The 66,579-nt window shown below is 48.4% G+C and overlaps 4 protein-coding genes across 7 annotated transcripts; 3 read left to right on the top strand and 1 right to left on the bottom strand.

Moving 5' to 3' along the window:
- The first annotated feature begins 2,472 nt into the window (after positions 1–2,472).
- ARHGEF2 (Rho/Rac guanine nucleotide exchange factor 2) lies at positions 2,473–28,332 on the top strand. Of its 3 annotated transcripts, none has more exons than XM_081112217.1 (22): positions 2,473–2,640; positions 10,068–10,212; positions 12,370–12,437; positions 12,748–12,811; positions 13,382–13,511; positions 13,728–13,837; positions 13,976–14,122; positions 14,837–15,087; positions 15,505–15,630; positions 15,944–16,061; positions 16,254–16,502; positions 19,036–19,112; positions 19,684–19,853; positions 21,657–21,724; positions 23,515–23,715; positions 24,068–24,184; positions 24,304–24,371; positions 24,514–24,549; positions 24,759–24,809; positions 25,242–25,685; positions 25,974–26,157; positions 26,985–28,332. In XM_081112217.1, exons 1-22 carry the CDS (start codon positions 2,578–2,580, stop codon positions 27,056–27,058), a joined length of 2,961 nt encoding a protein of 986 aa, XP_080968343.1. In that variant the 5' UTR covers positions 2,473–2,577; the 3' UTR covers positions 27,059–28,332. The 3 variants fall into 3 exon arrangements, with proteins under 3 accessions (XP_080968343.1, XP_080968344.1, XP_080968345.1); XM_081112218.1 differs by having other exon boundaries at positions 2,479–2,640; positions 13,982–14,122; XM_081112219.1 differs by lacking the exon at positions 2,473–2,640 and adding an exon at positions 9,759–9,878.
- Positions 28,333–31,758: 3,426 nt separating this feature from the next.
- On the bottom strand, positions 31,759–32,859 carry RXFP4 (relaxin family peptide/INSL5 receptor 4; the record flags this gene model as incomplete). Its single annotated transcript, XM_081112269.1, is given in 5 exon segments — positions 31,759–31,832; positions 31,835–32,149; positions 32,152–32,663; positions 32,665–32,817; positions 32,819–32,859. Coding segments are annotated over 5 exon segments (1,095 nt in total).
- A 4,914-nt stretch (positions 32,860–37,773) lies between these two features.
- KHDC4 (KH domain containing 4, pre-mRNA splicing factor) lies at positions 37,774–56,008 on the top strand. Of its 2 annotated transcripts, none has more exons than XM_081112240.1 (14): positions 37,774–37,874; positions 38,382–38,598; positions 42,566–42,694; positions 43,080–43,159; positions 44,719–44,771; positions 45,021–45,184; positions 45,929–46,140; positions 47,350–47,410; positions 48,046–48,103; positions 48,342–48,595; positions 51,424–51,615; positions 52,512–52,624; positions 53,690–53,781; positions 54,668–56,008. In XM_081112240.1, the coding sequence occupies exons 1-14, from the start codon at positions 37,837–37,839 to the stop codon at positions 54,865–54,867; spliced, it is 1,863 nt and encodes a 620-aa protein (XP_080968366.1). In that variant the 5' UTR covers positions 37,774–37,836; the 3' UTR covers positions 54,868–56,008. The 2 variants fall into 2 exon arrangements, 1 of the variants encoding a protein (XP_080968366.1); XR_013997135.1 differs by having other exon boundaries at positions 37,786–37,874; positions 52,540–52,624; positions 54,668–55,950.
- Positions 56,009–57,300: 1,292 nt separating this feature from the next.
- Positions 57,301–62,481, top strand: RIT1 (Ras like without CAAX 1). The gene is made up of 6 exons (XM_081112281.1): positions 57,301–57,422; positions 57,988–58,126; positions 58,295–58,351; positions 60,542–60,615; positions 60,840–61,031; positions 61,802–62,481. The coding sequence occupies exons 2-6, from the start codon at positions 58,024–58,026 to the stop codon at positions 62,030–62,032; spliced, it is 657 nt and encodes a 218-aa protein (XP_080968407.1). The 5' UTR covers positions 57,301–57,422; positions 57,988–58,023; the 3' UTR covers positions 62,033–62,481.
- Positions 62,482–66,579: the final 4,098 nt, after the last annotated feature.

The raw sequence follows: 66,579 nt of genomic DNA, 5'->3' as shown, positions 1-66,579 counted from the left end.
GGGCAGAGACTCTGGAGTCCAGACAGGCAGGAGGAAAGCGCCAAAGCCAAGACACTGTCCCATGTGGCCTTTCCTCACGCGGCCTCTGGTCCTGTGGTCCTGTTTCCTGCTCTGTCATCTGGGCCATCTTCCTTCCACCCTCATGAATGTGTGTGTCTTTCACCGAATCTCTTCTCCCCCTTCCTCCCAGCTCAGGATAAGGGGCTGTGAGGAGGTAAACACCAGGGGTGGGGCTGGAGAGCCGCTCAATCAAGCAGTGAGAGAAGGAAGTGGCTTATTCCTTCCTATTTGACTAGCATTGTAGGGCTGACAAAACGCTTTTCCAGAGGTCATCTTACTTAATTCTTATAACATCCTGGGAAAGATAAATATTTTAATCTCCATTTCTCAGGCAAGATAATTTAGAGCCTAAATTGCCTCTGCTTGTCAGTAAAGCTAACATAACAGTTTATCCCCTTTCTTCCCTTCTTCTTCCATCTTCTGATGGATGACCACTGGAGTTAATTATATCTTAATCATCCTTCCCAGAATGCACAAGGTCCAGAGTAATAATAAGAAAAGCAAGCTTCCTCCTGGGCACTGGAGTGCTTGGGCCCAGGGATCCCTGAGGCTCCATCTGCTCACTTACTGGCCATGACTCGGACTCTAACAACCAGGTTCTTCTCTAGATGGTCTCCCTACCCATGAAATGTGGAGGACACACCTGTTAAGTTAAATGAGCTAAAGAAGGTAGTGGCCACTTTTATTTATTTAGTTGTAAAATATTTTTTATTGGTTTCAGAGATGGAGGGAGAGGAGGAGGAGAGAGATGAGGAGGATGAGAGAAAAGCATTGATCGGCTGCCTCCCGCACCCCACACTGAGGATCAAGCCTGCAGCCCGGGCACGTGCCCTGACCGGGAATGGAACGTGACCTCCTGGTTCATAGGCTGATGCTCAACCACTGAGCCATGCCGACTGGGCTAAATTTAGTACATTCTTCAGCCTTGGCTGCCCACTGGGGTGGGGGTAAGTAAATCCGGGGTTCTGAGCCTGGGAGCCTCTGGACTACTGGTTTGGGGGAGTTCCTAGGGCCTTTCAGGAGGTGCTTCTCTCCTGGCCCTGGAGAAGTCCTTTCTGCTTTCTCTTCAGTCTAGAACAGGCATGGTTCCTTCTTCTCCTTTTTTCTGGTCTTTGCTATATAAGGATCCTAACAGGGGAATGGGTGAAGAAGGAGGTGAAGGAGTTGCTAGGCAGGAGGGGAAGCCAGAGGAGCACTGTGGGGGTGGTGCTGTGGGTGAGGAGCCCAACCAGCTCAGCCAGTGGTGAGGCAGTGGAGCCCGAAATAGTGGCAGAAGCTAAAATTGGCACCTACAAGAGTGCTGAGTTGGACTTGAGACCTGCAGCCTGCCCTCCTGCCCAGCGAGCAGGTCCTGGGAGCCGCTCAGTCTGAGCTGGCTCAGTCTGCCACTATTTCGGGCTTCCTCCCTCCTTCCCCGACACCTTTTGGGACTAGAACTGGTCAGGCCCCTGCTGCTCTGTCTCAGGGCATCCCATGCTTCTGGTTTCTCCAGAGGTGGGAGACCCTGGGAGGCAGAAATGAGCTGCACCGTGAGTGGGTGTAGCTAGCGAGTGGAGGAGGAACTTTCCCAGTAGCGGGAAGCTCACCAAAGGTGGAGGGTGCCTCCAGGGCTGGCGCCCCATCCCCCTTCTCATGGAGACACGGGCCTTACCCCAGCTGCCCCTGACTGGCACAGGCTGGTTTCTGGTCTCTTGGGTCTGGCCTCACTTGCAACAGTGAGAACTAGACACCAGAAAGGACTTCCTTAGCTTCTTAGCGTTCAGGTAGTGAATTCCTCTCCACCCTCAAGTATTTGGCAGGGGCGGCGGCGGGAGGGGAGGTGAAGGGACAGAGTGCGGTCAGGAAGGCCGCAGAGGGGTGGAGCTTGCAGAAGAATTCTCCCCGCTCCCTCTGTCCTCCGGAGGTGAAGCGTCTCCTTCCCGCCTTCCAAACACCCAGCCTCCAGCTCCCCTTCGACTTCCCCGCCCTCTCTCCACCCCGACCCCCAGTTGTCAGGGGAGCCTGTCGTCTCCGGCCTGTTTGCTTTGAAGGGCCGAGGGCCGGGAAGGAGCTGGTGGCCGGTTCCCTGGGGAGCTGGGGGCGCTGGAACCCTCGGCCTGCGGGTCCCTGAGTCCTGCAGCGGGAGGATGGAGGGCGGAGGATCTGGGCTGGGACTGGGCTGCGGGGCTGGGCAGGGCTGGGCAGGGCTGGCGCTCCCTGGGGCTCGAGGCCGCTCCAGGCGCTGGAGGGGACCCTCCACTTGTCGGTGGAAACGCGCTCACGGCTCTGCGCTGCCCCGGCCCAGACCCAGCAGTTGGTGCCGGGGGCACCCGCCCTGCTCTGCCCCGCCTCCCCCTTCCTGCGCCTGGGCGGGGGGTGGAGACTCCGGTTTGAGGAACTGGCGCCGGTGCTGCGAGGGGAGTCCGGCTTCCTGTCCCCTGAGCGGCGCGTGCGGGGCAGCCCGTCCCCCGCCACCCCCACAATAGCTGGACGCCGGGACCCCAGAGTGTCCCCCTGGCCCCCCCTCATCGGGGGATTATGTCTCGGATCGAATCCCTCACTCGGGCGCGGATCGACCGGAGCAAAGAGCTGGCGAGCAAGGTGGGCTTGGCGACCCCTCCCCTCCACCCCGTCCCCAGGGCACCCTTCAGCCCCCGCCCACAGGCGCACCCCCTCCCCCGGTCGCCCCACACCGAAATCGGGGAGCATCCACCCGGCAGGAGGCGGGCTGGGTGGGTGGGGACTGGGTAGCTGGGGTCATTGGGGAGGGGGTGGGGGCCGGGGACAGACCTTGCTCCACCTCCCCGCCCGGGTCCGGGGAGAGCGCGGGCCAGGTGTCGGTGGCCTCGGATCCGGCGGACCGGGTGCTCGGGGCCTCACGAAAGAAAGTTACTCGGGTAAGGGACAGAGCGGGAGGAGGGGTGCATGGGGGGGGTGGCGAGAGCTCGGCGGCACCCCCTCCGCCTGCTCCCGCTGCCGTGCTCTTGGCGTCCCCACAGCCCGCAGTCGCCGGCTCGGCTGTGCCCCCTTTGTCCCGCCATCGGCGGGCCGAGGGGGCGGGAAGGGGTGAGAGGGGGGTGGTTTCCCGGCTTCCTCCCGCCGGCACCTCTAACGCCACCCTCCCAGACAAAAGTCAGCTCCTCCTCGCAAATGGACTTTCCAGCTGTGATTCAGTTCTCTCCGGGGGGAGGGGGGCCGGGGTCGGGGCGGTGGATTTCCCCGCTAGCGGTCTCGCTCAGGTAAAGGGAGCAGAGGTCTTTGTGTAGCTGGGATCCTTGCCTCCCTCCTTAGGGGCCCTGAGCACCCCTGTTCCCGCAGGGCCCCCTGTCCCTGTCTGCCCCACCAGCTTCCAAACTCCTCGTTCTCGCGACCTGAAACCCTTCCACTGACCCACTGGGCACGGTGCCCCCTTTGTCCCTCGCCCCCCTCTCCCAGCGCCCTTATTTCTTCGTCTGGGGATGTTTACCAACCATTTAACGAGTCTGGGTGTATAATTATCCTCTCCCCCACCTCCATCATGAGGTCTTGGCCACTCCTTTCCAAGTATCCTTTATCCCTGTCTTTGTACCCAGGCCCACTCCCAAAGGCCAGGACCTCTGCACAGCCAGACCCCAGGAAGGGATGAAGCTGATTTGCAGATGGATAAGGGGGAGCTAGGAGGAAGGGGGTGCATGCAGACAGCACCTCCCAGCCGCGCAGGGTACCCACACCGGAGACCTTCTCAGAAAGGCCAGGCTGCAACCCCAAACTGGTTTAATCTTTGGCTTCTCTCCCACCCCAGGACCCCAGTGCCCTGCCCCAGGCTCCCACCCTCTGCTGATCACTGCCCCGCTCTTCAGGCAAGGACGGTGGAAACCCACCCACTCCTGGCTCCTCGCCCCCCCCCCCCCCACACCTGTCTTGAGGCTAAGTTGGGAAAGATTCCATCCTGGAACTTCTCCTTAGCGGGCTGGGATAAGAGTCTGCTAACAGGAAAACCACTTGGGAGTTGAGTAGGGCCTAAGACAAACTGAGGGCTGGGAGAGGTGGCTGACTGCGGCGAACGGTGGGGTGGCCTGTGCCAGGCCAGGCCCCTGCTCTGAAAGTCTGTTTATTTTTCAACCGTTTGAGCTGAGACCCTGGAGGAGAGCCAAGGGGGGTGGAGAGCTTTTTGAAACCACGGAAATTTGGTTCCGCCCAAAAAAGGAAAGCCATGGGGGAGAGGGGGCACAGAGAGGACTTCTGGGAGGATTGATACTGGAGGTCCTCTTTCCATTATTGGGAGGAGCTGGGGGGCAGATACCTGGGTCCTCATGCGGGCTGTTGGTTGGTGGGGAGGGGGACCTGGGAGTCTGGAAGCTTGGCTCTTTCTGTCCTGGGGTGGCCATGGGGGAGGGGGTGTTGGGAATCTGGCTGGAGGGTGGGGTGTGGGGGGCTGAGTGGGTGGATTTTTGAGGGCAAAGAGGCCACTGGAACTTGTCAGTTTGGGCTGGTCGGAAGAGGAGGGCCACCTCCGGAAAGCTGTGGTTACAGAAGGGGGGAGTTGGTTCTTAGCCAACAAACCCTGGATCCCCTCTCCCCCCTCCCCCAAGCACGCCAGCTGTCTCTTTTCTTTTTATACAGTGGTGGGAAGTAGAGAGGGGCCTGTGGAAATGAAATTATTTGAGGAAGATGGTCTCTCCTGCTACCCATTGGGGGAATAGCTCAAAGCTAAGCCCTGACCCTCACCCCGCCCCCCACCCCGTCCCCATTCCTTTCCTTGCTCCCTAGGACCTCGTGGTTGTAGGAGAAATTTCAGTCAAACCTGCCCTTTTTGCTTCTCACTTTCGCAGTCTTTCTGTGTGGCTTCCCCTCCCCATGCTTCTTTTTTCCTCTCCAGTCCATTTTTATTCTTTCAGGCTGTCTTCAGCCCTCCACCCCCTCAATTCTCTCTGCTCTATTTCCTACCTCCACAGGCCCCAAACCCAGAGGTCTCCTTTCTCACTTTAGCGCCCCCCCCCCCTTCCTTTTCTCCTCCCCCAAACCCTAACCTTTCTACCTGCATGCCTCTCACAGAACAAAGGGTCTTTTCCTGCTTAGGATCAAGCAGGGGGTCCAGGGACCCAGGGGTGGCTGTGGAGCCTGGAGGGGGTCTCCTTGGAATCTCTAGGACCCCAGCATTGGAGTGTGGTGGGCAGGTGGAGTGGGGAGAAAGGAGAAAGGCTGTTTCTTTGTCCTGAATAATGGAGAGGTGGCTGGCTTTGTGTGCAGGAGTGGAGCCGCAGAGGAAGGCTGGGTGAGCCCAGGAGGGGGCTGAGAGGGGTGGCAGTTTGGGGGAATGTTGAAGAGTTGGGGATCCCCAGGAGGCGGAAGCTTTTGGGGGCGTAGGAAAAGATTCTAGGTTAGGGAAAGAGCTGAGGGGGAGGGGAGGTGCGAGGATGGGGGAAGGGAGCCGAAAGCTTAGGGAAGTCACAGGACAGCAGGGGAGTTGGATGAGCCTAGAGAACCTGCTGGGCTGACCAAGGGGTTTAAAGAGGGCTCTGCTCTCTGTCCCTCTGGCTTTCCTGGATCCCTGACCTTGGAATCAGGGAAGGGCCAGATCAGAATGTCTGAGTCCCATGCATGTACATGGCCTGTGTTGGGGTCTATGTGTGCATCTGTCTGTCTGTCTGTGCCCAGATGCTCTGGTTTACAGCTTTGAATGGTGGTCACCAAAGTAGGAGGCTTGTACTTTGGACTTGAGGAAGCTTTTCCGTCCTTCGCTTCAGTCTGTTTTGAAGTATTGTCCAGGAGCTTGTGTGAGCAGATTGGTTAGGGCTCCTGGGGCTGATAAGAGAAATGACTGGGAGGAGCTGGCTGGACCTTTCTGGGTTTGTTTATATCTCCTTGGGGGAGGGGGCCTGCAGGCAGCAGCTGCCCCCTCCCAGCTCCACCAGCCTGCCCTGTGCCAGGAGGGCAGGGAGTCCTGGCACAGCTATTGTTCGCTTCACAAATGCCCGTCTGTCTGCATCACTCCCCCTCCCTCTGCTGGTTTCTCTCTCTGACCCGACAGGTGTGGCCGGGTGGGGGGCAGGCTGGGGTCCAGGATGTCTGGGTCTCAGGGTCTCTAGCTCGATTTTATTCCCGATGACCCTTAGCCCCCCTCTTTGGCTTCACCAATGTGCCCACCCCCATTGTCCAGTGTTTCATCCTCATTCATCAAGCAAGCATTTATTAAGTGCCTTTGTGTACTCAGTGGTATCTTTTTGTGTTATGTGTCTGGCTTTGGCGTTAGTATTTCAGTTAGCTGCCTTCTCCTTGGCCTCCTTTATCTTATCCCTGGAAAGTCACAAAGGGACAGAGCCTGGCTGAGACCATCCCAAGCTCTCTTCTCAGTCCCATGGCCAGGAACCCTCTGTCTCCTTTCCCAACCCTATAGCGCATTCCCATGACTCACTGCCCTTCACGGCCCATGACTCTGCACCCTTGCTGGCTAGGGACTGAGCCACAGATGACTCCAGTCCCAGTGGAATCCGCCAGCGGGTCTGGACAGAGGCCTCACCATCTTGGGGAAGGGGCTGCTGCCAGTTGCAGCTGGAGCAGAGGCGATTCTGAGTACCACGTGACTCCCCCAGAGCCCTTGGTTTGGATACACCCGACGGAGGAGCAAGGACAGCTGAGAGCTTAGGCTTTGCCTTGGAGAGGCTCCAGCCAGCCCCTGCTGCCTGCTGGGAGCACAGGAAGCCAAGGTCCAGGCTTTGGCATTGCCTTGTCCTTCATGGACGTTACTGTTTTCCTCGTCTCTCAGCCTGGGAGACAGAGAAGTTGGGAGACAGCTGCTGCCTATGAGTTTTTGGGCAACCAGCCACAATACCCTCTGCTATTCACCTAGTCTTTTCTCTCCCACAAAGTGACTGAGATCTGGATGACAATGAAGGAAGGGTTGGGTTGGCCTTCTGGCCTCTAGGTCTAAGCTCAAAGGAAATAAGAGGAGAGAAGAGCTGGGAACCCTCCAGGAAGAGAGAAGAGGAGGAATAAGGAGAGGAGACTGAAGGCTTTGAACCTCTGACAAGGAATGAGGGAACCTAGAGCAGGGGTGAGGGTGCTGCTGGGACCCTTCGTCTTGGTGTCCATCTATCCGTCCGTCCGTCTGTCCACCTATCCTTCCTTTCTTCCCTTCTTTCCCAACATGTATTGAGTGCCTGTTGTATACCAGCCATTGTGCCGGGTGCTTTGTTCACTTTAGCCTTGATGTAGCAGTAGATGAAGGCTGTGTAGCAAGAAAGACTTCCCAGGTGGGTTTATGAGAAAGAATGACTCTAGATAGGGGGCCGCAGAGCATTGGATCAAGCAGGAACGGTCTCTGAGTGTCGGTGGTGGGTGTTGTAGATTATGGAGGAGTGGGCCCTTTTCTTGGTGGACAGAATGGGGGTGGAGGTGAAGGGCTGTCCTGCTGGGAGGTGGTTAAATGGGAGACCAATGTGATAAGAATACCTGGAAAAGAGTAGGACAAAGAACCAAACCCACCATTCACTCCTCTCTGGAGCAGGCACCCTGGTGAGCAGGCCCTGTGTCCTCCTATCCTCACCAGCCTAAGCCCAGGGGTGGGCAGAGTCTGCCTCCAGGACAATAGCGCTAGGCAGTGCCAGGGCGGCTTGCTGCTGGGCAGTGCCCATGTTGGGATGTGCTGTTGCTCTGGCTGCTGCCCGCTGCTGGCCCACCTAGAGAGGGGGTCACTCTTAGAGAGGGTGAGTATTGGGAGCTCAAGAAGGAAGCCTGGGCAAGGAGTACCTGGGTTGTCTATGGGGCATTGATGCCAGAGAGGGTGGGCCAGTAGAGACCCCATGCTCTGGCAGCCCCAGACCTCTCCCTCTTCCTTCCACCTCCTTCCCAGGTGACTGCTCCTGGAGGCATAAGAGTGGAGGGCACTCTGGTGAGGGGAGGGAGAGTGGTAGCATCATTAGGGCCGATCTGTACCATTGTCTGTTCTGGAATCGACCTTGATTTAGACATGTTGCTCTTTTTAATATGATTATTACATTAATATTTATTTTTTTGCTTGCTTTTATGAAAAATATTTCAATTATAATTGGCATTCAATATTGTTTGCTTGCTTTTAAGTCAAACATAGTAAGTGCTCAGACTTCTTATTTGTGTCATAGAGAAGCCTGGGGGGGCAGGAAAGGAGGAGAGGACGGAGTGTGTGACAGCAAGAAAGATATTTGGACTTGGTCTTTGAGGTCCTATAAGGTGGTTATTCAGAGCAGGGTTTATCTTCCATAGAGCAGGCAGATGGAGGTTAGACCGAAGGGAGAATTTCCTAGTGGTCCAGGTAGGTGGTACCAGAATAAAGCAAGGGAGGCCTGGAACATTGGAGGCTCGAGTTAGAGGCTGGCCAGCCTCCGTAACCAGGCCTAGTTGGAAGAGGAGAGGAGGCGGGCCATGGGATGGAAAGGAGACCAGGCGACAGGAAGAGAAAAAAGAGGAGGAGGAGAGGAGAGGAGCAAAGGAAAATGGAAGACCTGGGTAGGAAGTGACCTTAGGACCTCTGGTCTCTGCCCATCTGACAAACCTGGAGTTCTGAAGGGGGGCAGGAGAGAGAAGGATCCGGGCCACCAGGAAGTCTGGAGACATGCTAGGGCATTGTGGCCCCGTGCCCTCTGGCCCCTGTGGTGTTGACTCAGCCTGGCCACACTTCCCTTTTCTACCCTAAGCCCCAGATCAGGGTGTCTCTGCCCCTCCCCCACCTCTTCGCTGCTAGTGTGGCAGGAGCTGGGAGTGACTGGACTCAGGCTTGGGCCTGAGGTCCAGCCTGAGGGCTCTCCCCTGAGCTCTAATTCTCTGTCCCAGGGCCCCCACCACTGTCCCCCACCTCGGGGCTCAGACCCTTGGCTTCAGCAAATGATCCACTGGGTTCTGAGGGGCTGGGAAGCAGGGGGTGGTCCTAGCTGCTGTTCCTGTTCTCCTTCCTCTGACAGAGGCTGCTGCCGGAGGCCCTGGAGCAGGCGGGAAGGATGGTATCCCATCTCCTCCCCTCCTCAGGCTTTCAGGAAGCTCAGTGGCTTGAGGGGGTCAGAAAAGGGGTCCAGAGGTCAGAGGGGAGTGGGAGGAGAGAGCAGAGATGGGAACAGCCAGCCTCTGAGGTTTTGAGGGAGGGCTCACAGTGTGCCCCATCTCAGGGGAGCCCAGAGCCGGAAGAACTGATGTGACAGCTGGGGGATGGAGGGTAGATGTCAGGAGGAACTTCCTCGGATAGGAGAGACTATCTGGGTGAGGAGGAGGAGAGGGAGCCATCCTAGGTTTTGGAGGGTTTTTGAGAAGGATAAAAGTTACACCGCGGGAGAGACTTCCTGCCAAGAATGACACCTAGCCAGACACCTAGCCAGACACCTAGCCAGCCGAGTTTCCTCCCTCCCTTAGAGCGAGAGGAGGAGTGACCCAAGGCCAAAACCAGGCTCCTCCTACCCCAGGGTTAGCGGAGGAGAACACGCTGCCTCCTGCCTCCGGGCCGTGTACTTGGCTGAGTGTGTGTGGAAGAGTCAGAGGTTTGGGGCCCTGACTCTGGGTTGGGGGTAGCAGTGGAGGCATTCTGCCCCCTTCAGCCAATCTAATAAGGGGACCTCCCCCCTCCCCCCCACTGTGACTGCCACAGAGACAGTGACTCCAACACCGGTTGTCATGGTTATAAGAGGAGCGAACTCCCATAGATCTGAAAGCGCTGTGAGCTGGCATCCTCTGCTTCGCCTGCTCTCGCCTCCTCTCTGCGCATATTCCTCTGGCACAGAGAAGAGCTCAGCAGCTCGGGGGCGAGCGGAGCTAGGGCTGGAAGGTGGAGTGAGGACGCCGAGGGCTAGACCAGGGAGATGAGTGGCAACCGGAGGCAGCCGAGCCGCAGGGGCCAGGTTGGTCAGGGCCAGCCGGTCCCCGGTCCCCGGGGCTGGCCCGAGAGCTGCCGCAGGCTCCGCTGTAGGCGGTGGTGTGGTCTTTCCGGCATCCCTCGGCAGGATTCCTCCCCGGCCTGTCTCTCTGGACTCTTCCGGCACTCTGGCGTTTTCCAGCCTCACTGAGTGTTTCTCTCACCCCTTCCGCAGGCCCGGGAAAAGGAGAAGATGAAGGAAGCCAAGGATGCCCGCTATACCAACGGGCACCTCTTCACCACCATCTCCGTTTCGGGCATGACCATGTGTTATGCCTGTAACAAGAGCATCACAGCCAAGGAGGCCCTCATCTGCCCAAGTAAGTTGGACCCTGAATGTCACTCTGACTCTCATCTTCCCATCTGTCCTTTCTGCTCTGGATCCATAGGGGTCACCCTCCACTCCGAGCCCCAGCTGGGTCCCAATGCCAGGGCCAGATGCTTGCTCCCTTGCTCCCTTGCTCCCTTGCTCCCTTGCTCCCTTTCCTCCCACCGAGGGGTGGTGGCAGTCGGACTATGGCACAAGCAGGACTATCTGGGAGGGTGGGGGAGGGGAGGGGAGGATGGCTCCCAGTGCAGCTGTCATCCTCTGGGTGTCCCCAGCTCCCTGAACAGCTGGGGAGCTGATTGGAGCAGGAGCAGGAATGCATGTGAGGGCAGGTGGGGGCAGGCGAGGGCAGCTTGGTGGCAAGCTACTGAACTTGCAGCTGGCTCTGCCTATCTTCTGGGCAGAACTGGACGCTCAGGACTCCGGGGGCCCCTGGCCACTCCCTTTCTATCGACTGTGGGTGGGGCCTGAAATGTCTGCAGCTTGAAGAAGAAGACGGGCTTAGGACCCTCTGTCGCACATTCTGGTCTGACTGACTACACGGTGGAGAGAGGGCACCCAGCAAGGATGTGTGTGTTTTGGGGGGTGAGGGTTGGACGTCCTGACCTTCACCTACATCTGAAGGCAGCCTGTATTTAGGAATTATAATTCTTCCTTCTCCAAAATGCCTATGCAGAGGGCTCCTGCCTTGTTCCACCCCCACCCCCAATTTATGGCAAAGAGCTGCTTGTGATCAGAGCAGGCCTCAGGTATTGGGACCTGCTGCTGGGGAGTGGGACAACGGCTGTAGCCCTCAATCCCTCAGGAACTGGGGAAGGAACCCCAGAAAGGACCACTGTTTCCTCAATGCTCTACTTGGAGTGATGAGGATGAGGAGGGAACCCCAACCTAAATCCCTCTAGAGACCTGACAAAATTCCCAATCCCGAGCTTGTTGCCAGGGGAACTGGTGAGGCGGGCAGCCTGCAAGTGCTATTTTGAGAGCAGGTGGAAAGCGGAGGTTCGCTCCAGAGACACTGGGTGCGAGGGATATAGGAGAAGGGAGCTCCTGGGGGGTGGGGGCAGCCCCTGCCCCCACTTCTGTCTGCCCCCCTGCCCCACCCTGCTTGCCTTGTATTTGTGGAAGTGAGCGTGGTGCTGGGTATTGTCTGAAGGAGTTAGCAGAATTTCCGGTGTTGTTGGATGGAGGAGGGGAAGCTGGAGAGGAACAAGGGCTGAGGGCATGTCAGGGGAAAGGGACAGCCCGTGGTTCCAGTGCTGGGCTTGGCTGTTCTCCCTCTCCTCACCTCTTCTACCCCACGGCCAGGTGTGTGGGGTGGGTGATGGGGAGAAGCCGATGGAGTGTGAGTGCTGTAGGTTCGCCTCAGTTAGAGAACAGGATCCTGGGCCTGGAAGAAGGCAGATTGACTGGAGGCAGAGCATGCAGAGCTGAGCAGTGCAGAGGCAAGCAGTGGAGGGAAGGGCAGGGCTGGGCCCAGCCCCACTCTACCACTGGGTCCATCGGCCCTCACCCTGTGTAGGCCTGGGCAGAGTTCATGGGCAGGTGTGTGGTTCAGTGTAAGGCTCAGGCACACCGGAGTTGAAATCCCGGCTCTACCTCTAGCCATATGACCTCTGGCAGGTGATCTAGCCTCGTTAGGCCAGGTTCCTCATCTGGAAAACAAGGAGAGCTGAGTCTACCGCAAAGGGTTGTTAGGACCACGTAAATCTGGGACACTGACTAGATGCTCAGGGAATGTTCATTTCTCCCCTCGGCCCCTAGTCCCCTTCCCAGATGCTCCTGTGCCATCTTCGCTTCCGTGGGCGTCTTCTCTTCCATCTGTCGTTCTCAACCACCTTTGTGCTTCTTGAACTCATCTGGCTGCCAGTAACCCCTTCTTCCCTCTAGTCCACCCCTCAGGCCACCTTTGAGCCTGCTGCTGCCCTGATTACTTAGTTGTGGTCAACACCTGTACTCCTAAATTAATTTCCTGCTTGAAGGAAGGAGGAGGCGGGAGGAGAGGGGCTGGGGCGTGGCGATGGTTGTGAAGCCTGGGAAGGGAGGACAGTCTCTGAGACTGTGGCCAAGGGGAGATGGGCGTCGGCATATGGGTGTGCCCCCTCCTGTACCACCCAGCCCTCCCTTCACCCTCTTTACCCCACCCTCCCAGCCTGCAATGTGACTATCCACAACCGCTGTAAAGACACCCTCGCCAACTGTACCAAGGTCAAGCAGAAGGTGAGATGGCAGGGAGGGCAGAGGGCTGGGGGAGAGGGTAGCGAGTGTGCGGTGCCCTCATGCCCTTTCATTCATCCCCTGCCCTGTGTTCCTCAACCCCTCTCCTCACCGTGGGGCAGCCCAGACCCTCCACCCCAGACCTCAGGCCTGAGCGGGCCAGCTTATTGCTATAGACATATCTCCCCGGCACTGGGCTCAGCCACCCTGAGGATGGTAGCCGTCCTGCCAGCTTTCTCCTGCCCTGGGCTGTGGGGGTGACGCTTGGGTGACAGCTGTCCTTGGTGCCTCTCTCTCGCCCTCTGTCCCGCAGCAGCAGAAGGCGGCCCTGCTGAAGAACAACACTGCCCTGCAGTCTGTGTCACTGCGCAGTAAGAGTGAGTAGTGAGGGGGTGCAGGAGCCCCCCTCGAATGTGTTCCCTGGCGCAGCACCTTTCTCCCCTTAATTGGAAGCAGATGGTGGGATGGGCACTCTCGGGCTTAGGGACAGGACAGAAGACCCCCAGGGGCGTGAGGATGTGGGATGGCTGGCGTCTGCACCTGCTCACACCTGCACTGTTATGGTTATTACTTACGCTGCCCTTGGGTGTTGGCGGCAGCGGCCAAGTGTCCATTCAGACCGCGCTGGTGGAACAGGAAGAGCGCGGTGCTTAGTCAGGTGTGAGTCCCTGCTCATCCACTGGCTGAGTCACCCCGGACGAGACTGAGTCCCTTTCTGAGCTCCAGCTTGCTCATAGGCATGTTGAGGGGAAGGGCTGAGACAAGAAAAGCTCTGTGTGTGTGAAAAGTATTGCACAAATGTAAGGCAGCATTGCTGTTAGCATCTTCCTTCGATTAGAGCGGGTGGGAGAGGAGGCCGGCCTTTCCGTGGAGGAGCCTGGGAGGCCTGGTTCCTGGGCAGGCACCACGTGCGTTTGACGTTTGCCTGCTCGGTGTCCCCTCCGCAGCCACCACGCGGGAGCGGCCGAGCTCCGCCATCTACCCCTCCGACAGCTTCCGGCAGTCCCTGCTGGGCTCCCGCCGAGGCCGCTCCTCCTTGTCCTTAGCCAAGAGTGTTTCCACAACCAACATCGCTGGGTGAGCCTCTGCTGGGGGCAGGGGAGCCGGGTAGGCAGAGAAGGTGGCAGTGGGGACCAGCGGGCGAGAGGTCCTTGCCACGCCTGGGTTCAGAATTAGTCAGACAGGTAAGGAGCCCTGGGGGTGACTGCCTCGCGGGCCCGGCTTCGGTTCCGCGCCTGGGAAGGGCTCTCTGGCCGGCGATGGAGTGATGCAGCCGACCCGCACTTGCCTCAGACACTTCAACGATGAGTCTCCACTGGGCCTGCGCCGGATCCTCTCCCAGTCCACAGACTCCCTCAACATGCGGAACCGAACCCTGTCGGTGGAGTCCCTCATCGACGAAGGTGACCATGCGGGGCCTGGGGACACCCGGAGAGGAGGGGCTGGTGGGCAGGCCCAGAATGGCAGAGCCGGGGGGGGGTCTAGAGAAGGCCCAGGACCTCGGGGATTGGCTCTGAGTTGCTGCCCCCACTGATGTCCAGGTGCAGAGGTCATCTACAATGAGCTGATGAGTGACTTTGAGATGGACGAGAAGGACTTTGCAGCCGATTCCTGGAGCCTCGCTGTGGATAGCAGCTTCCTGCAGCAGCATAAAAAGGAGGTGATGAAACAACAGGATGTCATCTATGGTGAGCCAGACCACCCTGAGACTCCTCCGCCTTCGCTAGGTCCTGTCCGTTGTGTCCTTCTGCCAGTCCCCACCTCTCAAGTTCCCTCCCTCTGACCCCATTGGTCTCCAAGACCCTGCCTGGCATCCCACAGATTGTCACGAGAGACTGTTGGTCTCCAAGGCTCTGTCTTTATCCCTTCATTCTAGTCAATTCTTCGTCTGTACCCTGGGCCTGTTTCATGCCCGTTACCATGCTAGGGACTGTGGGAAACCTAGACATGTAGACAAATACATGGTCCTTGCCCTAAAGCAGCTTACGACTTCAGATGACAATCATAAACACAAAAAAACGGCCGAAACCGGTTTGGCTCAGTGGATAGAGCGTCGGCCTGCGGACTGAAAGGTCCCAGGTTCAATTCCGGTCAAGGGCATGTACCTGGGTTGCGGGCATATCCCCAGTAGGAGATGTGCAGGAGGCAGCTGATCGATGTTTCTCTCTCATCGATGTTTCTAACTCTCTATCTCTCTCCCTTCCTCTCTGTAAAAAATCAATAAAATATATTTAAAAAAAAAACAACGATTAGAAAATGACCTACGATCGATCATACTAATGCAGAATGTAGACCTGGAAGGGGCCTTGCAAACCTCACGTCGTGCTCTGAGGTTCCCAGCCTAGGCCCCACCAATTGTGGCCACGCCAAGGTAGAGGCCATATGTCCTGTTGTCCACACAGAGCTGATCCAGACGGAGCTGCACCATGTGCGGACGTTGAAGATCATGACCCGCCTCTTTCGCACGGGGATGCTGGAAGAGCTACAGCTGGAGCCGGGAGTGGTCCAGGGCCTGTTCCCCTGTGTGGACGAGCTCAGTGATATCCACACACGCTTCCTCAGCCAGTTGTTAGAACGCCGACGGCAGGCCCTGTGCCCTGGCAGCACCCGCAACTTCATCATCCCTCGCTTGGGCGACCTGCTCATTAGCCAGGTGAGAAAAGGTGGTGTGACTGGAGTGCGCCTTTCTTTTTTCTTCTTTTTTTAATGTTTTTGTTGATTTTAGAGAGAGAGAAAGGGAGGAGAGAACATCTATGTGAGAGAGAAACATGGATTGGTTTCCTCCTATACTCACCCCAATCGGGGATTCAACCCACAACCTGGGCATGTGCCCTGACCTGACCGGGAATCGAACCGGTGACCTCTTGGTACACAGGATGATGTTCAACCAACTGAGCCATACTGGCCAGGGCTAGGGAGGGAATTTCTTGCCCCCAACTATAGGGGGTAGAGCCAGGGAGAATTGGAGAGGCAGGAAGACGCCTGTTTGGCTGGAGGCCAGAGAGTACCCAGGGGATAAGGTGTGGCTTTGGGGGAGATGCTGATCTGGCCTTGCTCCCCCAACTTCTAGTTCTCGGGTCCCAGCGCGGAGCAGATGCGGAAGACCTACTCGGAGTTCTGTAGCCGCCACACCAAGGCCTTGAAGCTCTACAAGGAGCTGTATGCTCGAGACAAACGCTTCCAGCAGTTCATCCGGGTGAGCAAACCTCTCCGGGACCCAAACCCAGCCTCCCCCACTCCCGGGTGCAGGTGGGCTGCACCTGTGTGGAGATCAGGTGGTCACCAGCCCTGTGGGCCGGCCTCCGGTGGCAGCACGGCAGGAGCTTTCCACTGCTTGGTCTGATGGTCCTCACAGTAGATCTCATTTTCCAGACGCACTCACCCAAGCCAGCATGAGGTCAATGGCCGAGCTCGTGCCAGCACCGGAGCGCAGGCTCCCAGTCCAGCCTTCCCCGTGTTGCCCTCCCCCCGCCCCGCTCTCGCCCTGAGTCCTGCCTCTGTCCTTGTAGAAAGTGACCCGCCTGGCTGTGCTGAAGCGGCATGGGGTACAGGAGTGCATCCTGCTGGTGACGCAGCGCATCACCAAGTACCCGGTGCTCATTAACCGGATCCTGCAGCATTCCCACGGTGAGAGGCGGGCTGCAGGGAGGGGAGGAGGGGCGGGCTATTTGGGGTAACGAAACGGCTTGGGAGGACCAAGGGAAGGGAGAGCGTCAGAGGCGGAACCTAGGCAGCCTCTGAAGGTGGGGTCACGACTCGGAGGGAACTGAGGCTGGGGTGAAGCTCGCTGAGCCACCCCTCATGCTGACCTGGTGCCAGGGATGGAGGAGGAGCGCAAGGACCTGACAGCGGCTCTGGGGCTGGTGAAGGAGTTGCTGTGCCATGTGGACCAGGATGTGCACGAGCTGGAGAAGGGGGCCCGCCTGCAGGAGATCTACAACCGCATGGACCCTCGGGCCCAGACACCGGTGCCCGGCAAGGGCCCCTTCGGCCGGGAGGAGCTTCTGCGGCGCAAGCTGATCCACGACGGTTGCCTGCTCTGGAAGACTGCGACCGGCCGCTTCAAAGGTCAGTGGTCACCTCGCAGGCCAGGCAGGCGTGGCAGTCAGAGATGGAGAGAGAGAAGCATTCGGCCCTTACATCTCTCTCTGCAGCTTTACGCCCAGGGGAGGCCTGGTGGGAGGAATAAGCATGGTCTCTGTTGCAGCGAAAGTCTGCACTCTGGGTTTAACTTTACGGACCAATCCGGGACTTTATCAGTATTTATTCGTTTCTTTTCTTTTTTAAAATTTATTTATTCATTTTTAATATATTTTTATTGATTTCAGAGAGGAAGGGAGTGGGAGAGAGAGATAGAAACATCAATGATGAGAGAGAATCATTGACCGGCTGCCTCCTGCACGCCCCCTACTGGGGATCGAGCCCACAACTCGGGCATGTGCCCTTGGCCAGAATCAAACCTGGGACCCCTTAGTCTGCAGGCCAACGCTCTATCCACAGAGCCAAACCGGCCAGGGCAGTATTTATTCGTTTCTTTGGTCCTTGCGAGCACGTGCCGGAGAGCTATCAGTTTTGATGAGGAAGACAGAGGAACCCCAGGACCATAGGATAAGCTTGGGGCAGTTGGCTCTATCCACTGGATTCCCAGCTACCGGGGCTGGGAATGGGCAGGAGCTTTGGGAACACAGCTGGGGACTGAGCCCAGCAAAGGGTGGGCAGACTGGAGAAGGCAGAAAAGAGCTGAGGGGGTGTGTTGAGGGTGGGGCACGCTTTCCCAGGCTCTCTTCCCAGGCGGTACTGACCAAGTCTTTCCTACCTAAATCAGAAAAAGAGAGTAATAGGCCTTGGTTTGTGCTGCCTGAGGCCAAGCCTGGCTGTACCTCTGTCCTACGGCAGAACCCCCATGTGCTTGGGGATTGCAGACTTCACCAGCCACTTTCCTTCACCCCTTTCTCTCCTTCCCATTCCTCCCATGCAGCAGCTAAGAATAGGTCTAGGCCAGTGATGGCGAACCTATGACACGCGTGTCAGAGGTGACACAAGAATTCATTTTTTTGGTTGATTTTTCTTTGTTAGATGGCATTTAAATATATAAAATAAATAACAAAAATATAAGTCTTTGTTTTACTATGGTTGCAAATATCAAAAAATTTCTATATGCGACACGGCACCAGAGTTAAGTTAGGGTTTTTCAAAATGCTGACACGCCGAGCTCAAAAGGTTCGCCATCACTGGTATAGGCTATGCTGGGGCGAGGGGGTTAGAACTAGAAAGACTGGAGATCTTTATTTGTGAAGCATTTAGCAAATGCCTGCCCCTTCAATAAGATCTCCAAGGGAAAAGAGTGAGTGTGTGCTATATTTTAAAAATATTTTCTATTGATTTTAGAGAGAGGAAGGGTGAAGGAGAGAGAGATGGAAATATCCATGATGAGAGAGAATCACTGATTGGCTTCCTCCTGCCCGCCCCCTTCTGGGGATTGAGCCTGAAACCCAGGCCTGTGCCCTGACCAGGAATCGAACCGTGACCTCCTGATTCATAGGTCGATGCTCAACCACTGAGCCATGCTGGCTGGGCAAGTGTGTGCTTTCGTGACATCTGAGTTTTATGGACTTGACCTTTGTTCCCTCCGCTGTCTTAAAGTGCAGGACTTCACAGGCTCTGAGGGCCTAGAAGGTGGGGCCGAGGAGGGGCGTGAAGTGGGGCCTGCTGGAGTGGACGCAGATGGCATTGCTCAGCTGAGAGAGATGGATAAGGAGCCCAACGTTCCCCCCGCCGGCCCAGCACAAAACGAGAAGTGGGACTATGCGGGGCACGGGGAATTTAGTTCCAACTTCCCAAAAGGTCATATGTTATTAGGTGTGAGACATAGAGCTGAAAGGTTGAAAAAGGGTGGGCCCCTCCTGCTCTGGGAATCCGTTTTATTCCCTGGACCCTTTCACCCAGAAAAACACACGTTATATTAATATGCAAAGTTGCTTATGCAACTTCAGATGGTTGGCAGAGCCTCTGGAGCCCAGCAGTGGACATTGTAGGGGTCTGTGGACTCCAGGTTAAGAAACCTGCATAGCCTGGCCAGCGTGGCTCCGTGGTTGAGGGCCAACCTATGAACCAGGAGGTCACGGTTCGATTGCTGGTCAGGGCACATGCCTGGGTTGGGTTGGGGGCTCGATCCCCAGTGTGAGTTGTGCAGGAGGCAGCCGATCAATGATTCTCATCATTGATGTTTCTATCTCTCCCTTTCCACTCTGAAATCAATAAAAAAAAAATATTTTAAAAACAAAACCAAACCTGTATCACTTGGGTACAGAGGTTTTTCTTTAAAGTCGTTGGGTAAACCCTGATGGTCTCTTCTAGCCTAAGAAGCTGTTTTGCCCGATAGCACATACATTTTCCCCCTCTCGCAGTCTGAGCTGTAAGAATGGGGAGGCGCGAGGGCTGCACGGGTGGAGGGAGCAACCAGAGGGAAGAGAAAGAGAGGCCAGGAAGAGGGGGATCAGGAGTTGTAACCCGATGGGGCCAGCCTGATCCTTGGGGAAGAGGAAACCGCTGCTGAGACCCTCTCATGCTGACTGCGCCCCCGCCTTGGCCCCCCTGCCAGATGTGCTGATGCTGCTGATGACAGACGTGCTAGTGTTTCTCCAAGAGAAGGACCAGAAGTACATCTTTCCTACCCTGGTGAGACCTTCCACCTCCTTTTTCAACCAGCACAGACGAGTGTTTCGGGCCCTTTTTGCTTTCCTCCCTGAGTCCGAAAGAACCCTGAGATAGCCATGGTTGTAACCATTACTATAATAAAATAAGAAGGAATAACTAACACGTGTTGTTAATGCGTGCAGGCACTTTTACACTTGTGAGGAAGGCCAATTAATACCCCCCCTTTTTTAATATAAATCTTTATGGTTGGAGATATTACATATTCCCTTTTTCCCTCATTGACCTCCTCCAGCCCGCCCCTACTCCCTGCCCCAGGCCTTCACCAACCTATTGTCTGTGTCCATGTATTTGCATATATGCATATAAGGTCTTTGGTTTATTAATACTCCCTTTTTGTAGGTGAGGAAAGTCAAGCTTAAAGTTAATTAAATTGTCCAGGGTTACATGTGCTTCTAGGTCCTCTCTGGCTGGCACCAAAGCCAGGGCTCTTAACTTGGACTGTAGGTGGACTCTTCCACCCTTTGTGTATTCCGGAAGAGCTGAAGAGCATCCAGATACCCAAGGCTTACTCCTTCCTTTCCCTGACTGACAGGACAAGCCCTCGGTGATATCACTGCAGAATCTCATCGTCCGGGACATTGCCAACCAGGAGAAAGGGATGTTTCTGATCAGCGCGGCCCCCCCTGAGATGTATGAGGTCCACACGGCATCCCGGGATGATCGGAGCACCTGGATCCGAGTCATTCAGCAGAGTGTGCGCATGTGAGTGTGTGTGTGTGTGTGTGTGTGTGTGTGTGTGTGTGTGTGGCCTCAGGGCACCTGCAGCGTCGGCTCCAGGCCACAGCGCTCCCTGGGACCAGAACCCAGGGTTCAGAGGTGGAGGCAGAGGCTGGGGGCAGACAAGAGGGCCCAAGGCAGGGGAGGTCATCTTATGTTCTCATATGTGATGACAACCCCAATCACCTGTCAAATGCAACATGAGCTGACGAGCAAAGGAATGTTTTGAGCTGTAATATGGTGGAATACCTGCCAGGCCGACAGTCCAATTGCAGCTGCTTTACCATTTGGTCTGTAGGCAGTGGGCTGCTATTTGGCTTGGATTGGATTTTACCTCTGTTGTCTAAAAAGGAATGAAAAAGAAGATAATAAAAGCATTGATACTGGAGATAAGAGGAGCAAGTCTCATAAACAAACCCCATAAAAGAGAGACAAGAAGGAAATTGTTCAGTGTGCTACAGCAGCAAATCTTTTTTTAAAAATAATATAGGTTTTTGTGTTTTTAGAGAGAGAGAGAGAGGAAGGGAGAGGGAGATAGACACATTGATGAGAGAGAAATATTGATCGGCCGCTTCCTGCACACCCCACACTGGGGATCAAGCCGGCAACCCGGGCATGTGCTCTGACCAAGTATCAAACCATGACCTCCTGGTTCATAGGTCGAAGCTCAGCCACAGAGCCACGCCCACTAGGCTAAAGCAGCAAATCTTTAGCTTCTGATGGACACACGTTAGATTTGAGGCAGTCAGTCAAGTAAAGTGCATGTAAAATGTTGAGAATTGATTCTTGAAGATTACACTCAATTAGGATATTTATAATTTTTTTCAGCTTTCAGAGAATGGATTCTTCTCCACTTTATAATATATGAACCTATTTTTTTCATTATTAACACTATTATAGATATCCCCCATTCCCTCCTCTTGTTCCCCCTCCAGCCAGCTCCTGTCCTCCTATAAACCTATTATATTAACTTCTGCAATCTAGACTTTTGAACTAATTTTTCAGAAATGCATACAACACTATGAAATTGCCTATTTTAGCAAAACAGTGCAAAATATCTGTTCTATTGACAGTAGATCTTCAGTGGCCTCTTTATTAATAGTATTAATAGTTGTAATTGTGAAAATTATATATTATTCATTATAGTTCATTGAGCCTCTGCTATTATTAAAACACTCTTTTTTTAAAAAAATATATTTTATTGATTTTTTACAGAGAGGAAGGGAGAGAGATAGAGAGTTAGAAACATCGATGAGAGAGAAACATTGATCAGCTGCCTCCTGCACATCTCCTACTGGGGATACGCCCGCAACCCAGGTACATGCCCCTGACCGGAATCGAACCTGGGACCTTTCAGTCTGCAGGCCGACGCTCTATCCACTGAGCCAAACCAGTTTCGGCAAACACTCTTATATTATTGCATTTAATACTAACAAAAACCCATAAGGAAGATAGTATTCCCATTTTTCCAAAAGAGGAAATAGAAAGTTGATCACCTGGCAATAGTGGAGCCAGGATTTGAGCCCCATTTGCTTGAGGTCACAGCCTGTAGTTGTCCCCCTGCACTATGCCGCCTCTCCAGGTGATCTCAGGGGAGGGATATGCATCCCACTAAATGCAGAGGATCGGTGCTAAGAAAGGGGGCGGGTCAGGAGTGAAGGGAGCCAGGGCATGCGGCCGATGGGTCATACCAGGGAAGCATGAACACGTTTGCGAAGGAGGGAGAGTGACGCCTGGTCTGTAGCCTCGCTTCCTCCCTTACCCCCACCCGCCCTGTTACCTTTCCAGATGCCCATCCAGAGAGGACTTCCCCCTGATTGAGACAGAGGATGAGGCTTACCTGCGGCGAATCAAGAGTAAGTCCCACCCACAAAATTCGTTAAATAATTTAGGATACAGTCACACAATGAGATGGCTGTCTGAGGGCTGATATAGATCCATAACTGAAACATACTGTTAAGTGAAAAGAGCAAGGTTTAAAACAGTGTAAAGTGTATGCTACCATCTATGTAAAAATAATGGGGATAAATATGTCAGGTAGTGTGTGTGTGTGTGTGTGTGTGTGTGTGTGTGTGTGTGTAATATTTCAAAAAAGGTCAGATATTATTATGGCTGCTTCTGGGAAGGGGAACTAGGAAGACCTGGGTTGAGACAGTAACTTTTTACTACAGGGTCTTATTTCACTTAGGGCATGATCTGCATCCCAGCTAGCAGGGAGGCATAAAGGAACAAGGAGAGTTTATATCCATTTTTTAAAAATATATTTATTGATTTGAGAGAGAGAGAGAGAGAGAGAGAGAGAGAGAGAAACATTGATGTGAGAGAGAAACTTTAATCAGTTGCCTCCTGCTTACACCCCAACTGGGGCTCATGTCTGCAACCTGGGCATGTGCCCTGACTGGGAACCACTCCGGCAACACTTTGGTGCGTGGAATGATATTTGATCCACTGAGCCACACTGGCCAGGGCATATATCCATTTCTTTTTTTAAAATGTTTTTATTGATTTCAGAGAGAGGGAGAGAGAGATAGAAACATCAATGATGAGAATCATCAACTGGCTACCTCCTGCATGCCCCCTAACGGGGATCTAGCCTGCAAGCTGGGCATGTGCCCTGACCTGGAATCAAACCATGACCTCCTGGTTCATGGGTCCACGCCACACTGGTCGGCAATATGTCTCATTTCTTTTGAGGACAGATCTGGAAGATGCACCCATTGGCCATAATTTAGTCATATGGCAACGTCTCGCTGCAAATCAAGCTGGGAAATGTAGTCAAACTGGGTAGCATGCGCCCAGATGAAACTTGTACACGTTCTCTAACTAAAGGAAGATCCGGAGAGTGAAAACTGGCGGACAACCTTCAGTCCCTACCACAACCATTCTTACTCTATTTTACTTATTGATTGATTTTAGAGCAGCGGTTCTCAACCTGTGGGTCGTGACCCCTTTGGGGGTCGAACGACCCTTGCACAGGGGTTGCCTAAGACCATCGGGAAACACATATATAATTACATATTGTTTTTGCGATTAATCACTATGCTTTAATTATGTTCAATTTGTAACAATGAAAATACATCCTGCATATCAGATATTTACATGACGATTCATAACAGTAGCAAAATTACAGTTATGAAGTAGCAACGAAAATAATTTTATGGTTGGGGGTCACCACCACATGAGGAACTGTATTAAAGGGTTGCGGCATGAGGAAGGTTGAGAACCAGTTTTAGAAAGAGAGAGAGAGAGAGAGAGAGAGGGAGGAAAGGAGAGAGAGAGAGAAACATCAATTTGTTGTTCAACTTGTTATGCATTCATTGATTGATTCTTATATGTGCTCTGACCAGGGATCGAACCCACAACCTTGGTGTATCGGGACTACACTCTAACCAACTGAGCTACCCAGACAGGGCTATCACTTTCGTTTTTAAAACAGAAGTGTATATGTTACTTTCCCCCTCAAAATGTTTTTTTCTTTTTCATACATGCCAGAAATCAAAATTAAGTCCTGCTGCTCTGCCCAGCCCTGGCCTGTAATCCCTAAGGCTGCCTCTGGGATGGCTGCCCTTCCACTGCTGGCTCTCTGGGTGCCCTCTCTGGGTGCCCTCTCGGCCCTCTAGCGTGCTCACCCGTTCCTTGTCCACAGTGGAGCTGCAACAGAAAGACCGGGCACTGGTGGAGCTGCTGCAGGAGAAGGTCGGGCTGTTTGCCGAGATGACCCATTTCCAGGTGGAAGAGAATGGCAGCTGTGGGATGCCCCTGCCCACCCTGCCCAGGGGCCTTTTCCGTTCTGAGTCCCTCGAGTCCCCTCGTGGCGAGCGGCTGCTGCAGGACGCCATCCGTGAGGGTGAGGGAACGCCCAGGGAAGAGTCCAGGCTCGTCCACTCACTGTCACAGACTGTGGACACACAGCTAGACCCGGACGCATGCAGACAAAAGGGATGTCCGCCCCACAGTCCATAGCCTCCCCGAGGGCCTGCTGTGTGTGCGCGGGGCTGGGAAAGGCAGGGGAAGAGACAGGCACCTGTCACCCTACATGCACCTGTGCTGCCCTTGGGCCCCTTCCATGAACTGTGCCTTGTACATGGTGGTGTGAGTGGGAGCCCACATGGGCAGGGTATTCCCCTCGATGTCCGCGTAGGCCAAGCGTATTGGGCAAATGGCCTCGCCTCCCATTCCTCACCTCTCTTTCCCTTCAGTGGAGGGCCTGAGAGACCTGCTCGTGGGGCCTGGAGTGGAGCTGCTCTCGACCCGGGAACCAGGCCTGCCCACGGAAGCAGAAAGTGGTGGTAACATGAGTCCTGGAATCACCGCCAGTGAGTGCCAGGGCAGGGGACCAGGGTGGGGGGGTGGTGGTTAAAGAGAATGGGGTGGTACCAGGGGCCGAGTGCTGTCAGGGTCCTGTGAGCTCAGCCCATCCTTTTCTCCTCAACAGATGGTGAGGCCAGAACCTTCAATGGCTCGATCGAACTCTGCAGAGCCGACTCAGACTCCAGCCAGAAGGTGGGTCCTCAGGAGATGTCAGGACTTGGCTAGAGGATGGGAAAGGGACAGCTGGCCTATAGATTCCTAACACGGAGCTATCAGGGACAAGCACCAGGGACTTGTGTGTCTGCTGACTCCCTATCCTTGCCCATTTCTGCAGGATCGAAATGGAAATCAGCTGAGATCTCCCCAGGAGGTGAGATGGGAACTGGATGCTATGGGAGACTGAAGGGAGGATATTCTTAGTCTTGAGAAATTGGAGCCCAGTTTGGAGGGGTGTGGGGGAGAGTCTACACCTCAAAGTTGTAAGTTTTACTGTCCCCACACCCACACTTATTCCAACTTCCGGGCAGTTCTCCCATCCTGAAGCTTGAGCCCTGTTCCCACTCTCTCCTCTCTCCTCAGGAAGCGTTGCAGCGATTGGTCAATCTTTATGGACTTCTACATGGCCTACAGGTCAGTGGGGCAGGGGCAGGAATGGGGAAGGGGAGGAGCTAGCGCAGAGCTGCCCATTCAGGTGGGACAGAGTCATTCTGATAGGCCTTTTTTTTTTTAATTAAATATGTTTTTATTGATTTTAGAGAGAGAGGAAGGGAGAGGGAGAGAGAAAGAGAGAAACATCAATTGGTTGCCTCCTGCACGCACCCTGACCAGGGATCAAACCTGCAAACTGAGTATGTGCCCTGGCTGGGAATCGAACCGGTGACCCTTCGGTGCATGGGACAATGCTCAACCAACTGAGCCACATTGGCCGGGGCCTAATAGGCCTTTCTAAGTCTTCTCCCAGCTGGAACACTCCAGGCATCCTGACCTGGTTCCTGGGGGTGAGGGTGAGGGATAGGAGAAGCGGGGGTTTCTGATAGACTCGTCTGTCCCCGTTCCACCCAGGCGGCTGTGGCCCAGCAGGATACGCTGATGGAAGCCCGAGTCCCCGAGGGCCCGGAGCGACGGGAGAAGCTGACCCGAGCCAACTCTCGGGATGGGGAGGCTGGCAGAGCTGGGGCTACCCCTGGGGCTCCTGAAAAGCAGGCCACGGAACTGGCGTTACTGCAGCGGCAACACACGCTGCTGCAGGAAGAGCTGCGGCGCTGCCGGCGCCTCGGGGAAGAGCGGGCGGCCGAGGCCGGCAGCCTGGAAGCCCGGCTCCGGGAGAGTGAGCAGGCCCGGGCCCTGCTGGAGCGGGAGGCTGAAGAGGCTCGCAGGCAGCTGGCCGCCTTGGGCCAGGCCGACTCCGTTCCCCAGGAGGCCCCCTGGGCCCGCAGGCCTCTGGATCCCCGGCGCCGGAGCCTCCCGGCCGGCGATGCCCTGTACTTGAGTTTCAGCCCCCCTCAGGTAAGGGAGCTTGGAGTAGTGAACTGACCTGAGGTGGACTGCAGGGCCCATGGGGGAACCTGAAAGGAACTGGGGACTTGAGCCCAAATGAAATGGGGCAACCGACTCGAAGGACTAGTGAGAGCACTGAACATTTTAGGGGGTGCAGAAGGAGTCAGTCAGTGGTGGAGGTACTGGAGAGAATTGAGCCTTGGGGCCCAGACAGCCCATGGCCCCAGCTGAGCAGGGCCTGCAGTTGTCACACGCCTCAGTCCCTGACCTGCTGCTTTTCTTGCGCGTGGCCCACAGCCCAGTCGAGGCCATGACCGCCTGGATCTGCCTGTGACTGTCCGCGCTGTCCATCGGCCCTTTGAGGATCGAGAGGGGCAGGAGCTGGGCAGCCCCGAGGAGCGGCTACAGGACAGCAGCGACCCTGACACTGGCAGCGAGGAGGAAGGAAGCAGCCGCCTGTCTCCGCCCCATAGTCCCCGAGGTGAGATCCTGGCAGAGACGTGGAATGGAAGTGGGGTGCGACCTGGGTTCACACCCTTGGGCTGTGCTTTCCAAGTGGAGCCTGTGTCCTGGAGCCGGGGACATTCAGGAAGGTCCCTCACTAACCACTGGGGTCTACGGTAACCCTTGGGAAGGACACAAGGATTTCCTGCTCTGTCCGATGGCGAGTGAGTGGTGAAACTCTAGGAAGCAAAGAATGTAGGGCCACTCCTTCTCTAGTAAGTCATTTGATTCCCAGCCTTTTCAAGTAGAAATACATATATATTAGAGAGAGAAAAGAAGGGGAGAGAGAGAGAGAAACATCCACTTATTTATGCTTTCATTGGTTGATTCTTGTATGTGCCCTGACCCGGGACTGAACCAGCAACCTTGGCGTATTGGGATGTTGCTCTAACCAACTGAGCTACCCAGCCAGGGTTAGAAATAAATTTATTTATTTTTAGAAAGAGATTTTTTTTTAAGTTAAAAAAAAAAAAAAGTCACAGACTTCCAAGTTCTTTTAGTTGGCTCAGGAAATACAAAATAACCCAAAGCTACTATAACTTCATATAGCAATCTTAAAATATCTGGTTATTTTATTAATCAAATTGTATCTTCGTATACTTACCAGTATATAAAGTACCTACCAAGGTGTGAGCACACCACTTGCTTTGTTGACGGAGGTTTTCCCCTCATCGAGGATTCACCGATGTTGGTCCTCCATCACAGCCCGCAGAGCCCCTCAGCCCACAGATGGGGAGGCATGCGTGCAGGGTGGGTGCTCATGGAGCCTCTGTCCACGCACTAACGTTGCTCTGCCCCCCGCAGATTTCACCAGAATGCAGGACATACCCGAGGAGACTGAGAGCCGCGATGGGGAGCCTGTAGCTCCGGAGAGCTAAGGGGGCCCCTCCCTCCTTCCGGTGCCCCCTGAAGAATATTACTGAGGGAGGCAAACCCTGGGGACTCCGACCTGCCGATGAGCAGCGAACACTTGAACTGCTGATTGCCCTTGCCAGCTCTTGGGATCCTTGGATACCTGGGGCCATTTAGGAAGCTGGGGGGAGTTAGGCCACAGTGCCCCCTGGTGGCATCCAGAAGTACACCACAGATGCCAATTCTTCATGCCTTCTTCCCTCGACTTTAGGAAAGTTTATTTATTTATTGTTTATTAGTTATGGAGGGAGAAAGGGGATTTAGAGGACCAGGGACATGGGAGCCAAGCCATAGGGAACAAGGGGCCTTGTCCTTTAACACTACTGGGGTTTATTCAGACGTAACCATGCAGCTGCCGGATTCCAGCCCTGCCACCCTCCCAGCAACATCGTCTTTGAGGAGAGGCTGCAGCTGTAGGACCCGACTGCCCCTTCAAGAAGGGCTATGGGCAGGGCCATATCCCTTTCCCCTCAACCTCTTACTGCTGTTCTCTCTTCTCTCCCTCCTCGGTGGAACTCCAGGGAGTCAACCTGGCTTCCTAGAGTGGATGGAATAGAGGTTGAGGTGGCCATCATGGTCTGTGGGGGGTGAGGGGGAAACCCACAGGGACCAGAATGTCTTTTTGTTGTTTTTTTTTTTGTACCAAAGCCAACTGCACGTGTTTTATATTTTTAAGAGAAGATTGTAGGCGATTAGAAATTGCAGCCTTCTATCTCCACATCTCTGAAGAACTTGAGGGGTGGGGGAAATAATGACTTCCCCCCTCATCCATAGCAACAGGGGAACTAGTCTGACCTCTTCCGCAGCCATTTGGAAACAAAGTTCTAGGGTGAGTTGGGAAATCTCTATGAACCCTGACCTTACCCCCCAGCTCACCAACCATGACCTGAAACCTCCACCTGAATTGGGGGGGATTTTCAATGGACCCCCAAATGCCCACCAGCGCCAAGCATTTTTCTACCAATTTGATTGTGTAAAAAAACAGCAAAACAGAAACAAAAAAACGATAAATGGTAAAGAAAGGAAAATTAAACACTTGGAACCCCGTGAAGTGCTGTCTCTGAATGTCTGAGGTGCTGATGGTGCTGATGAGGGGAGAGCCAGGGAGTGGCCCATGTCCCTCGGAAAGGGGCCTTTCCTCCCCCGGAAGGGCAAGGTGGCCCGAACAGAAGGAACTGCTACCTCCTTTTTCTGTTGTCATTACTGATATTCACAAACAAGGATTGGGGAATCCAATATTAGAAGACTTGTTTTCATCTCATTTGCATGCTGTGCTCAGAGACGGCCTCGGCGTCTGGCCCCCGCCCCTCCCTCTGGCCACAGCTCCTCTGAGCCTCTCTTCCGTGTCCTTTGTTTCCAGGTTCAGCCACCATGCTGACCTGGTTCTTCACGTGTCAGAGCCCTGGGCACCCTCTTCCAGACGGTGCCCCTCAGAGGAGCTCTCCTGTGCTCTCTGAGAGGCAGTGAGAGACCGGGTTAATTTCAGTTCTCGTTTTGATTAATTTTACTTCCTGTTTCCGGATAATACCCTACTCTGGGGCTGTGGGGGGAGGCGAGTCTAGAGTTGTAGAAATGCTGCAATAGGTGCACATATGTCCATAGGAGCTGATGGGGTGAGATGGGAAGAGTGGGGCTCAAGACCTCAGCTAGAAAGAGGAATTGGAATCCCATGGTGGGGGGCGGGCTTGGCGGGGCAGCCAGCACCCTCCACTCCTGTGATGCTCATCTACGAGGTACTTGCTCATCCATTACGGAGTCTGCAGGAGGAATTGCTGTCATTTATGGACACGGACATCTAGGTGGCAGGCCCAGCTGCAGGCCTTCACTTCCCCCTCCACAACTCTGCCTAAAAATATCAAAGCTCCAGGTTTCAAACCCTGACACGTGGCTCAGCAGCCCTCTGCTGTGTCAGCTGGAACCCAAGGCTGTAAAAAGGTGGAGAGGAGGGAGGAAGACTAGTGCTGGGTAGGAGGAGGGTGTTAGGTTGCATCCGAAGACCACTGAAGGGAACACAGGCTCCTCCCACGTGTTCACAGTGGCCCAGTGAAGGATGCTGGGCAGGCCCGGAGTGTGTGTAAAGCCCAAGCTCTATTCCTGGCAGTGCTACCCCTCCTGTGACCTCCCCCCCACCCCGCCCCCGCCCCGACCAAAACCCCCTCATTCTTAGAAACAAGATGTCCTGTTGCCCCATTTTCGGTTTTAACTGTCTCTCCTGCAGTTTCGAAGCTCTCTGTGCTACAAGGAGCCAGGGCCCAGATATTTGCCAAAACAATGCCTTTCCATTGAGAGGAGCTGCCCAGCCAGCCTCCGTGGCTGTGCCCTCTCCTGCCTCCCCACCCCTCCTAAGGGGAGGCCTAGGTGCATTCATCTCTGGATTGGACCTGTTTAGACTTTGTCAACATTTACCCCTGGGTCCCATGAAGCAGAGGCCCCTACAGGAGCCAATATCCGGAGCCAGCAGAGGTAGGGTGATTGGAGGAGCTGAGGCGTGGGGTGGCAAAAGGGTGCTTAGGTGGGTAAGGATTTCCCATCCTGAATCGGCTGGGAACAGACCTGGAGTTTTAGAATCAGTTTAAACATTACCAAAAAGAGGAAATTAAACAAGAGGGTAATTAAATCTATTCAGTATTGCTTACGTGGTGAATTGGGTGGTTGTTTACAGCCTCCTCGGCAACCGGATGGAGCTGGTGCAGGGGCGCCTGCAGGCCTGTGGTGCCCTTGCCAGAGGGGCTCCACACACAGGCGCTGCTCCCAGTGGTTGTGGGACCTTGAGTGGCTAGAGTTGTTAGGGTTGTGAGACATGCCAGAGCTTGGGGTGGGGGAAATGGAAATGGGAGCTCCACCCCATCTTCTTTCTGCCACCTCCCTCTTCAGGGGCTGCCCCCCAGAAAGTCCCTTGTGATCGCCAACCTTCATCATTGCTGGGTCTTGGGTCTCTGTGGATCTGGAAACCAAGGGGGAACCCCCTGCCCCAAAGAACACACCTTCAAAAGGGGCTGGAGGAGCCAACCCCTCACTCAGTTCTTACATAAAATTTTCATTTTACTCCAGAGCATTTAAAAATCATTCCAGATAAGACCTCTATGGCCCTCCAGCCCCATCTCCCAGCTACGTCCTCATTGTTTCCTTTTCCTTCTCTGACTCCATTTTACACAGAGTGTAAGAATAATAGCTAATGCCGAAACCGGTTTGGCTCAGTGGATAGAGCGTCGGCCTGCAGACTGAAGGGTCCCAGGTTCGATTCCGGTCAAGGGCATGTACCTGGGTTGCGGGCATATCCCCAGTGGGAGATGTGCAGGAGGCAGCTGATCGATGTTTCTCTCTCATCGATGTTTCTAGCAATCTATCTCTCCCCCTTCCTCTCTGTAAAAAATCAATAAAATATATTTAAAAAAAAAAAGAATAATAGCTAACGATCAGGTAGCAACCCATTTTACAGATGAGAAAACAGGTACAGAGAAAGAAAGGAACTTAAAGAGTTCCCTCGGAGCTAGGATGTGAGTCCAGGCGCTCTGACTCTGAGTGAAGCCTCTGGGATAGGGAGGAAGAATAGCACCCCCGAGCCATGCTTCCCACGTCTCCAGCCCACCTTCAGCCTCTTCTCCCACCCCGATTCTGCAGCTCTCCCCTCACCACGCCTCACCCACATCCTTGACTTGTTATCTTCACTTCTCCCTCTAAATCAGGGGTCCTCAAACTACAGCCCGCGGGCCACATGCAAATACAAATATTGTATTTGTTCTCGTTTTGTTTTTTTACTTCAAAATAAATATGTGCAGTGTGCATAGGAATTTGTTCATAGTTTTTTTTTTTTTAAACTATAGTCCAGCCCTCCAACGGTCTGAGGGACAGTGAACTGGCCCCGTTTAAAAAGTTTGAGGACCCCTGCTCTAAATCCTGCTTTAAGGAGAGACAGACCCACACGGACTCCCAGCCAACGCCAGAGTTTTACACAGGGCGGGGCTGGTGCCAGGGATCCAGCAAGATTCCACGGGTGGCATCTCCCCACATGGGAACTACAGCTTTTGCAGCTGAGGTTTTTGCAGACATCGAGTTTCCGTGGGTACCGCTGAGGGTAAGAAGATGGAGATGGCCAGGGGAGGAGGGCATTTTTGGTCCTGGCACCAGAGAAGAACAAGGGTGCATCCGTTTGAGATGGAGAGCAGGAAGGACAGGCAGGGGGAGAGGCTAGGCCAGGGGTGGGCAAACTTTTTTTTTTTAGTTTTATTCATTTTAAATGGGCCGGATCTGGCCCGCGGGCTGTAGTTTGCCCACGGCTGGGCTAGGCACTGGCTCCCGATCCATGAGTCTAGGACCCTTAGGGAAATTTCCCTGGGAATTCTCACAGAAGGCAGAGGTGGGACAAATAATGCTTTTGTCCACACTGAACTGAAGATGGAATTGGGATAAAGAGTCAAGATCACTTCTGGATGGTCCAGATGTTTATTTTTAGATCCTCTTCTTTCCCACCTCCAAATAGAGACATAAGCTTTGTCCTACCAGCCCTGACCTGGGCCTCCGCTGGCTGCATGCCACCACAGCCAGAATAATTGAAGATAAGACTTTCCCTGAGGGCATGTCGGCCTGGCAGACAGGCCTGCCCTCCCTAGGATGAGCGGATCCTGCCCCTGGCAGACCCCAGAAAGAGGGTGCGTAGTTTGTACCTTCACCCAGGTGTTCCTTTATTCAAGTTGGTGAGCATGGTAGAAGGGCCGCTCTCCTGGGGGTGCTCTCCACTCACCGCCTGCCTACCTCCTTTAAGGCCCCTGCTTCACCCCGGTCCTGGGGCCACAGCCGCGCTCGGAGATCCCTGAAGGTGCCTGCCAGGGCCTGCCGGGACTCCTGCCGCAGGAGACAGTACGGCACGGGGTTGAGGCAGCTGTTGCTGTGTGCCAAGCAGATGGTGACAGGGCAGACGTGGGTGTGGACGGTGGAGAAAGTGCTGTTGCAGGGAACCAGGTCAGAATTCACGAGGACACTCCAGAGAGAGGTCATGTGGCTGGGGAACCAGCAGAGGGAGGAGGCGGCCACCAGGATGCAGACAGAGCAGGCTACGACCTGCTATCCCGCCGCCGCCTTTGCAGGAAGGCCGGCAGCAGCAGGTAGCTGGTGGTGGTGATACCCAGGGGCACCACGAAGGCCAGCACCACCCTCTGCAGCTGGTAGGCCCCCAGCCAGTACCTGCTGGAGAAGCGCAGCAGGCAGAGACGCACGCCCCACACCTCCCCCTCTGCCCCAAAGACTGCCGTGGGCACTGCTAACGGGGCAGCTGCCACCCACACTGCCAGGGGGGCCGTGCGGGCCCAGAAGAGGGGAAGAGGGGTGCCTGGTCCTGCAGCCATGGCCACCACCCAGTATCGGGCAACACTCAGCGCCGTGATGAGGAAGACGCTGGCGTAGATGTTGAAGACAGTGGCCGTCAGGAACATCTTGCAGAGGGCACCTCCAAAGGGCCAGTGGGAGCCCAGGGCCGACTCAGCCGCCCAGAAGGGGAGAGTGAGTGCCAGCCCCAGGTCTGCCAGAGCCAGGTTGAAGACAAAAGTGTCAGACGGTGGGCAAGGGGCTCGCCGAGCAGTTACCCAGCACCCACAGCACGGCCAAGTTTCCCATAAATCCAACGGCCCCTACAAGCCCATAGGCCAGGGCAAGCACAACCCTCAGGGCAGGGAATTCAACAGGCAGCGCAGTATCACCCACACTCAGCACACCGCTGGCAGGTGCTGAGCCAGAAAACGGGCAGAGGGGCAGAGAGATTGGGTGTGGGCATCTCAGGGCATCAGAGGCCACAGTGCTGAGCAGCGAAGGCCGAAGGCAGCCCGCTTAGTGCCAGACTGGCAGGGCCTCTCAACAGGAGGCTCCGGCCCTCAGAGGGCGGGGTGTGGATGGGACACCCCACCCGTCCCTGTTGGTCATGATTGGTGGTGGGTGGGGCAGGATGAGAGAGGGCCGGACATGGGGGGTGTGCGCATGTGTGTGTGGTGTGTATCTGTGTAGGAAGGGCTCTATGCAGTAGAGAGGAGAGAAAGGGGAATTACTCCACCATGAAAATCAGACCCAGGGAGAGAACCAGAGACACCCCATCTCAGGGATGACAGGAAGCAAACTGCAGACCCTCTTCCTGCCAGTGTGCAGGGGCCCCCTTCTCTGCAGAAAGTGCTTCCTTCGCCAAAACCGGTTTGGCTCGGTGGATAGAGAGTCGGCCTGCGGACTCAAGGGTCCCAGGTTCGATTCCGGTCAAGGGCATGTACCTGGTTGCAGGCACATCCCCAGTGGGAGGTGTGCAGGAGGCAGCTGGTCGATGTTTCTCTCTCATCGATGTTTCTAGCTCTCTATCCCTCCCCCTTCCTCTGTGTAAAAAATCAGTAAAAATATATTTAAAAAAAGAAAGTGCTTCCTTGGAGCCTGGGGGAAGGGACTTGGAGGGGGCATATGGCAGGAAATCAGAGTGGGTGTCAGGGAGAGAGAGGGAGAGGGAGGGAGGGAGAGGAGGAGGGAGGGAAAGAGAGCAAGCAGGCGAGAGGAGTCCCAGATCTGCTACTCACTCGCTGCGTGACTTTGGGAAGTCACTTTGCTCCCCCGAGCCTCAGTTTCCTTGCTTAAAATTTTCAGATAAAAGTCTCTGCTTCAAAAGATCGGTGTAGCCCTAGCTGGCTTGGCTCAGCGGATAGAGCGTTGGCCTGTGGACTGAAGGGTCACGGGTTCAATTCCGGTCAAGGGCACATGCCTGGGTTGTGGGCTCAGTCCCCAGTAGGAGGTGTGCAGGAGGCAGCTGATCGATGATTCTCTCTCATCATTGATGTTTCTCTTTCTCCCCCTCTTCCTTCCTCTCTGAAATCAATAAAAATATATTTTTTAAAAAAAGATCGGTGTGATGAAATTAGATAATACATGTAAAAACAAAGCACTTTGTACGTTGCTATTTGCACTAATGATTATAATTTTAAAGGAAAAGTTTGGGGGTGTTTGTGGCACAAGGGAGCAGGGTACTGAGCAATTATCACCAAGCCCAGGGAACCGTGCCAACTAAAACACAGGTTTAATTCACTGCAGCAGCAAGTGACCTTGAGGCTAAGGGCAGGGAGGGAAAGAGAAGTCACCGCTTCCTGTTTCCTCCCTACTGGGAACACAGCCGGAGAGGCCCCGAGTGGACCTGGGCAGGCCCTCCCTCTGTTCCTGCTTCTGCGTGTTAAGTACAGTAGTCCTGCTAACCTCCCTCACTGCACTGCCTCTGCACCTTTCCTGCTCTCCTCGGTGGAGCCGGAAGTCAACGGCATCTCCCACTCTTCTCCAACCCCCAAACGCTATTTCAGGGATGGATCCTGAGATACACCCTCACCACACCTCATCCTGTCTCCCCATGATCTCAGTCCTAACCGGAAAACATGCTTCATTGGGTCCTCCCATTTTGTGCCCATATCCCTACCCTTTGCACAACTTGCTGTGATGGGAAAGCAGAGGTGGGAGGTGGGTAGACAGAAGAGTGAGGCTTTTTCAAGGGTTCCAGAATATTCAACACCTTCCTGCCCTCTGCCAACTCATTACAATGTGTGATGTTCAGTTTCCTTGGCGTGCTGGGGGAGGAGAAGGGCCCTTCAGGACAATAAATCAGCAGTGGTTTTTTAAAAATATGTCTTTTTATTGACTTCAGAGGGGAAGGGAGCAGGAGAGAGAGACAGAAACATCAATGATGACAGAGAATCATTGATTGGCTGCCTCCTGCCCCCCACCCCCACCCCCCACTGGTGATCAAGTCCGCAACCTGGGCATGTGCCCTGACTGGGAATCAAACCATGACAACTACTGAGTCATGCTGGCCAGGCAGCAGTGGGTTTAATGAACCTTACAGAAGAGACCCAAAGGTAAAAAGATCCAGATGGTGCCAGGATGTTTGGGTTTTTCAGCAAGGGATGCATGTGAAGGGGGTGGTAGAAGCCCAAGTTCAGATGAGTCCCATGAGTTACCTCCTGGCCACCCATCCAAGCATCCCCTTGCCAATCTAGCAGCGAAGGTGTCTGCTTAATGCATCAGACTTACTTTCTCTTAGCTTGAAGAAAAGAAGCTGGGTCAGAATTCTGCTATCCATTTGCAATATCTGGTCCTGTGATCATTTCTTTTTTTACCTTTATTCATTTCTAATCTAAATCCTTTCCCTTGCCCTATCAACACCCGCCCTGTGGTTATATAAAGAAGTGATGCCACCAGCTGGCCGAGTCAAAGAACTTCACTTTGGGCCCTTGCACTTTTCTAGAATTTTGTTGATTTATTGATCTTTCCTCCCTCCCTCCCTTCCTTCCCTCCTTTGCATTATTTATTCATTCGTGTGTTAATCACAGCATTTCCCAAACTATTACTATGTGCTAGGCACTGTGCTAGATGGTGGGAAGATAAAAATTAATAAAATAAGGTCCCTCACCTCATAAAATATAACAAACTTTTGAGATGGATGGTAGGATCTTTAAGATAATCTAGTCCAGCCCGGCTGGCATGGCTCAGTGGTTGAGCGTTGACCTATGAACCAGGAGGTCACGGTTGGATTCCCAGTCAGGGCACATGCCCAGGTTGCAGGCTCAATCCCCAGTGTGGGGCGTGCAGGCGGCAGCGATCAATGTTTCTCTCTCATCATTGATGTTTCTCTCCCTCTCCCTCTCCCTTCCTCTCTGAAATCAATAAAAATATATACGTATATTTAAAAAAGTGGCAGAGCATCAAAAAGAAAAATCTTAGGGATAAATCTGACAAAAAGGTGTGCATTATTGGCAAACTGAAAACTACAAAGCACTAATACCCTGAAAACATTGTAAGAAGCCAGACACAAAGATCATATATGATTCCATTTATATGAAATGCCCAGAATCAGCAAACCCATGGAGACAGAAAGTAGATCAGTGGTTGATGGTGGCTGACAGGAGAGGAAAATGGGAAGTAACTGTTAATGGGTGCAGGATTGCTTTAGGGGTGGTGAAAATGATCTGGAATTAGATACTGGTCATGGCAGCACAACTTTGTGAATACACAAAAAGGCACTAAATTGTACACTTAAAGTACCCTGTTAAAAAGGGAAGATTTTATGGTTCATGAATTACCATCAGAATCCCAACAGCCATGTGTTTTGGGGAGACAAGGCAAAGGGGAAACAATGTTGTTTAATCTAAAATTCACTTGGGGGGATAGGGGCAGGACAAATTGAGTAAAAGGGTCAAATATATGGCAATGGAAGGAAACTAGACTTTTGGTGGTGAACATGCAATACAGTACACAGATATTGAATTATGTTGTACATTTGAAATTTATATAGTTATTTTAAAAATAAGTAAAATTCACTTGGAAAAAAATACACCTGTATGCAGAAAATGTAGAATGAGAACCGGCTCGCCCGAACAGATATTAAAATATACACGGGCCCAGCTGGTGTGGCGCAGTTGGTTGAGCATCATCCCCTGCACCAGGAACTGGCTGGTTGGATTCCTGCTCAGGGCACATGCTTGGGTTGAGGGCTGGATCCCAAGTAGGGGGTGTGCAGCAGAAAGCCCACTGATGTTTCTTTCTTATAGATGATGTTTCTATCTCGCTCTCTCCCTCTCTCTAAAATAAATAAAAACATATTTTAAAAATATACATGCACATGGAATTACTGTAATAAAGACACTATAGCAAAGCAAATAGACCAATGCAACAGAAAAGAATGCAGAAATACATATTTCACATCCAATATCGGTGGCATGTGTACGAAGGGGAAACTTATTAAATGCTGAAAGGGAAACACTACACATTTGACTTTTTAAATGAATTTGTATTCTATTAATCCTATCAGAATGCAAACTTATTTGAAAAACAGTGCTGTATTATATTTATGTGAGCTAGAAACTCCTGGCAGCTCCAAGGTACCCCCGTGTTGGAAATCTCTGGCTTCCAACATCAACTCTGACTTCTCGGTTGGCCTTCAAGGCCTTTCAGGATCTGGCCCCCACACTCAGGCCAGTTCAACCTTAACAGGGTTTCATAACCTATTACCACTTCTCCGCCCCGACTCAGATGTTCAGCTTCCATTTCTTTCAAATACTTCAGTGTAAGCGCCTTCAAGTCGAGCACTTCACCTTCTTCACCTGTTGATGATACCACCTCGCCATTCGCATCTGTCTGCCTGCCTGCCCGCCACCTCGTACTAGAAAGGCAGGACCCGCAGCTTTCCGCTTTATCTATGTCCTCCTCTTAAAACAATGCTTGGCGCACGGAAAAGAAACAAAAATAAACACACAAAACCATAAATCCTTCCAATGACCTTTAGGACGAATCATTTTCCGTTTCCTAAATAAGGTAACTGAAACGTGAAGTGGGCAAAAGACCTCGAGAAAGCGCTTCCCCACTAGCGCCTGGGATCCCCTAAGAATACAGCTCAATTTGGGGGGAAATCGGCGTAATTCCCAGACTCGTGCGTGCGTATTATCGTGTAGGTTACCAATGTGCCCACAACACAGATCGATTCTCCCCGCGCTAATTTCGCTTTAATGCGAGGATCAGTAACCATCTTTCTCTGGGGCAAGGCCCGACAAGAAGGTCACACCCTACCAGCCTCGGCTAATGCCAGACGCCTGGAGATCCACGAGAGTCCAATCGGAATAGACGTTTTAACCGGAACTTCTTGGCCTCACGACCGGAAGAGACTGTGCGTCAGGGCGTTAGGGGCGGAAGTGACGGGAGGGTGGTTGTGGGATACTTGGCGGGTGGTTGAGCCGAGCCGGTCGCCATGTCCGCGGGGAGCGCGACACATCCTGGAGCCGGCGGGTAAGGCTTCGCGGGCGAGGGAATCGCGGCGAGCGGGGGGCGCGGGAGAGGCGGGGGGCCCTGGGGAGCTGCGTGTGGGTGGAGGGGCGCTGAAGTGGGAGTGTGCTCTCGGGGGGCCGGATTGTTGGGAAGGGTGGTGAGCGGGCCTGGGGCCCCGGAAAAAGGCCGGCGGGGATCAGCGGGGAGAGGAAAGCAGGGACTTTTGGGAGTGCGGGCCGAGGGGAAGGCGAAAACGAGGGCTTGTGGGACAGAGTGAAGTCTTTTGATGGGGATGACGGAAGAGAAAGGAAGTAGATTCTGGAAAAGGGTTGAAAGAAGTGCGGATTTGGGGAAATCATGCAGTAATTGTCTATTTAAGATGGTAATCTGAAGCCCTGAGAGGAGATTCGAAGGTGTCAAGGGAACGTGATAGGGGGAAAACGGGGTGCCAAGGCACAGCAAGGGGAAAATAGTATAAGTGAAAGCTTTTTTTGGGGGGGCCTATTATTTTTCTTTTACTCATTGTAGGCGCCGCAGCAAATGGGACCAACCAGCTCCAGCCCCCCTTCTCTTCCTCCCTCCGGCGGCCCCAGGTGGGGAGGTGCCCGGCGGTGGGGGAAGTCCTGGGGGCACCACAGCTGCTCCCTCTGGAGCCTTAGATGCCGCTGCCGCTGTGGCTGCCAAGATCAATGCCATGCTCATGGCCAAAGGGAAGCTGAAACCAACTCAGAATGCTGCTGAGAAGGTACTTGAAGTTGAAGGGACTCAGCTAACTGCAATTTTAAGAGGGTTTTTTGTAGTCCTGTAATCTCACAACCAGTTGTATTAATGAGGGAGAAAACGGGTACGGTAATTTAAAGGTCACTTAGTTTTGGAATGTACCAGAAGTTTTGTCATTGGTTTTGACGAGGCAGTTTTGGTTGGGTTGATGACATTTATGGACCAAATAGCTTGTTTTGTCTGTGTTCACTTAGTTCAGCTTAAGTGTAATCATGTAAAGCAGGGATGTAATATGCTTTTTTTTTTTTGTAATGTATTTATTGATTTCAGAGAGGAAGGGAGAACGAGAGAGAGATAGAAACATCAATGATGAGAGATAATCATTGATCGGCTGCCTCCTGCATACCCCCCACTGGGGATGGAGCCCGCAACCCAGGTATGTGCCCTTGGCCGAAATCGAACCTGGGACCCATCGGTTGGCAGGCTGACGCTCTATCCACTGAACCAAGCCGGCTAGGGCTGTAATATGCTTTTTGATACATGTGCATTTTCCCTAAAGTCAAAGGAGTTCAAATAAATCAAGTGAACTTTCCGATGTCTCTAATAATCTATAGATTCAACTTTTTAAAATTCTTTTTTTCATTTATTGATTTTAGAGCAGTGGTTCTCAACGTTCCTAATGCCGCGACCCTTTAGTACAGTTCCTCGTGTTGTGGTGACCCCCAATTTCATTGTTACAAATTGAACATAATTAAAGCATAGTGATTAATCACAAAGACAGTATATAATTATATATGTGTTTTCCAATGGTCTTAGGCAACCCCTGTGAAAGGGTCGTTTGACCCCCAAAGGGGTCGCGACCCTCAGGTTGAGAACCGCTGTTTTAGAGAGAGGAAGGGGTAGAGAAAGAAACCTCTATTTGTTGTTCCACTTATTTATGCATTCACTGGTTGATTCTTGTATGTTCATCCTGACCAGGGATCAAACCCACAATCTTGGTGTATCGGGTTAGATTCAACTTTTTTTTTTTTTAAATATATTTTATTGATTTTTTACAGAGAGGAAGGGAGAGAGATAGAGAGTTAGAAACATCGATGAGAGAGAAACATCGATCAGCCGCCTCCTGCACATCCCCCACTGGGGATATGCCCGCAACCCAGGTACATGCCCTTGACCGGAATCGAACCCGGGACCTTTCAGTCTGCAGGCCGACGCTCTATCCACTGAGCCAAACCGGTTTCGGCTAGATTCAACTTTTTAATGACTGCCTAACCAAAGTGCAATTACACAAGAAATGAAAGAATTTTATTTATATATATGGTTTTGTTGTCTTCACACAATTGAGGGAATTATTTGAACATTTTATAAACTCCCTTACAGCTAGAATGGATCTGAACTTGGAAACCTTTAACTTAATTGCCATAGAATGCAAGAATTTTCCTATAGGATAATGAGTATATAGCGACTGTATTGCCAGAATGCATGCTTTGCACTTAAAAGAAATCCTTACAGCATTTCTATGAAATGAATTATTGTCACCAGTTTATAGGTGAGGAAAGTTAAGCTCATGAATGTAAAGGAACTTGTCCAAAATCTATGTAAGTGGTTGGCATGGATGTCTACTTCAGAGTCGTCTCAGACAATTGGATGTTTAGCTTTTGCTTGAAAGCCTCTAGAGTTGTAGAGTTCAGTATATTCCAAGGCAGCCCATTCTATTGGAATTACAATTTTTAAAACTTCTTTTGGCTTAAATTTGCCATCCTTGTAAAGAGATGAGTTCTGTATTTGAAAATTCAATGAATGTGAGGTTATGGACTTGTTGATTAGCATGTTTGTGGTGACTATTTCACAATGTATACATATAGTAAAACATCAAGTTGTACACCTTAAATATATACAATTTTTATTTTTTAAGTATACCTCAATAAAGCTGGAAAGAAAAGAATGATATTCTTTGTTAGCCTTCTAATTTATCAGTAGATAACATTAACAGAATCTTTATTAGTAGGCCATAACCTGTCTGGATACTTAAATATTCAAGTTCTGCAGAATTGGTGAGAAATTTTAATGACTTGGAAGTTTATTACTCATTTTATATTAATGGTTTGCAAAGATTGTATGAGTCAACTGTCCATTTCTAAGGTCTACAAGGAAATATTAAAAGAACACTGATGAAGAAGGAATGCTCCATGAATATTAAAATTCTTAATACTGATGTTAATCATTTAGACTCATTTTTTTCTCTAATAAGTAATTTTTAAAATGGTAAATGAACTCAGCAACAGGCAGCATGGTGCATAAATACTGAATTTAGAATCAGAATACCTAGGTTTAAATCCCAGGATCCGCAGCTACTGGTTGGGTGGCTTTGACAGATGAGCCTCACTTTCCTCATCTGTAATGGGGTTGGTTATATATATCTGTTAAGTCTGGTCCCATAATCACTAGCCTCATGTGACTAAAGATTTGAATTAAAAATAAAATATAGCCGAAGCCGGTTTGGCTCAGTGGATGGAGCGTCGGCCTGCGGACTGAGGGATCCCAGGTTCGATTCCGGTCAAGGGCATGTGCCTGGGTTGCGGGCATATCCCCAGTGGGGGGTGTGCGGGAGGCAGCTGATCGATGTTTCTCTCTCATCGATGTTTCTGGCTCTCTATCTCTCTCCTTTCCTCTCTGTAAAAAATCAATAAAATATATTTTTAAAAAAATAAATAAATAAAATATAAAAGTCAGTTTCTTGGTCACATTAGTCACATTTCAGGTGCTCAGTAGATATGTGGCTAGTGGCACCCATTTTGCACCGCCAGCTAGAGCAGCGGTTGCCAACCTTTCGGACCTCACGGACCACCAGTGGTCCATGGACCCCCGGTTGGCGACGGCTGAGCTAGAGGATACTTACATCATCACACAAAGTTCTGTTGGACAATACTGGCATGCCTGCCATAAGGATTCAGTGAGCTAAGATGTATAATGCATGCTGAAGAGGGCTAAACAAAGGTAAGGAGATATGTATTGTGTCTATTTAGTGTGTCTCCAGATTTTAGGATCTTATTTGACTTTTTACACACTCTTCCTTAGAGGGTAATGGGGTGGAATGTAAATTAGATACAATTTAAGGGTGGTTGTTTTTTAAATTGATTTTAGAAGAAGGGAGAGAGAGAGAGAAACATTGATTGCCTCCCACGCTCGCCCACATTAGGGATGGAACCCACAGTCTGGCTGTGTGCCCTGACTGGGAATCAAACCCACCACCTTTTGGTGTACAGGAAGACACTCCAACCAATTGAGCCACATTGGCCAGGGCCAATTTCGGGTTTTGATATTGAAAGATGCAATTAGTTTAATTTGATATGTTGTGACCATCGTGTTAACACTGAAAAGCCTTACACAAAGCTACTTCCCATTACACAGGTGTGGCATATGAGTTACTGACTTTGAATTGTGTGTTGAGCTCTACCCTGTATTTACACACATGGTTAGCTAATTGAACTGCAAAGCATCATGACTTGGCCCTTCTAATTCATAGAGTTTCTGTAATTATGTGGTCATAAAAATGCACACATGGCCAAGATTATAGAGAAATCTGATGGCAGCCTTCAAGTAAACTGTACTTGGTATCATTTTAGTGAAGTTTTTAAAATTTTATTTTTAAAATATATTTTTGTTGATTTCAGAGAGAAAGGGAGAGGAAGAAAGAAACATCAATGTTGAGAATCATTGATCGGCTGCCTCCTGCATGCCCCCACTGGGAGTCGATCCTGAAACCTGGGCATGTGCCCTGACCAGGAATCAAACCATGACCTTTTGGTTCATAGATCGACAATAGTGAGGTTTTATTTGCATGTTATTTCATTCATGAAGAATGACCAGGGAGTGTTTCCAAGTATGTTTGTAGGCAGGTAAAGGGGGATTTGGGAAGGTATATTTTTGAATTGGGCATTGAGAAGATATTTCATCATGTAAACTTTTTAATCTAATTTCTCTTTTTGTAGCTTCAGGCCCCTGGAAAAGGCTTAACTAGCAGTAAAAGCAAGGATGACCTGGTGGTAGCTGAAGTAGAGATCAATGATGTGCCTCTCACATGTAGGAACTTGCTGACTCGAGGACAAACTCAAGACGAGGTGTGGAGATGTTGGGCTTTGGGGAATGTGGGTGGATGTGGTTTTAGAAAAATAAGACTGCTAAATAAGGACAGACATGAATCAGATATTTATTAGTGTATTTGGGTCATACTCTCCAAAGTTAGGGTTGGGTTTGATTTAACTCTAGAGGAACTTCTTAGTGATAGTAAAAAAAAAAACAAAAAAAAACCCAGCTATGTGTGAATTCCCTGGGTGGTCTGAGTAAGAAACAATGGAACTAGATTTTCAGATAGCAGAGAGAACTCATTTCTACCTTATTGATGGGATGGATGGAATGGTTGGATGGGGAAAATCTATCCTGCTACCTGTCATTGAAGTCTATCAATTGCCACATCATGTTTTTAATAGAAAATTTCCTTTTTAGATCAGCCGACTTAGTGGGGCTGCAGTGTCAACTCGAGGGAGGTTCATGACCACTGAGGAGAAGGCCAAAGTAGGACCTGGGTGTGTATGCATATCCTCTACTTTGGGGAAGGGCCGGGTATATGACTCACATTAGCTTAATATATTTCATTCTTAGGGAATACATGTAAGTGCTTGATTAGTAGTTTATGCAGTAGCTACTTTGGTTAATAGATATATAACTATGTATATGTATATGTGCTTTATTGCAGAATTCAGGACATCTTCAATAGATACAAGAAGTGTTGCAATTATTCTTTTTCTATTGTGCTATGTTTTTTTTTATTTCACAGTGTCTTTATTGAAGACAACAAATTATGCAAAAGTGTAAAAGAAGATAATAATTGTTAACACTTAATGTGATACTTGTAAACTGTTTTTTATGGAAATATTTCCCCTAACAAATGAGTTCATACTTTGTTGTAACCTTTTTTAAAGTTAAAAAAAAAGTAATCCTCACCTGAGGATATTTTTTCCATTGATTTTTAGAGCGTGGAAGGGAGGGAGGGAGATACACACACACACACACACACACACACACACACACACACCTGAAACTGAAGTGCGTGCCCTTGACCGGGAATCCAACCCAATACCGTTTGGTCCGCTGGTGGACGCTCTAATATGGGTGGGGAATGTTGGTCTGAGGCTTGTGAAATCATTTGGTCTGGCCTTGCTGACGCATTAGGGGTGAGTTAATTAAATGTTTAACCAAATACAGCAGGCTAATTTTTAAGTTGATCATTTTATATGGCCTATGAATGATGTTATAAATATCCAAATGGTCCTTGGCAGAAAAAAGGTTCCCCAACCCCTGTTCTAACCATTGAGAAACCCAGCCAGGGCTAAACAATTTTTGTTATCAAGACTCCTTAATATCTCTGATGATTATAAGTTGTAGGTTATCTATAAAGATTTCATCTCAGTTTAGCTTCGTCTTTCCTAGTATTCAATTTTATTTTTTTAATCCTCACCTGAGGATTGGTTTTTATTGATTTTTAGAGAGGGAAAAAGAAAGAGCCATCGATGTGAGAAACATTGATTGGTTGCCTCCTGTACATGCACCAGCTGGGAATCAAACCCACAACCTAGGTATGTGCCCTGATTGGGAATCAAACTCACAACCTTTTGATGTATGGGACAACACTCCAACCAAGTGAGCCACTGGCCAGGACAAAATAACATCTTTAACATTGGCTTAGTCCAGCTGTGGGCAAACTACGGCCCTCGGGCCGGATCCGGCCCGTTTGAAATGAATAAAACTATGGAAAAAAGACCGGACCCTTTTATGTAATGATGTTTACTTTGAATTTATATTAGTTCACACAAACACTCCATCCATGCTTTTGTTCCGGCCCTCCGGTCCAGTTTAAGAACCCATTGTGGCCCTCGAGTCAAAAAGTTTGCCCACCCCTGGCTTAGTCATTCCTCCACTGTTAAACCATGCTCTTAGAAATTAGCAATAGCCATTTTCATGTGCTGTGTAGTTCCTTTCACTTATTTGGAAGCTTTAAATGTTACAAGTTAGTTTTGGTGACTCATTTAGCTCCTTCTTTGGTTATTACCAGTTTGGGGTCATCATTTTATATTTCTCTTTATAGGGATCGTCCATTATATCTTCATGTTCAAGGCCAGACACGGGAATTAGTGGACAGTAAGTAATGTTTTTGGCTCACCTATCACTTTTTGTGGAAAGCAAAGTACAGGGATGTGTGTGATATTATTTATGAAGTACTCATGAATGTACATAGGGGTTTAGAAAGGTTGGGAGCCAGACATTTGGGTCATCTATAAAATGGATTAGTACTCAGATAATTAAGTATTGGCCTGTGTTTATCATTGGTTACTAGTCAGTTCATTCAGTTCTTTGGTATAATATCTTACTCTCTGTGCTTTTCCCTAGGAGCTGTAAACCGAATCAAAGAAATTATTACCAATGGGGTGGTGAAAGCTGCCACGGGGACAAGTCCAACTTTTAATGGTGCGACAGTCACGGTCTATCACCAACCAGCGCCCATTACGCAGCTGTCTCCAGCTGTTAGCCAGAAGCCTCCCTTCCAGTCAGGGGTATGTTTTGTGGAGAGATCATTAACAGCTTTATCATTTCTATAAAAATGATACGTGCAAAAGAATACAGAAACTATGAAGAAAGAAGTAAAATCCTGAAAGTTACCATTATCAATATCAGATTAATGGACCATTTAGGTGTCCAAGATGTAGTAGTGAACATTTGAGCACATAGCTCTTCCTTCTCACATATTCCAGAAAGGGGCTTTTGATAGAACAAAGAGTATGCACATTGTACATTTAAAGTTAGTGGTTTGAATTTATATTTGTAAACCTGATGGCAGCTGGAGGACTAAGAAGGCTGAGTCTGATGAAGTAAGACTCTGCTGATACAATCCTCCTAAAAAAAAGGGTTGGAGAGAGCAGCCCTTATTGGAGAATATCACAGGGCTGACTGCACTACCCAACATTCTACTCCAGTTTTACAGGAAACTGTCTTTGCTATAATTTCTTAACATATATCAGTTGAGAGGAACTGGAAATGCTTATTCACTATTGAATTGGGATTTTTCACCTCTTAGATAGGTTTTGCTGAGCAGTAGGTATGTGGTCTGTAGTTCTCATTTAAATTAAGCTATCTGATAAGGTTTATTTTAATGCCATTTTGATAGAAATGATAGGGGATCCTTATTCTGGAAGTAATTAAGTGTATCTGGAGAATGAAAATATTTTGTATAATGATTTCCATGGTTTGGATTTAACTTTATATCCTCTGTTTAACCTGATCTTTCTGTTCCTCCACAGATGCATTATGTTCAAGATAAATTATTCGTGGGTCTGGAACATGCTGTGCCCACTTTTAATGTCAAAGAGAAAGTGGAAGGTCCAGGCTGCTCCTATTTGCAGCACATTCAGATCGAAACGGGTGCCAAAGTCTTTCTACGAGGCAAGGGTTCAGGGTGCATTGAGCCAGCATCTGGCCGAGAAGCTTTTGAACCTATGTATATTTACATCAGGTATGGATGGAGCTGAGAACATTTAAATCCTTGTTAACTTAGCAGTACAGACAGCAGTGATTCAGAAGGAGGAAGAGAAAAATGGGCTTAATAAGTAGTAATGTGAAGGAACTTAGGTAAATACCAGGAGTAATCACTTTATAATTAGCTAATAAAAATTGTTGGATTAGGAGATAGGTTATCTTTTTTAGTATTCAACTCCTTGGATTTTATACAAGTCTATGATCCTAAAACGAGCTGTCATGAGCCTACAATAACTTTGACTTAAACCTATCACAATATTTTTAAATGTCTTTTCTTTTTATCACAAAGTACTATTACTCAGAGAAAGACCAATAAAATAATATGGTAATAATACTAGTTGTGCTGGAACCGGTTTGGCTCAGTGGATAGAGCGTCGGCCTGCGGACTGAAGGGTCCCGGGTTCCATTCCTGTCAAGGGCATGTACCTGGGTTGCGGGCACATCCCCAGGAGGAGATGTGCAGGAGGCAGCTGATCAATGTTTCTCTCTCATCGATGTTTCTAACTCTATCTCTCTCCCTTCCTCTCTGTAAAAAAATCAATAAAAAAAAAATATATATATATATAAAAATAATACTAGTTGTACCTTAAAGGACTTATAACATTACTAGAGGCCTGGTGCACAAAATTGTGCACCAGTGGGGTCCCTCAGCCTGGCCTGCAGGATTGGGCCAAAACCACACTCCAATATCCCCCGAGGGGTCCAAGATTGCGAGAGGGGGCAGGCCAGGCTGAGGGACCCCACTGGTGCACGATAGGGGCCGGTGAGGGATGAGAGAGGTTGGCTAGCCGGGGAGGGACTGTGGGGGAGGGACCTCAGGAGAGCTCCAGGGCATGTCCGGCCCATCTCATTCAGTCCCAAGACCTCGGTCAGCAAGCAAACCTACCAGTCAGAGTATCTGCCCCCTGGTGGTCAGTGCACGTCATAGCAAGAGGTTAAGTGGCCTTAGCATATCATTAGCATATTATGCTTTGATTGGTTGAATGGACGAGCGGACAACTGGACACTTAGCATATTAGGCTTTTATTTTATAGGATTTTGGGTCCCTATTTAGTGGTTTTCAGAAGCTTAGATTTGTGCTGCATTGAATGTATTAAGCTTATAAAGCAGCATACATAGTGAAAACAGAATCCTGTATCCTTTATTTTTCTTCCTTTTGAATTCTTGGTTGTTAATTTCTTTGCAGTCATCCCAAACCAGAAGGCCTTGCTGCTGCCAAGAAGCTCTGTGAGAATCTCTTGCAAACAGTGAGTTATATTTGTCTCATACTTATTCAGAACAGCTACTGCCATTTTAGACTGTGTCTTAGCTGTTTTTCCCACCTGTATTAGTTTCCTATGCTGCCACACAAAATTACCACAACAGAATTCAAACAACAGAAATGTATTCTCTCATAGTTCAGGGAGCCAGAAGTCCAGAATTGAGGTGTGGGGTAGGTTGGTTCCTCCTGAAAGCTCTGTGGGAGAATCCATCCCACACCTCCCTCCTAGCTTCTTGTGATCGTCTGTAGCCCTTGGCATTCTTTGCCTTGTGTCAGCATAACTCCGTTCTTATCTCCTCTGCTAAGGGTAGCAGTCTTTGGATTTGGGGCTTGCTCTAATCCAGTTGGACTTCATTTTAACAACCTCCAAGCAAATACCTTGTTTCCAAATAAGGTCATATTCTGAGTTACAGGCAGACGTGAATATGCGGGGGTGTGGGTGTGGAGGGACACACATGACACTATTCAAACCATTACACCATTCTAGCAACTAGCATTCTTTTTAAGGAAGTCATATTTTCCCTAGCCAGGGGCACAGTTGGCATGCATTTCTTGTTCAGGAGCTATTTCACTAGGGAATTTTGAATCTATAGTACATATTTGTTTTCCCTTCTCTTTCAGGTTCATGCCGAATACTCTAGATTTGTGAATCAGATTAATACTGCTGTACCTTTACCAGGTGTGTATGTCTTAAAGTATTTATAAAATATTTTGCTAGTGATATTTATGAATAAAATATTGATACATGAGGCTAGACTAATTGTGCCAGGGCACTAATAGTGTTCCCTTCAACTTAGGGTAATTTGGAAAGCCAGTTGAGCCTCAGTATTTTTCTTCCCTGAAGATTAAGTTTAATATTCAGCTAAAATGTCTCATTCTGCTGCAGCTGATTAAACACTTTTTTTCTTCCCCTTCAGGCTATACACAACCCTCTGCTATAAGTAGTGTCCCTCCTCAACCACCATATTATCCATCCAATGGCTATCAGTCTGGTTACCCTGTTGTTCCCCCTCCTCAGCAGCCAATTCAGCCTCCCTATGGAGTTCCAAGCATAGTGCCACCAGCTGTTTCATTGGCACCTGGAGTCTTGCCAGCATTACCTACTGGAGTCCCACCTGTGCCTACACAATACCCGATAACACAAGTGCAGCCTCCAGCTAGCACTGGACAGGTAAGATGTCAGAATATGAAACATGATACCATTGAATTAGGAAAAATTGGGGCAGGGAAAGAGTGGAAAAGTGGTGATTTTATTCAGGAATTGTATGTAATATGAAATACTATTTTCCTATTTTTAAGTTGTTTTAAAATTAGAAACATCAATTTTGTTGTTCCACTTATTTATGCATTCATTGTTCGATTCTTTTTTAATTTAAAATACTTTAAAATTAAAAGGCTTTTTTTGTAGCTATTGTTAATCCTTACCTGAGGATGTATTTTCATTTGATTTTTAGAGAGACTGGAAGGGAGTGGGGAGGGGGAGAGAGAGGGAAAGTGAAAGGGAGGAAAGGAGAAAGGAAGAGAGAAAGAGAGAGAGACATTGGTGTGGAAGAGACACATTGAAGGGTTGCCTCTCGAACCCGTGTGCCTGGTTGTCTCCTGCATTCACTCCTACCGAGGCTGGGAATCAAACCTGCAACTCAGGTATGTGCTTTTGACTGGGGATCGAACCCGAGACCCTTTGGTGTGAGAACCAATGCTCTAACCTGAGCCACACTGGCCAAAGCTATTGATTGATTCTTGTATGTGCCGTAACCGGGGATCGAACCTGCAACCTTGGTGTATCGGGATGACACTCTAACCAACTAAGCTACCCAGCCAGGGCTCTAGTATCATCTTCTCTCTTACCACCAACAAACTACCTGAGTCCTTTGGAATAATGTGTACATGTGTCTGTTCATCTTGAAGTTCACAGTTTCATGAGCCTTGCCACCTTATAGTTGTCTAGAGCAGGCGTCAGTGAACTTTCTACAAAGTACCTGATGCTAAATATTTTAGGCTTTGTAAGCCACGTGGTTGCTGTCACAATACTGTAGCCCTGCTGTTGTTGCGCAAAAGCAGCTGCAGACAATACCAAACACACACGCATGTCCGTATGCCAGTCACACTTGATTGACAAAAATAGGTAGCAGGCCAGAATCATAGTGTGCCATACTGTGGGCCATCATATGCCTGTACCTGGCTTTATATAGTTTAAAAGTGCTCAAGGAGAAAGGGGCTGGCCTATACTACATCTCTAGATGATTGGAATGGAATTAACTAATCTTAGAACTCTCATATACAGGTGTTCCTAGGCCAAGATATATGGGAACTTGCCAAACATAAGGATTATAAGTACTGGTATTTATTTCTCAAACTGTAAGAAACTAGAATTTTAGGAAAGAAGTAGACAGTTAGCTCATCTAGACACATTATATCCATCATACTTAGAGGCAGGGGAGAGACTAATGAGAGAGCATGGTAATGGATTTATGGTGGGCCCTTCTCCGTGGGCTTCTCATAGTGTACCCATGCCAGAGTAAATTGCTGCCTCGAACCATTGCCCAGTCTCCTTACCTGTGGGCTGTCAGCACTGAAGAAGGTTGTACAGTATGAGACAACAAAGGACTTCTGGACTAAATTCTGTTGTGGTCTCTAGTCATAATTATTTTACCTTTTATATTTAGGCAGAGCTATATAGTTCTCCAGCTTTGAGCCACATTCTGTTGTAATTAGAAAGCAGTATAGCAGAGTGATTAACAGTTGGGGTTTAGAGATAGATATGCTTTCCCACGTTTGAGTTGTGTGATGTTGGGATATAATATAACCTATCGAGGCTTTGGTTTTCTTTCTATATAGAATGGGAGTAGCCCTGGCCAGTGTGGCTCAATTGGTTGGAGCGTGTCTCGTGTACCAAAAGGTCGCCAGTTTGATTCCAGGCCAGGGTGGGTACCAGAGGCAGCCTATCTATGTTTCCCTCTTCCTTTCCCATCCTCACTTAAAAAAAAAGAAAGAAATCTGCCCTAGTTGGTTTGGCTCCATGGAGAGCATCAGCCTACAGCCTGAAGGGTCCCGGGTTCAATTCCTGTCAAGGGCACATGCCCCGGTTATGGGCTGAATCTCCAGTAGGGGGTATGCAGGAGGCAGCTGATCAATGATTCTCATCATTGATGTTTCCTTTTTTTTTTTTTAATATAATTTAATTGATTTCAGAGAGGAAAGGGGGGGTGGGGGGGAGAGAGAAACAGAATCAATGATGAGAGAGAATCATTGATCTGCTGGGGATCAAGCTTGCTACTCCGGCATGTGACCTGACTGGGAATCGAACCATGACCTCCTGGTTAATTGGTTGACGCTCAACCACTGAGCCACGCCTGCCGCAACCTGAGCATGTGCCCTTGACCAGAATGGAACCTGAGACCCTTCAGTCCACATGCCGATGCTCTATCCACTGAGCAAAACCAGCGAGGGCAGTAAGAGAGTGTTGTTGCTTGGTAACTTCTAAGTAAGTGGCTGGAGTTTTTGTTTGTTAAAGGTCATGTTTGCTCCTAATAGCTCAAATGCACAACAGGTTTACCTGAGAGTTTAAAGCTGTAGAGATTATCAATTTCATGTTTCTCTACCATGAAGGTGGGAAGGCTAGGTAATACTGTTAGCAAATTACACATGAAGGGCCCGGCTGGTGTGGCTCAGTGGTTGAGTGTAGACCCATGAACTAAGAGGTACCAGATCTATTTCCAGTCAGGGCACATGCCAGGTTTTGGGCATGCTCCCCAGGATAGAGCATGTAGGAGGCAGCCGATTGGTGTTTCTATCCCTCTCCCTCTCTCTCTAAAATCAATAAAAACATATTTTTAAAAATTATACATGAAGGAAACTTAAGTGCCAGAAGGTGAAAGATTCATGTGCTATCCCCTGATCATTAAAGTATATTATAATCATTGTTTCATTGTTTACTTCTTCATTAGTTAGGGATTCTCACACTTTCCCTCCCCCCCCCTTGGTTTGTTTTTGTCCCAGAGTCCGATGAGTGGGCCTTTTATTCCTGCTACTCCTGTCAAACCTGCCTTGCCTGCCGGCCCTCAACCCCCACCTCAGCCCCAGCCCCAGCCCCAGCCCCCACTCCCAACTCCAACTCAAACCCAGGCACAGAAGAGGAGATTCACGGAGGAGCTACCAGATGAACAAGAATCTGGACTTCTTGGATACCAGGTTAAATAAAATATCCTGTCTTACTTTCCTAATCTTATTCTGTATTCTCCCTTTAAATAAAGATAAATTCACATCTATATGAACTGTCCTCCCAATACTAGGATTTCCATTTTCTGGAATCGACTTAGATTAGGTTTTTATCCTTGGGGGATTAATTTAAAGCAAGAGTTGATTCCTTCTGAGTGGGTTTTGTCCTTGGGCATACAAAGCCTTCCACCTAGAGAAGTCTCTGACTAGCATCTAGAAGGAATTCTGTAGAATTCTGGACTTCTCTTATTCATACACTTGCAAGCCTATAATACTTCTTACTTCCCTACACATCTCACTGAAAGCTCATTCTACCAATATGTGGTTTATATTTAAAACCTTGGGTTTCAGTTTTTGATTTCCTTTCTCTCCCAAAAAAAGGTGGTGATTTTTTTTTCCTCCGATGCCCCCCTACCACCAAAAGTGTCAGAAATGCAGTGAATCTGCATATACATAATTATAAACACAGTCATTCACTAAGGATGTTTTTTTTTCTTTAAGATTATGTAGTTTGGTGCAATTTTGTTTTATCAGGAAAAGCACCTTTACCTTTTGCTGGAATCCTTGAAGCATTCTTTTGAAACAAACTTTGAAATATTTTTATAGCTTATAACTAGGTTTGTACAAACCGTGTAAGTTATGGGTAGTTGAAAACAGACATAACATAGTGAATCACCACATCCCTAACCATCCCAACAGATAAATAATCTCTACTTTGACTATGGTTATGCTCCAGATCCCAAGGAGCTATGTAGTGCAGTTTACTGCAATTTACCAGAAAGATGAGGCACTTGACAGTTACATTAAGGAGCTAAAGTCAATACAGCAGTTGTAGATTTGCTAATGCCACTGTATTTTTCTGCTCATAGCATGGACCCATTCATATGACTAATTTAGGTACAGGCTTCTCCAGTCAGAATGAGATTGAAGGTGCAGGATCGAAGGCGGCAAGTTCCTCAGGCAAAGAGCGAGAGAGGGACAGGTAAGTTAGTTGGAACGTAATTATATGAATACTGGTGGCCCAGTGCATGAAACTCGTGCACGGGGGTGGGGTGGGCCTGCACCCTCTCCAATCTGGGACCCCTCAGGGGATGTCTAACTGCTGGTTTAGGCCTGATCCCACAGTCGGATACCCCTCTTGAAATCTGGGGCTGCTGGCTCCTAACTGCTCGCCTGCCTGCCTGCCTGATCTCCCCTAACCACTGCCTGCTGGCCTGCTCACCACCAACTGCCCCCACCACCACCATTGGCCTTCTCACCCCCAACTGTCCCCACCCCACCGGCCTGATCGCTCCCAACTGCCCCCCATTGTGGGCCTGCTAACCCCCAACTGCCCTCCCCTCCTGGCCTGATCACTCCTAACCGCCTCTGCCGTGGCCCTGCCACCATGGCTTTGTCCGGAAGGTCTCCGGGTCTAATTACCATATTACCCTTTTATTAGTATAGATATTCATATGTCATTTGTACCATTAGTGTAAATAATGATCATTGCTACACGTTTCCATGTTCTAATACTGAAATGAAATCACTTGGGCAAACAAGTTCCTGTTGTAGTTGATGCAGTAATGGAAAATACAATGATATAACTTCCCCAGTCTTAGAGGCAGCTATACTTAGCTTTGAATAATTCCATGCTTGCTTATTTAGTCATCTTCCTTTACTTTCATTGTACCTGTATCTTGGCCATTTTTTTAAAAAGGGTAGGTAGTAGTGACACAATCAAGCCATTTTGCTACTTAGAATCGAGTATCATGGATGGAAGTACTTGAATGGGAGTCAGGCCTGCCATCTAGTGCTTGGATTCTCCCTATGTCATTAGTAACCTTCATACAAGGGAGCTCACTTCCCATAACAGTCCTCCTGTTTTTGGCATGGCCTGGCGATGTAGACAAAGCCTCATAATCTTACAACTTGAAAACAGCTTAAAGGTTGAAATTAATGTGAACTTGAAAGGTTATCTGCAGACTGTATTGTTATTCCCCTGCTTATCTATAGGAGAATTTAAAATTGATTGAATTTGTCTGAAAGAGTGTTTCTTTTTTAACAGGCAGTTGATGCCTCCACCAGCCTTTCCAGTGACTGGCATAAAAACAGAGTCTGATGAAAGGAATGGGTCTGGGACCTTAACAGGAAGCCATGGTGAGTAAGGTATAACGGGGGGACTAAGGGAGTGGCTAAGACTGGTACTAAACTGTTAATTTTCTAACCTGATGTTCATTCAGGTGCGATACATTTAGGTGTTTAATCCAACCTCTATAATCTAATGAAAAAACTTTTCTTTTTATTCATACGGACAGCATATAGTTACACAGCATTTTATTTTCAACCGACGTGTGTCTAGAAAAGAGTCAGTCGACTTATATTTTATACATAACATCAGTGACATTAAAACCCTAGGAAATACTAATGATTGGTAGGTCATTTCAAAATTTTGTTGCCTTGTTATCTAAATACTTGGAGGTAATCTGAAACAGAATTAAAGATCGATATTTTTGTATTGGGAACTCAGCCATGTCTCCTCTCATAGCTCTGTTGGTTGGGAATGGTCAGCCTGTGGCTATTATAAAAAAAATGTTGCTTCTTAGTATCCCAGAACTCTTAAATCCTGTAGAGGTACATGGGAACATTTTTGTTCCTTCCCTTTAGTCATAATAAAAATGAACAGAAGAAAATTAATATTTTTTTCTTTTCTTTAAACTCTTTAAAAGGTGAAGTATCGGCCTCAAAAGATGCCCTTGCTAACTTTCCTTTTTTCTTTTTTTTTTCTTTCTTTTTTTTTGTGTGTGTGTGTTTCTTTTTTCTTTCTCTGTTTTCTTACATGGTTCTGTGGATTCACATGTGCTGATGCTGGCGCTGTTTTTCGTGTGACCTTCAACGCATTTGGGTGACCACTGACCCTGTGACCTCAAAATGGCGTCCAACTAACCACTTAAAATTAACATCTTTTTTTTTTAATTAACGAATTTATGGTATTATCTTTTTTCTCGGCGGGGAATGGGGTTTGGGTTGTTTTTCTCTATTCTAGATTATCCAGTCAAGAAGATGAAAACCACAGAGAAGGGATTTGGCTTGGTGGCTTATGCTGCAGACTCATCTGACGAAGAGGAGGAACACGGGGGTCATAAAAATGCAGGTAGCTTTCCACAGGGCTGGAGTTTGGGATATCAGTTCCCGTCATCACAACCACGAGCTAAACAACAGATGCCATTCTGGATGGCCCCGTAGGAAACAGTGGAACAGACTTTTTTGACCCTCGGTGACTCTTCTTTAGCAATAATGCATGCATTTGATTTAACAAGACTTTGGCCTGTACTGGGAACCATCGTGGACCTTGGCAGAAGTTAGAGGTGCAGTGTCTCCTTTCTTAAAAGGCTTTCATTCTTTTTAAAATATCCTTTTTTCTTCAGTGGCATAGCATCCGTTAAAATTTATGTGGGATCACAAATTTGTCTCAGAAGCTTTTTTATTTAACACTCGGTGAAATGTGCTGTCCAACGCAGCATTCCATTGGGGTCATTCCTGTATACATTTGACCTGGTCTGGCCTTTCCAAATGAAGAACCCCTATTCTGATGTAGACAGTTTTATTTGTATTTTACTACTGTTTGGTCAATTTTGATAATAACTTGTTACAAACCAAGCCTTACTATTTATTAGTAGGGAAATGATTTTAAGACCATCTTTTCCTTTCAGTACTAAATCTACAGATTCCTCACTCCTATTCCATTTTTGGGTTCTTTCTATTTTGGCAAGTGCTGTTTCACTAGTTTAAAATTGTCAGGAATAGCTGGATCCTGGGTAAGAAAATGAAGTTATTTTTTTTATTGTGTCTTTTTTGGGGAATGATCCAAAGCTGACACCTTCAGGCACACTTGTCTCAGATAGCCATTGCTGTTTTTATTGCTCTTCTAAGCTCTTGTCTTCAACTGGGTCAGAAAACTACTTGATCAAAAGCTGGCCAGAATTTATCATAGAAATGAAACACAGTGGTCTGTCTCTCTCAGAACTGTTGCAGCTAAAATAGAGAGATTTGACTGCTCCCAATAGGATGGTGGACTTAGTGACTGAAATGGCAACTTGTCCTTTTTCTTGGCATTACAGGTTTTACCAAAAGAACTTTTTTGTATCAATATTAATGTGTGAAAGTGAAGGAGCTAGTCTGCTGAATCAGTAGTTTGAGATACTGAACTGTCATTTTTGCACATTTGAATACTTTGCAGGCTGGCTTTGTATAAACGTATCCTCTGGTTTCCTATATGTTGTAAATATTTAGACCATAATGTCATTATAAATAAATGTATAAATATTCTGCTTGTGGTATCTCTGTTCTTAACTCCATAACCCATCCATACATTAAAATTCATAAACTTGTTTACTCATAGCACAATGACTTTCTAACACCTCCAGAGAAATACATACATGGACCCAAAAGCTTGCATATAGTTCAGAGTTTTGACTTTCCAAAGTAAACCATTAGAAGTTCAGATGAAAAGTGTCAGTGTTTTAGCTCTCATGGTTAAAGGGACTTGATGAATGAAACACTTTTAACGGAAATGCAAATTATTGGAAAAACACCCTCAAAAAGGAAGTAGGATGGGCAGAAGTTTCAACAGAGTTCCCGGTGTTAAGTTCCTTCAGGTACCGGTACCTAAATAGAGGAATATAATGATAAAGTCTTCATTTATTTCCATGTTTAATTCAAGGCCACCTGAAAATTCTAATTTTATTTCCTGTTGGAGGGTAGTTTGCGTACAACAAAACAAAAATTATCTTAATAGGTTTTAGTTATATGTGTTTAAAATATAGAACATATAGAATGTTCTGGAAAACAGAATATTGTCCAGATACGCCAAAGTTGTGGGTTCAGTCTCTAGTCAGGGCACATACAAGAATCAGCCAATGAATGCATAGACTAGATAAGTGAAACAGTAAATCCGTGTTTCTCTATGTCCCTTCCTCTCTGTAAAAATAAATACGGAACTCCAGTTAACTAGAACTGGTTTTCAACTGGTGTGCTGCAAGAATTTTTTACATGTGCAATACCTGACTTGTCAGGGGCACTGACCTCTTTTGCCTTAGATTGTCAAAATGACAAGAGCCAACACAACAGCCATCTGATGTGAATGAAAAAATACCTATTTTGTCAGATTAGCAAAAAGTTTTTGGTGTGCCACAGAATTTTAGTAATTATGTGTACCATGAGTCAAAAAAGGTTGAAAGTTGCTTAACTAGAACATCTGATCTTTGAGACTTGATCCACTGTTTTCAAAAGCCCAAGTCATAGCTATTCTTTGGGGAAATTTGCCTTTTCTGTTCTTGAGCAGTAAACTCTCCAGTCCTGCTTTGGGGGAGGACTTGGTGGGTACCATTTCCTGTTAACCCTTACATTTGGCCGAATTAGTTTACCGCAAGCAGCGGACAACCCTGAGTACTTTCCTTACCGCATCCTCTATTTCTTTCTGAAATACGTTTTGATTGATCAATGGGCTGCCTCCTGCACGCCGGCCTCCTTTCTGACTTGTGTAAATGGTGATTTTAGCACATTTGCTTGCTTGGCGTGTGATGCTCTACCCCAGGGCCTTCGGCGGCGAGCGGCAGGAACTGGGTTAGAGGCCCGGCGGCCGGAGGGGGCGGGGCTGCCTACGTCACGGCGCCGTCCGCGCCGCTGGCGCCATCTTCCCGGCGGCGGGAGGGGTCACGGGTCAGTGCCGGAGCGTCGTTGCGAGTGCCTGACCGCAGGACCGAGGGCGCTCACCTACCGCGGTCCTCGCCCACCGAAAGGTACAGCGGCCGGTTCTTCGTGGCGGGGGGGCGGGGGGGCCCTGGCGGCGGCGGGGGCCCCGGCGGCCGAGCGGCTCTGCCTCTGGTCCCCAAACCTCGACTTCAGCGCCCGGCGTCTCCTCCCTCCTGCGCGGATCTCCGTCTGAAGAGAGTCTCACTTCCTTTGTGCCTCGTCTTTTCCTTTTGGAAAACTGTTTTGTGTCACGGGTGGGCCCTGGAGGGAAGGTGAGGGGGGGTGTCCCAGGCCCCGCGACACTCCGCGGGGAGCGCGGGGCGGGGGGCGGGCCCCAGCCCGGTAGGCCGGCGCCGCCGTGGACTGTCGTCGGAGGTCGCCGTCCTGGGCGAAGTGCTTTCCTCCTTCGGCCCCGGCTGCTTCGGCTCAGCGTCAGCGTCGCCGGGACCGAAGGGTCCCGGTTCGATTCCCGTCCAGGGTCCCGTCCGGGGCAACCGATGGCCGTGTCTCCTTCCGGAGTTCCCGTCCCTCCTCGCCCTTGCACGCTCCCTGAAACCAGTGGGAAGTGTCCCGGGAGGATACCGGCATCTCCCCCCGCTGCTTTGTCTGCAGGTGCCTTCCGTGGCGGCCGGGGTCTCCGCGAGGACGATGGAGCCCGGAGCGCGCCCCGCCGGGAGCTGCGGTGGCGCCGCCGGGCTCTCCCGGGAGTACAAGCTCGTGATGCTGGGCGCCGGCGGCGTGGGGAAGAGCGGTAGGTGCATTCCCGCCCTCCGGTGGTGGGAGGGCGAGGGGGGACATTTCTTAAACACGGGCCCTCCGCGCGAGCCCGATGGGAGCCGGGCTGTCAGGCCGGCGGCGCTTAGAGCCTCTCTGGCCGGTCACCCGGGGTGAGTTCTAACTTCACTTTCTTCTTTCGAAGCCATGACCATGCAGTTCATCAGCCACCGGTTCCCGGAAGATCATGACCCCACCATCGGTAAGTCGGACTGTCCCGCAGGTGTCTAAAGAACCCCGACAAATGCCTGGGTGTCCGTCTTTAAAGCAGTTTTTTAACTATAGTTTGAGCCTCTTTTGGTGTCTAATTCAGATTGATTTAAGAAGAGGAGCAGAGCGGTGGGTGAGCAGATGCATTTTTCTTTTCCTCACTTAACTCTGTTTGGATATAAGCCATTGTTAGGCTCCGTCTTTTACATGAATGGGACACTTTCTTTGTCCTATTTTTATGGCTCTACTGTATTGCTGGATTAAAGGAAAAGTTTAAAGGCCACTTAACCTTTTGCTGTCAGTTCTCTAAGGGTCTGACTTGAGGCTGACTCTCTGTGAGTCAGCTGGTTTGAACTTCCACAAAAGGAAGCAGAAAAACAAGTAGGGCCAGCCTGCTGAAGGCTTACAGTCCAGCTCTCCGGGGCCTGGACTTCCACTTGCAAGCTCGTCACTTACTTCCTTGTAGCTCAAGTTCACTAAACAGTAAGGTCTTCCTTCATGCCTTTTGTGATCCTTAATGCTGTATTGGCAAAATGCTCTTAGAATAAAAAGTAACTATTTCACCTTTTAAAAAGAGTTCCCTTTCTCTACAAAGACTAAGAATATTACTGTTGTTCATAAACCATAAGGAGGCAGATTGGATCTAAGGGTTATATCTCAGGATGAACGGGGCCAGGGTAGGGGAGAGCACAGGTCTGCCCTGCTGCTCGTGTTTTCAGGATGTGACACTTAGTCATGGTCCTGGGTCTCCAGGAAGGATTTCGGTTGAGTCAGGCCTCTGCTGCCCTGTTCTCCACAAAGCCACGGAGTGCCTGTGCTAACCCGGCTTTGGTTGTGGTCATCTCGTATAGCAGGTAACTGTTGTGGGAGAGGGAAATGGAAGCAGTGCTTGCTTCTCCGTGTTCTGTATTAAAGTTAGAACATTGTTCAGAGGTTCAAACTCTGATGGAAATTCTAGGAATAAAACCGAGTTAGGGATTGGGGTAATTAGAATTCCAAAAGAATTCCCCCCATTGATGGTTCTTTTTTTCAATCAGAGACTTTCTTGACAATATTAACTGATTCACCAGTAAATACGATGTCACTTGAGTTCCTGTTATGTCCCAGCAATGTGGTAGGCCCTGAGAGTAGAGAGGGTGAGCAGAAAGATATGGTGTCTGTTCCCACTGAGTACATTTTGTTTTAAACGGTGGCTGCTAGTAACTAGTACACATATTAAGTATGTGTGTGTGTACCCAAATGCACGTGTAATTAAAATTCATGAAACTGTACTTACCTCACTATATGTGGTACAGTCTGGTATTTTCTCTTTTATTTAAGGTTTTTGCTTGTTTATTTTAATGCTGGTCCCAACTCATTAAATTCATTCATAATTCACTAATCCTAATGGATCATGTCCTGTAGTTTGAGAAATATTGATTTAGTCGGCTCTTCACTTTTGAGGAAGAGTCAGAAGCAGGGGTTCAAGAAAAAATTTTGATAAGAAAATACATTGGGATATAAGCAGCAATTGTTTGGTGAACATATTAAGTATTTTTTCTCTCTTTTTAAATTTCCTGTATTTTCCAAGGTTACTGTAATAATATGCATTAAAAAATTTGCTTCCATAAAGGAGAAATCAGTGACACTGGATTATTTAGAATTTTTTCTTTTCTATAATATTAAAATGAGGAGGAACTATAGTATATGGCTTTTAAGTCAAGCCAGCCCTGCGTTTTAATTCTGGCTATATCATTAATTAATGTTTAATGTAGGGAGATTTAATTTTTAGAGTTTAACTTTTTAAATCTATAAAATGGAGATAATAATACCTCGTTGGATTATTATAGAATGAGTTAATGTATATAAATTACTTAATGTAATGCCTGCATTTAATAAGTGGTAAAGTTACTTTTTGATCTAATATTTTGTTTAAATGATCTCAGAATCCTTTTTAACTTAAAATTGTAGATGAGATCTTATAAACTTAAGCCATGAATAAACTTACATCACTGCTTAAGTGAAAAAATAAATTTAGTTGAAGACCCACTTTATGAATCTCAATAGACTTAGCATACTGCCAGAGAAAATGTGGACACTTAAAGAACTTATGTAATCTGCTTTTCCATACGATGGATTTTAAAGTAGGGTTGCATATTCCTGTGTTTATGGGGTCACAGTACACCTTTCTTCCTTTCTGTAGAAGATGCTTATAAAATCCGGATCCGTATTGATGATGAGCCTGCCAATCTGGATATTTTGGATACGGCTGGACAGGTATCTAATACCAGAATGCTATGAATAAGACATTTTCACTCTAGTAAAGGAGGGGGGAAGGCTTATGCAGAGAATATCACTAGTTCATGTCTTTTAATTTTTCATGCACTCTCACTCAGGATAGCAGGTAATTGATATATCTCTTCCTTAATCTGAAATAAATAGCTAATATATATGTGGTTCTAGGTTGCATCATTACATTAATGACCCTTGTTTCCCTCTAGGCAGAGTTTACAGCCATGCGAGATCAGTATATGAGGGCAGGAGAAGGGTTTATCATCTGTTACTCTATCACCGATCGTCGAAGTTTTCATGAAGTTCGGGAGTTTAAACAGCTTATTTATCGAGTTCGACGTACTGATGATACGCCTGTGGTTCTTGTAGGAAACAAGTCTGATCTAAAGCAGCTAAGACAGGTGAGGACAGAGTTGAAAATGCTGTCTGAAACCTAATGGGATTAGTCATTTTTGTTTTTCTGTTTACAGATTCCTCTGTCTGAAAGTAAAAATTAAAAACTAGCTTCTCCCTAACCTTGAAAATTTCCTGTTATATACTAATTTGCTATCATTTGGGATCAATGTCTGGATTTCAGGGATCAGTTTACAGGACAAAATCCACAGGATAGTAATCAGATGGCTACTACTGGACACAATGAATGGTACAAATTGTTGGAAGTACTAGTAGTTTAACTTTGAAAAATTTATTCAGAGATTTGTATGTAAAGTGTTTATTGCCAGGCTATTTATGGTAGCAAAAATTAGAAAAAGCCTAAATACCCAAAAGTAGGAGAAATTATGGTATATCCATAATCAAGTATATCAATTTTGGGTTCCTTACAGTTTTCAGTATTGTAGTTTAAATATACATCTGTTTGCCTCGTGTTTTACATTCTTAAAATGAAAAGTATGAAGAAAATGCAGATTGCACTTTTGATATCTATAACTGTTGCCTGTTGCAAAGGGTTATCTTTAAAATGGAGTAGAAATAGATTTACATAATTTGAAGGCAGAAGGAATCAGAACTCTTGTAATTTAGCCTCCCAACATTACGAAAATCACTGCACTCTGCTTGAATACCTCCGGAGTTGAGGAGCTCTCTTCCTGTTACCGTAGCTCCTTCATTTGGGGTAGTTGTAATTGTTTTCCACTTGTACTACTACACATTTTCTCTGTTTACATTTTTAAAGGTCACTAAGGAAGAAGGATTGGCTTTGGCCCGAGAATTCAGCTGTCCCTTTTTTGAGACATCTGCTGCATACCGCTACTACATTGATGATGTATTCCATGCCCTTGTCCGGGAGATACGTAGGAAAGAAAAGGAGGCAGTACTGGCCATGGAGAAAAAATCTAAACCCAAAAACAGTGTATGGAAGAGGCTAAAATCGCCATTCCGGAAGAAGAAAGATTCAGTAACTTGAAGTTGTGAAGTGTTTACGTGTGAACTGCAGTGCTTAATCAAAGCAGTCCAGTAACCTGCATTAGTGAGCATGGTGCTTGCTCTCTCTCCTGTTATGACCGTTATTTGTAAAGTAACTGATGAAGGGGACATGCCTACTAGGAGTTTTCAATGATGTGGTATTTAATATATTGTCTCTTAGCTAATTCTGATTTATTAACCCAGTGGAGCACTTTCTGCTTTTAAATTGTCACATTAGAATTTGATTTTCCATAGTTTTGGGTTCTGTTGCTGATTAATTAATTAATGTAAACTGTTTATATCCAGGGGAATATGTATACCATGTGTTGGACTAAGCTCATAAGAGGAATTTTTTGCCATGCACTACTCCACATTATCTTTTCACTTCAGTTTCCTGGGACTGTCTCAGAGAAGGACCTCCGTCTTTTCTATTCACACTGTGCTTCCTGGAAACAACAAAAATCATACAGGGAAACCAGTGCTAAAGAGACCGGTGCTGAAGTTCAGCAAATAGCTGTGGAACTGACTCCTGTTGCAGATCATGGAGTGATGAGATTTGGGGAAGTAGGCCATATATTTACAGGAACTTGGCTAGAAAAACAGTTGGGTCAGAACAGTGTTCCCAGTATGCACCTGGCTTTTCAAAGAAATGTACTAGGATGGGTGAGAACAAACAGAGGCATGTAAAATGTAATGAAGGGTTCTCCTATGAGCTTCTTTTACTCTTTGTTTCAGGGTTTGGACTTTTCTTTACCTTTAAAGGTAAATACTTAGCTAACCATTACTGGATTCCAAACTCATTTAAATCCTTAGTTGGGACAGCCATTGCCTCGTAGAGGTTTATTTTTCCCCCAGAGATGCACTTACCAACACATTTACATTAATTTTCCCTAGTGCTTTCCCTTAGCATCTCTGTGCTCTTTTTTTTTTTCTTGTGGCACGTTTATTTATCTTAAAAGCTGTATTTTATATTATTGTTTTCCTGAAACACACAGTGTGATAGACATAGCTACATTCAGTGTCTTTAGAGATAAAAGAATAGCATAGGAAAAACGGTTTACTCGGTTCTCATTTGTTAGCATTTGCTGAACATCCAGGGTCTAAAGACCAGTGACCACGGACATTTTATTTTGCATGTCAGCCTTGTTTTTATGTGTGAAATGGTAGTGTTCCTCAGTATCTGGACCAGATTGTAAGTACACTGAGGAAATATGTGGTCAAGATCAATGGTCTTCAAATTTTGTTGTTGTTGTTTTGTTACTTAGATTCCACATATGAGTGCAATCATGTGATACTTGTCTTTCTCTGACTGACTTATTTCACTTATGGAGAGTATGATACTCTCCAGGTCCCTCCATGCTGTCTCAAAGGATAAGAGATTCTTCTTTCTTTTTTTTTCTTTTTTTATTTATTTTATTTTTTATTTTTTAATTTTGTTTTATGAGATTCTTCTTTCTTACTGTTGCATAGTATTCCATGGTGTAAATGTACCATAGCTTTTTTATCCACTCATCTACTGATGGGCACTCGGGCTGTTTCCAGATCTGAGGTATTTGTAAATTGGGCTGTTTGCAGATCTTAGCTATTGTAAATTGAACATAGGGGTGCATACATCTTTTCTGATTGGTGCTTCAGGTTTCTTAGGATATATTCCTAGAAGTGTGATCACTGTGTTAAATGGCATATTTAACTTTTTGAGGAAACTTCATATTGTTTTCCATAATGGTTACACCAGTCTGCATTCCCACCAGCAGTGTATGAGGGTTCCCTTTTCTCCACATCCTCGCCAGTACTTGTCATTTGTTGATTTGTTGATGATAGCCATTCTGACAGGCGTGAAATGGTACCTCATTGTCGTTTTGATTTGCATCTCTCAGATGAGTAGTGACTTTGAGCATTTTTTCATATGTCTCTTTGCCATCTGTATGTCCTCTTTGGAGAAGTGTCTATTTAGATTCTTTGCCCATTTTTGAATTGGATTGTCTTCATTTTGTTAAGTTGTATGAGTTCCTTATATATTTTGGTTATTAACCCTTTATCAGATGTATCATTGCCAAATATGTTCTCCCATACAGTGGACTCCCTTTTGTTTTGTTGATGGTTTCTCTTGCTGTGCAGAAGCTTTTTATTTTGATGTAGTCCCATTTGTTTATTTTGTCCTTAGTTTCCTTTGCCCTAGGAGATGTATCTGTAAACCTATTGCCATGAGAGATGTCTGAGATTTTGCTGCCTGTGGTTTCCTTTAGGATTTTTATGGTTTCACGACTTTTATCCATTTTGAGTTTATTCTTGGGTATGGTGTAAGTTGGTGGTCTAGTTCCATTTTTTTTGCACGTATCTGTCCAGTTTTCCCAACACCATTTATTGAAGAGACTGCCCTGACTCCATTGTATGCTCTTGCCTCCTTTATCAAATATTAATTGAGTATAATGGCTTGGGTCGATTTCTGGGGTCTCTGTTCTGTTCCATTGATCTATATACCTGTTCTTGTGCCATTACCAGGCTGTTCTGATTACAGTGGCTTTGTAGTATAACTTGAAATCTGCTATTGTGATTCCTCACCTTTATTTTTCTTTCTTGAAATTGCTGCAGCTATTTGGGGTCTTTTTTGATTCCATATAAATTTTTGGAGTATTTGTTCTAGCTCTGTGAAATATGCTGTTGGTATTTTAATAGGGATTGCATTGAATCTATAGATTACCTTGGGTATTCCCTGCACTCTTTAGAAGAGCTAGGCCTGGCAAAATGTTGTTAGGCCCTTTGTCAGACTGACTGCATTTTCCATACAGAGAAGAGACCTCAGGAGTTTGAGTAAAATTGTGTATGTGCCTCCTTGACACTGACAATCACTAGACTCGGTGCTCTGAGAAAGCCTGTGGTATTTATGTTTAACGAGCCAGTCTTGAAGCTTTAAAATTCCCATACGTTGAGTTTCTTATTGAAGATTTCTTTACAAGGACTTTGCAAAGTTCACCTCACATTTCTGAGCCTTGACAAAGCTTAGCGTAAGAGAATACCACTTTGATAATCTATTGTCCTGGGAAGAAACAGCTTTAAATGTTGGTGGAATTCTCTCTTAGAATCAGAATTGTTTTGATATCTGAACTGGTTATGTGTGAAGATTAAGTGCATAAATGCTAAGTAATGTGGCATATGTTGAACATTACATATCACTGAAGCAGTGTTCTCGTCCACTTCAACCTCTAGAACAGGACTTTGTGTAGTGCCTCTGAAAAAGCACACAGCTCAACTTACTGTGTCCTTTTTATTTACAGGCGGAAGGACAGGGTTGTATTTTTCCTTATAATCAATGCTGCATGTTCCAAGTTTAAAGAAAAATAATAGTTTTAACTTTTTGAGCTGAGTAGTGGTTCCTTTTGAAACTCCTGGAAATGTTTTTGCTACCCAATAAGTTATGTTTTATGGTACTCAAGCCATTCAGAAATAAAAGGCCCAGAATTCAAATTTTGCAGGACAATCTTACAGGAACCATAGACTGGTTCATGGAGAGGCATGAAGGTAGAAAATAAGTGCATTACAATTTTGTTTTAACAGTATTTCACCATATTTAAACCAGCCTAGAGCCTTTTAAGTTTAATGCCTTAGCACTCATTACTAATGACCTAGGGAAATGTTATGAGCATCAACCAAGAAGTGGACAGCTAGCTATATAATTATTTGGGATAGACAAGGTAGCAGAGAACATTGCCAGAAAGAAAAAATATATAATACCGGAGGGAATTTGAGTTGTATATAAGAAAAATAACAAATTAGTGTTTTTAAGACTATCATTGCCAGGGCTTTCACTTTCAGGAGCACGCCCACGCCTTTCTTCCCTCTCAGGTGTGCCTCTTGTAAACTCTAACCATCCCTATGAGACTTGCAACCAGAGGAGCAATGAGCAGCTGCTGCTCATCCCGGGCTAATCCCCAAACCTGTCTCCAAAGCCCCCTTTTCTCTGACTTTTCAGTTAAGTCAGCAGCAGCTCCTTCTTGGCTCACTTCGGTCTCTGTGACTTTTACCTCCCAGTGAGCCAGCAGCAGCTTTGCCTAGGCTCTCCTGTTGCTGCTTCTCTCCCAAGCCCTTCCTTGTTTCACTGTCCCCAGCTTTAATAAATATCCTCTCAAAAAAAAAAATCAAAAAAGACTATCACTGTTATATATTTGATTGTTGGATTAATTAGCTCATCAATTAGTGTTGAGAATTCTCTTCATGGTGCTAGTTTGAAGGATATATTTATAGTGCATGTAATTTATAAGCTCTAAGTAGTCAGCTTTATCTAATTTGAGGGCATTTAAAATCAATTACTGCCTGGAACTTTGAAGAGAGAAAAATTCAGGGACAAGTTGAAAAGCACTGGAAGTATTCATGCCCTACTAGGTTAGTAAGTTACAAAATTTAGAAGCTAGTGTCTAGAATTAACTGTATAATTCAGAAAGGGAAATATGTTTTAACTTCATGATATATTAGCAAGAATTGGTCTGTGATGTTTGGGGAGGCAAAGGGAGAGATATTTTTCACTTACGCTCTTGTATATGAAGACTGTTA

The sequence above is a fragment of the Myotis nattereri genome (genome assembly GCF_964212035.1).
Source record: "Myotis nattereri genome assembly, chromosome: 18".
Lineage (NCBI taxonomy): Eukaryota > Metazoa > Chordata > Mammalia > Chiroptera > Vespertilionidae > Myotis > Myotis nattereri.
The sequence above is the reverse complement of the archived record's forward strand: the minus strand, read 5'-3'. Positions and strand labels throughout refer to the sequence as shown.

What these genes read in the sequence shown, in the direction of transcription:
- ARHGEF2 (XM_081112217.1), top strand. Translation starts at nt 2,578, where the DNA reads ATGTCTCGGATCGAATCCCTCACTCGGGCGCGGATCGACCGGAGCAAA. An exon ending in GATCCTGCAGCATTCCCACG is followed by an intron (nt 16,062 to 16,253) that starts GTGAGAGGCGGG and finishes ACCTGGTGCCAG; the next exon opens with GGATGGAGGAGGAGCGCAAG. An exon ending in TTACCTGCGGCGAATCAAGA is followed by an intron (nt 21,725 to 23,514) that starts GTAAGTCCCACC and finishes CCTTGTCCACAG; the next exon opens with TGGAGCTGCAACAGAAAGAC.
- KHDC4 (XM_081112240.1), top strand. Translation starts at nt 37,837, where the DNA reads ATGTCCGCGGGGAGCGCGACACATCCTGGAGCCGGCGG. An exon ending in ACACATCCTGGAGCCGGCGG is followed by an intron (nt 37,875 to 38,381) that starts GTAAGGCTTCGC and finishes TACTCATTGTAG; the next exon opens with GCGCCGCAGCAAATGGGACC. An exon ending in AAGGCCAAAGTAGGACCTGG is followed by an intron (nt 43,160 to 44,718) that starts GTGTGTATGCAT and finishes TTCTCTTTATAG; the next exon opens with GGATCGTCCATTATATCTTC.
- RIT1 (XM_081112281.1), top strand. Translation starts at nt 58,024, where the DNA reads ATGGAGCCCGGAGCGCGCCCCGCCGGGAGCTGCGGTGGCGCCGCCGGG. An exon ending in CGGCGGCGTGGGGAAGAGCG is followed by an intron (nt 58,127 to 58,294) that starts GTAGGTGCATTC and finishes CTTCTTTCGAAG; the next exon opens with CCATGACCATGCAGTTCATC. An exon ending in AGATCATGACCCCACCATCG is followed by an intron (nt 58,352 to 60,541) that starts GTAAGTCGGACT and finishes TCCTTTCTGTAG; the next exon opens with AAGATGCTTATAAAATCCGG.